The sequence below is a fragment of the Camellia sinensis genome, chromosome 12 (genome assembly GCF_055761805.1).
Source record: "Camellia sinensis isolate YWXY chromosome 12, ASM5576180v1, whole genome shotgun sequence".
Taxonomy (NCBI): domain Eukaryota; kingdom Viridiplantae; phylum Streptophyta; class Magnoliopsida; order Ericales; family Theaceae; genus Camellia; species Camellia sinensis.
In genome coordinates, this window is record NC_138972.1 from 155,600,503 (window position 1) to 155,672,591 (window position 72,089).

Consider the following 72,089-nt stretch of genomic DNA (forward strand, 5'->3'; position numbering starts at 1 on the left):
TCCGTATTCATTGGTTTATGGGATGGAGGCCGTCCTACCTATTGAGATTGAGGTTCCATCGTTACGAGTATTGGCTGAGTGTCAAATAGCCGAAGCAGATTGACAGCAGAGCAGATTTGAGGAACTCATGCTTTTTGATGAAAGAAGACTGAAAGCAATGTACCATGTTCAAAGCTATCAGCGCATAATTGCCCGGGCTTTCAACAAGAAAGTTAAGTCCAGGAATCTAAAGGTAGGAGATCTGGTGCTCAAGGATAACCGAGCTCCCATCTACGACCCAAGGGGCAAGTTCAGACCTAATTGGACGGGTCCCTACATTATCAAAGCTATCTGGTCAGGTGGAGCTATGGTTCTGATGGATTTAGATGGCTTGGAGTTCTCGCAACCGATCAATATGGACAAGTTGAAGAAATATTACCCTTGAGAGGCTCGTTAGGCCGAAAACTCGAAAGGGCGACCTAGGCAAAAGTCAGACCACAAAAAATTTGAAAATATAAAAACTGAGCTTGCAAGGTTGAAAACCCACAAAGGGCAGCCTTGACAAAAGTTAGAGCGTAAAAGGAGAGTGAAAATACCCGAGCGAACCTAAGCCTGAACTACGTAAGGCTTGATTCCCATCTTTGGGATACGTAGGCAGCTTCATCTTGAAGTTCAGCCATAAACTTTTTCCCGATCAACTTTGTCCATTTTGACCATCTCAGTCATCTTTATCCATCAGCATTTATAGTGATCTCCGGTACAGTGCTATTCAGACTAGGGGCAACTTTCCATTGCCACAACGGTGCAGCATCATTCAGACTAGGGGCAACTTTCAGTTGCCATGTAGTGCCGCTGTACTCTTCAATCTAGGGGCAACTTTTCAGTTGCAGGGATCTGGGGTTGTGCATCTCAGTGACAGATCTTAGGCGTGTCCGGTTTTGATCCATATCGAAAATGATTTTGAAAAGTTTTAGTAAAAGTTGATTTTTGTTCAAATTAATCTTTTTACAACTTAGACCATTTTTGGACCAAAGTGGAAAATTTTCAGTACCACAACTTCAATTTCATTGATTTCAAAACAGAGTTCTCCTACTCTTGCATACAATCGAAATTGTTTTTTCATTACATTCATGAAGAAAACTTGAAAGTACTAATAAAGCAATAAATTTGGGGCACAGTCGAGTCAAGCATCCCTGTGCCCCCTCCCAGAGCTGGTCGAAGCCTCTGACGCCAAGCTAGGTCCCACCTGTGCCTCCTCGTTGAGCCAATCCAAGCACTCGTCAGACAAAGTGCAATTGAAAGTGGGAGCAGGAGCCAAGAGTTGTCTAGTCCTCCATGCTGTGGCATATCGGGCAAGCTGTGCACCTCGGACCGGGAAAGCAGCCGGGTACTCAATCCCCTCTGATGGGAAAATCTGATCATGACCAAACTGGCGCAGGAACCGGAACGGGAAGTAGAATACACAGTGGGTGAGACCAACCAACTGGATCCCGATCAGCCGGGACATGCTATAGCTCATTGCCGGGAGATTGAGCCAGGAACAACGCCAAGCAATGCTATCTACTGACAAATTGCACATCCAGTCAAACCACCACCTTTCATCAAGGGCATTGACTAGGTGCTGCCGAAAGAAATAGCCTTTAGCTGAGTAGGCCGGGCAAGAGTCCACGACCTGTAATTTGTCCATTAACCATACCTGGGGAGGGATGAAAAATGAGAGAATAAAGAATAGAGAGGTGCACGATGAGAGAAAAGTAAGACAAGGGTTTTATGAGAAAAATCGAGCCTGAGGGCCGAGTGATGTGAGCAAATACACATGTAAGATTGGGTGGGAAACATTACCTGCAGCAGTAGTGGACTCCCAGCAAACCTAGTCGTCTCCCGGCGATGAAAAGCATCCAAGCCCATCAGAGTCTCGGCCAGGGTCATGGCAATGCAACTCTTCCCTTCCCTCAAGCCTTGGGCAACTTCAATCAGACGGATGCTAGATCCGCTAAAGCCCAAGGAAAGCAGGAAATGAGACAACAAGCACAAACAAAGGGCGTGTTGCCGGAAACCTTGCCAATAATGGTTGCTGCGGTCACCGGCATCGGAAAAGCGATGGATTAGACCGAGGATGTCCAGTTCCCCATTACAGATCAGAGATCGAGCATCATGAGCGGTGAGTCCGCACATCGACCCCAAAGCCTGAGCATGGCCGAAGCGGAACTGGGGCAAGATCTCTTCTTGGCTTTCGGATTCCATCAAGACTTGAAAATCTTCAAAAGTCGGACATACCTCTTGCCCGCCAAAGCTGAAGACATGCGTCACCGGGTTCCAGAACCTTGCCGCGGCATGGCGGAAGGGAAGGTGCAACGGGGTGCGACTCAGCGTGAATAGTGCATTCAAGCCGAAACCCCAGAAGTTTAGCTTTTCGGAGCCATCTAAAGAAGCGATCCAAGCTGTAAGGTTTTCAACAAGAAACACTTCCATTTCTGATGCAAAACTGATGTGATTGAATGAATCATGGAGCTGGGGCTTTTAAAGAGAGAGAAACACTATTCAGGAGGACACGTGTCAAAAATTGGGTGGCTGTAGGAATAAGTGGCCGGCCGGCCACCTTTTCTGGCTGGCCGGCCATTTGCTTTTTCAAAAATGGCCGGTGGCTCCCTCTCTCCAAGAAAACTGGCCGGCCGGCTCCCAAAGGTGGCCGGCCATGCTCCAGTGCATCTCCTTGGCCCTGTTTTGCCCTTCGAGGGAGAGTTTCGAGCATTTCCATGCAACGGGAGAGTTAAAGGCCTTCATTTTCCTCTGTTTCGGATGCGTTCCGGTGCCCAGATCGTCCGGAGTACACTTTGTTGGTGTTGAGTTTTGTTTATCAAGTTGTTGTTTTGATCATCGAGTTGTCGTTTTGCTTATCGAGTTGTTTGTCGAGCTGTCGTGTTTCGTGTTTTTGAGTCATTGCTCTCTGTTTAAGCAATCTTTGTTAAGTCTTGTTATTTGCGTTGTCAACGCTATTGTATTTTGCTTATCGAGTTGTAAACTTACTAAGGTTTTGTTATATCTTAGAAAGTTAGGTTGTTGCATCGGTTCACTACCTGACTTGGTGATTACGCAGTGCACATTCCATTCAATCTCATTCTTGTGCAAAATAAAATGATGCGATATGATGCTAAGTGGTTAAAATACAATACTTTCGTCAAAAGCTGTTTCATCCCATTATGCCTCGCTGGTTACAACATTATACAGACTAAGGCACAAGTTTTACAGAAAATAAACTGCCTAATAATGTACAAATGTCCTATAACTACTAGCAAAAAGATAAATAAAACAGGAAACAGGCTACATTTGTGCTCTCAGGAGCGGGAATAAGAGGCCCTCCTCGTCCTCTTGTGCGGGACAACCTCTCCATCACCATCATCATCCGGGCTGGAGCTGTCGTCCTCTAGATCCCCCTCAGCCTCGTCTCCACTCCCGGAACCAAGACCGGAGCCCCCCCTCCTCAGCAGATGTCTCTGACTGACGGTCTGTGGCCTCTTCCTCCTCCTCCTCATCAAGCTCTGCCTCTATGAGATGTGCCCTGCGTCTGCGGGAGGACCCTCCTCGAGCTCCTCGAAAAGGCCTGGATGGCCCCGCTCCCTGAAAAGGCCTGGATGGCCCGGCTCCGTGAAAGGGCCCAGATGGCCCAGCTCCCCAAGAAGGCCCAGGTGGCCTGGCCGGCGGCTGAGCGTACATCGGGGGCATCTAAAAATAAAGAGTTCAATTCAAATACATCAGTCCAAATGTGTACATCAGATGCAGATACAAGCAGAAACTACATGAAATGAGTGCATGTAAATACAGTGTACAAGTGGGGTGTATGTCAGATGTGCTCTACACAAGTAGCCTATCAATGCAGTAGAAATCAGCATGTCATCAGAAGTATGATAAATGCCAAAAAACTGAAGGGTACCTAGATGCCCGCGCTAGACAACTGTGCCTCCCTACGCAGGACCATGCCCTCAAGTGAGGACACCAATCAGATCACCTCCTCCATGTACTCTCGGGGTGGCTGCAAATACGAGCTCATAATCATCAGTGAATAAAGGAATGTCTAAATGTTTGAATGTTAGATGAAAAACAATGGGGCATACCAGTGGTGAGTCAGGATCAATGGCGTAGCGATCACCGGGCATCGGAGGCTCTAGCGGGATCGGAGTCGGAGAGATAGCCCCATACTGCCACCCCATCAGCTCAGTCGGCATATCCGGCCATCCAGGATGAGGATAAGTCGGAGGAATCGGGGGAACCGGTCTACCCCTACCTCTAGATGTACCAGCCCTGCTGGTGGAAGGGGCGTCTGTAGCCCGAGCCCGGGCCTGGCTCGAGGATGGTGTACCAGCAGGCCTCGTCATCGGGGTGCGAACTCCCGTCAATGGAGGCATCAAGTATGTATGACGGTAAGTGGCGTAGTCCCCCTCCTCGAGATGTAGCAAAGCATCACTACCCAGCATGGCACCAACTACCTCCTGGGAAGAGAACCTATCAGCGGTCCGCATACCGGCTAGGGGTGCTGCAGGAGGATCCTGAGAATCATATCCCCATACCTGACGCAGAAAGCGTTCCCCCAGAAACCATGCTCTGCCGACCGGTCCTTCGAGTAGGACCCTGTACTGGGAGGTGCCCGATCCTCCGGTATACTGAAATCGAAGACCATTACCCAAGGGCGCCCAGGGCTGCCATGTAATCTGCGGATAACAAATGCATAAGTCAATCAGAAATCGGGAATATGTGGAGCAAATTAAAGATGAAAATGGAAGGGACCGAGAGTTTTGAAATACCTCCGATGGTCGCACAGTGTCAAAATACTGTCGCAGATAAATGAGAGTCTCTCGGGGTCTCGGCCGGTGCGGGTCCTCGAATACCAGTGAATACGGAGTCATGAGGGGCCCTCCCACCTCCAACTCTGGTGCTAATACCGGGAAATATGCGTAGATCCATAGCTGAAAAAAGCAGTGCAGAATGTAAGTACAAAGTGCTGAGGGCAAAATACAGACTGTAAAGTGCGCTGTGTGTGCAATGTACAAGTAATGAGGAGCAGAAATGTAAATCAAGAGGACAGAAAGTACCTCCCAAGCTCTCTAATAACCGCCGAGTAAATCTCCCTGCCCGCGGGAGGTCGCGCTCATGTAGTAGTAGAGGGTAGCCAGTCCGGCGCCACCCCAGTCGTATCGACTGACCTGTGATAGGTCAACCAGAGCACTCAACAGATATAGCCCAACCGTGTTCCCTCTATCGGCAAACAGAGTAGTCCCGAAGAGGAACATAAGGAAACCACGGGCATACTGCTCTGTCTCCTCAGGAGTCTCGGGCTCCATCCCCGCCTGCCGGAAATGGGAAGAGAACCAAGTGTATCGAACTCTCCCAGAAGCCCTGTCAACAGGCGGGCGAGCCCCCAGTAGATATATCCAGGCGGCCTCTCACTCGCCCATGTCCTTGTCATAGGGAATGGCCCAACCTCCTATGTCCAGGCCGGTCAGCACAGTAAAATCCAGAGGGGTCATAGTCATGTCCCCAGTGGCAGAGAAATGAAAGGAGTTGGTGGTGTCCCACAATCTCTCCACCAATGCCGCCATCAGTGTCCTCCTGGCAGGACAACGTGATAACCCAATGCAGAAGGCTCCGAACCCTGCCAAATCTACTAAATCCCGGACACCCTCCGGGAGCTCAACGTACCAATCCCTCGCGGCTGTGGAGCCATATCCCTGTACACCGCGAGCACCAACCTGCATTCAGAATGAATACATGTGTCAGAATGAAATGAATGGGCTGTGTGCCAATGAAATGAATGGGCTGTGTGCCAATGAAATGAATGAGCTGTGTGCCAATGAAATGAATGAGCCGTGTGTTCAGGAGTGAAGTGTATAAACTGTGTGTTCAGTATAAGCAACGTTGCAAATCAAACTGTGGGCTGCGTGTTCACCTATCAATCTGGGGTGCGTGTTCAGAAAATTAAAGTTTGGGCTGCGTGTTCAACTTTTCAATCAAACTGTGGGCTGCGTGTTCACCTATCAATCTGGGCTGCGTGTTCAGAAAATTAAAGTTTGGGCTGCGTGTTCAACTTTCAATCAGTGTGGGCTGCGTGTTCACTATCAATCTGGGCTGCATGTTCAGAAAATTAAAGTTTGGGCTGCGTGTTCAACTTTCAATCAGTGTGGGCTGCGTGTTCACTATCAATCTGGGCTGCGTGTTCAGAAAATTAAAGTTTGGGCTGCGTGTTCAACTTTCAATCAAACTGTGGGCTGCGTGTTCGCTATCAATCTGGGCTGCGTGTTCAGAAAATTAAAGTTTGGGCTGCGTGTTCAACTTTCAATCAGTGTGGGCTGCGTGTTCACTATCAATCTGGGCTGCGTGTTCAGAAAATTAAAGTTTGGGCTGCGTGTTCAACTTTCAATCAAACTGTGGGCTGCGTGTTCGCTATCAATCTGGGCTGCGTGTTCAGAAAATTAAAGTTTGGACTGCATGTTCAACTTTCAATCAGTGTGGGCTGCGTGTTCACTATCAATCTGGGTTGCGTGTTCCGAAAATTAAAGTTTGGGTTGCGTGTTCAACTTTCAGTCAAACTGTGGGCTGCGTGTTCACCTATCAATCTGGGCTGCGTGTTCAGAAAATTAAAGTTTGGGCTGCGTGTTCAACTTTCAATTAGTGTGGGCTGCATGTTCACTATCAATCTGGGCTGCGTGTTCAGGAAATTAAAGTTTGGGCTGCGTGTTCAACTTTCAATTAGTGTGGGCTGCGTGTTCACTATCAATCTGGGCTGCGTGTTCAGAAAATTAAAGTTTGGGCTGCGTGTTCAACTTTCAAATAGTGTGGGCTGCGTGTTCACTATCAATCTGGGCTGCGTGTTCAGGAAATTAAAGTTTGGGCTGCGTGTTCAACTTTCAATTAGTGTGGGCTGCGTGTTCACTATCAATCTGGGCTGTGTGTTCAGAAAATTAAAGTTTGGGCTGCGTGTTCAACTCTCAATTAGTGTGGGTTGCGTGTTCACTATTAATCTGGGCTGCGTGTTCAGAAAATTCAGAGTTTGGGCTGCGTGTTCTACTCTCAATCAGTATGGGCTGTGTGTTCACCTTTAATTTGAGCTGCGTGCTCAGAAAATCGAAGTTTGGGCTGTGTGTTCTACTCTAAGTCAGTGTGTGTTGTATGTTCACCGTTCAATTCGGGCTGTGTGTTCGATAAATCAGTGTTTGAGCCGTGTGTTCACTTCTTAACTAATGTGTACCGTGCGTTCGCAATCAATTAATGAGCCGTGTGTTCAGAAATTCAAGTGCTTAAGCTACATGTTCAGGATGCAAGCAAAGCATTATGTCATAAACTAAACTGTGTGTTCAAGCATGGCAAAGGCACGAAATGTACGAAAAATGCAGAAAATGAAGTAAATACCTCTCGTGCCTCATAAGAGAGGTGATGCTCTAGCTCTCGGAGAAGTAGATCCCCAGGTGCTCGCTCATCAAAATCAGTGAAATGACGAAAAACGGCACGAGGAAGGACATGTGCTGGCGGAGCGTACCTCCCGGGAATAAAAGGTCGGACCCTCGGGGGCAAAGTCATGGGATCAAAATCGTCCCCGACACCCGGAAAACCTCCACCATGGGGAGAATTACCCGCCATTTTCAGAAAAACTGCAAAAGGAGCAAAAATGAGCGAAAATGAGCCAAAATTGGAAAAGTCAACAAAAGTCAACTCTCGGGAAATGGAAAAGTCAACAAAAGTCAACTCCTGAGAAAATCTTCCAAATATTGAGACAAACTCACCTCAAGTGGCGAAAATGAGAAAAGAAGCTCCGAAACCAAAATTTAATCAGTTCAAAGTGCTTGAAACTGAATATTTTCGCGAAAACAACTTGCGTGGGACGTTGGAAAACGCGTATAGAGCTCAGATCTGAGGGAGAAAATGGTGTGGGAAGCAAGAGGAGAAGATCTCGGCTGAATTTATAGGCTCAAAGTCTTTGGATGAGGGAGCATAAAGAAAGGAGGTGAAAGGACCAAAATGCCCTTGGATTTGGGCAGATGGCTGGCCCGCCACCTTTCCCAGCCGGCCAGCCATTTCCTTTTTGGAAAACCAGCCAGCCACATCCCACCCTCCATAAAACTAGCCGGCCATGTCCCCCACATGCTCACCTAGCTCTCTGCAAATTTTGAGGAAGATTGGAGTTCCCGGGACCTGAAAAAGTTCAAGAAAAGTGCACTTTCTGTTGCGAAATTGCTCCGCCGGAACTTCAGCTTCAAGTTCTGACGTGTGTCTCATCATTGTTCATCGAAATCAAAGTGTATCCTTTTTGAATGTGTTGTAGCCTTTCCAGGAAGTGGATCGGAGGCCGTGATCGAGTCGCCTTCGCCGAAACACGCGTTTCCGTGCTCGTTATTTCGTGACAAACGGGCACCCTAATTTATGCTCGTTTTGCACTGTCATGCACATAACTTGCATTCTCATGAGCATACTTGCATTTTTATGCACATTTCTTGATATCACCATACCTCTGTGCTTGAGCATGCGTTGTTACGCACGTTCCTTTCTCGCATCGCGATGCATTCACTCGCCGGCACTGCGTGTGTCAAACTTCCGGAATCACATTGAATATATGTTGTTAGCATATTGTGCTTGTTGAATTTCTCTCTTTTGCAGGCACGATATTGTATGTACGGTTCATTTGAGGCTGGTGCGACCAGACGAATCGCGCAGGTATCGTATCTTCTCCGTGTGAGACGTGGTGAGGATTGAATAAATTCTCCGCATTCTTAACTGCATGAAATGTAGTTGTTGCTTTGCATTCTTGCTTAAAACTGTTGCATCTATTTGCGAATACTTGCTTCATTACAGCTTGCTGCATTTGCATGATCATTGAGTTACTTCCGGCTCTGTGCATATCGCTTTGCATTTTGCCCCTTTGTCTGCGGGCACATTTCTGTTTATCTTGTATGTTTGTCTAAGTCTTCGGCCTTGTCAAAAATGGGTCGTCTCTGGGCTTTGACATTCACTCCCGTCACTTGTGACTTCCGAGTTCTGTCAAAGAGGGGCAACTGTAGACACCCCATTTTTGACCGACCTTAAGACTCAGACGTCACCGATTGAGCGCTTGGTGATGTTGCATATTGTGCTCGTTCAGAAGTTTCAGAGTCGCGGCCGTGAGCCCCGCCTCCGGACTTCCGAACCCTCTTCTGTGCCTTGCCTCGGTTTGCGAACCAGACTCGGTTTTCTCTGTTTCTTTTCCTGAGGGGAGGGAGAGGTCCCGTAGACCATCTCTCAGTGGCCGTGGGCTACATTTTGTAGCCGTAGGCCATTTTGCCCATTTCGGAGCCCGGTTTCTGGTTTTTCGAGACCGTTGGCCGTGTGCCTCGGTTCGGGACCGCCTAACCATCTCCGTTTGCTCTGATTTTTGGCATATTTCTTATTTACTCCCTTTTGAGGGACACTGAGGTCTGAGAGACCCACTTCGTGGCCGAGTGCCACTTTCGGTGTTTAACAGGCAGTTTTCGGGGCCCCGGACTGCGCGTTTTGGCACCCGAGCATTCGTTTTGCATCGGTTTTCGTTCATTTTTGGCAGGTACCTCTGTTTTATCACCAGGAAGGACATAGAAGGGTGGAAGGCCAGCAATTACTTCAACAACCAGTTTTTACTCCTCCGGCGCCCTCTGACGCCCGTTTTTCTCACTTCCGAGCTAATGTTAAACAACCTGGGGCCTTTTTCTTGAACTTTGAACCACATATCTGTGTTGTACACACTTGGGAGGACCCTAAAAGTTGGTGGCCGGCCAGTAATTCCGTCTGACCCTTTTGACCCCCCCTTAAAAGTGGCCCATTCTCTCTTCTGTTTTGTAGTTGCCAATTTTGAACCATAGGGTTGTGATGAGGGGACCTGGGAGGACAACAATTTGTGGTGGCCGGCCACTAATTCAACTTGACCTTTTTGACCCCTAGCCGGCCGGCTAGGGGGGGTGGCCGGCCGGCCACCTGGAGCTCCAAAAAGTGGCTGGCCATGATCCTCACACTGTTCACTTTACAACTGTATAACTGTTTCCCCCAGAAAATATCTGTATCCGGGAGATATTTTTTGGTGGAAAACTTGCCTCCTTTTCCCCCACCTTTTCCCCACCTTTACTCCCCATTTTTTGTCCATATAACCAGAAGGCAACATTGGTCTTAGAGGTTAGAAAAATTGCTTCAAGCTCATACATACATATCTTCCTCCATCTCTCTCTTTTTTCCTTGAAAACTCCAAAGTTCTACCTCATTTCTTCATCACCACCAAGAACCACCACCACTACTCCATTTCCAGCAGCTTGAGGGGCTTTCCAGCAGCTAAGAGGCACTACTTCTCAAGCCAAGAAGCAACCAAAGTTTGGTCTTCAAGGGTGAGTACCATTTTCCTCTTTTTGAGCTCATTTTTGCAACATTTCTTAGCCATATATGCTTACTGTTTTGAGCTCTGGCCCTAACTGAAAGTGGCCTTATTTTGAGCTCTTTTTCACTTTTTCTTAAGGGCTCAACCCTGTTTGAGCCCCCCATCTTGCACTTGCTTCAATAGCCTTCTTGAATGCCATTTTCTTGCATGATATTTTTAGTCTACATGTGATCTGTTTTGGAGCATGATGTAAACTGTAAATACGCTTGTTTTGAGCCCCTCTTCAACATTGAAGAAGGGCTCATCACTGTTAGGGACCTCCATGTACCACTTGTTGTTATATCTCTCTTTTGGACCCCATTTTTGCATGCTTTGGCAGCCTATTGTGCTTCTATTTTTGGACATTTTAGAGAACTTAAAATAGTCTTATTTTGGTCCATTCTTCATTTTTCATTAAGGGTCCTTCACTGTTTGAGGCACCCTTCCTATACTTTGTGTTGTATCTCTCTTTTAATCCCCATTTTTGCATGATTTGTTAGCCTATTGTGTTTCTATTTTTGGTCATTTTATAGAGCTAGAAAAAGTCTTATTTTGGCCCATTCTTCATGTTTCATTAAGGGCCTGTCATGGTTTGAGGCATCTTTTATACACTTCATGTTATGTCTCTCTTTTGGACCTCATTTTGCATAGCATTTTTGACATATTTGCATACTGTTTTGGGTCTGGCTATCAACTGTAAAGTGTATTATTTTAGGTCCCTCTTCAGTGTTGTAGAAGGGTACTTTTCTGTTTGGGCTTTGCATCCACCAATTGCTTCTTTGGCCATCTTTTGGCCCATTTCTTGCATAAGAGCTTAGCCATACCTGTGTTTGTTTTTGGGGTTTTTACAGTTCTAAAAAATGTCATATTTTGGGCCCCTCTTCAACTTTGTTGAAGGGCCTTAATCTGTTTGAGGACAGAAGCTGTGAGTTGCTTCTTAATCTCATGTTTAGGGCCATTTCTTGCATGCTAGTTTTGCCCTATTTTTGTTTGCTGTTTGGCCATGCTTTGAACTGTAAAAGTGCTTATTTTGGGGCTGCCTTACTTCTGTATTTTCATTCCATGCGCCAATTATGCATGCTTTGTATAGTTGTAGGCCACTTCGGGTGCCAAAATTCATGTTTCGGGACTATTCCATGCGTCGGGTGTACTTTCGCCTCATTTCGGGGCTCTTTTCCACCACATTTCAGTGCTGAAATTCCATTAGCATGTTTGCATATCATTTTCCATGCCATTGCATTGTGTATGCCATTGCCTCGATTTGCGTGCCCGTGTGCACGCATTTCGAGGCACTTCATTTTCATCCATCGGCCTCTTATGTGAGTGTGGCTGAGGCTCTCTCATGTTAGTATAAGTCCATGTTGCATTCTATATGCCATTTTAGCCATATTGCATTGTGTATGCCATTGCCTCGGTTTGCATGCCTGTGTGCACGCATTTCGAGGCACTTCATTTTTCATCCATCTGCCTCTTATGTGAGCGTGGCTGAGGCTCTCTCATCTTAGTATAAGTCCATGTTGCATTCTATATGCCATTTTAGCCATATTGCATTGCGTATGCCATTGCCTCAGTTTGCGTGCCCGTGTACACGCATTTCGAGGCACTTCATTTTCATCCATCGGCCTCTTATGTGAGTGTGGCTGAGGCTCTCTCATGTTAGTATAAGTCCATATTGCATTCTATATGCCATTTTAGCCATATTGCATTGCGTATGCCATTGCCTCGGTTTGCGTGCCCGTGTGCACGCATTTCGAGTCATCTCATTTTTATAACATTGTGCATACTAGGTTGTATCTTAGATCGCATTCATACATTTCCTCAGTTTGCGTGCCCGTGTGCACGCATTTCGAGACATCTCATTTTCATAACATTGTGCATACTAGGTTGTATCTTAGATCGTATTCATGCATTTCCTCGGTTTGCGTGCCCATGTGCACGCATTTCGAGACATCTCATTTTCATAACATTGTGCATGCTAGGCTGTATCTTAGTTGCATTCATACATGTCATGCATATTGCATTGCGTTCGGAATAGGAGTTAGCCCGGGCGCGGGAAACGAGGTGCGTTTCGTACTCCGAGTGACGGAACGCGTCTTAATTCCCCAGTCACCGACACTCTGGATTATCCATGATGGAGTTAAGTTTTAGTTGTGTTTTCATGTGCGTTCATCCTATATTGAATTGTGCATTTCGACTCCTCGGCGATCATGTTTCGATATGCGTAATTGGTGGCACGAGGATCGAGGCATGCATATATCTGTGAAAATACATTGCTATGCCCCTTTCCTGCTCTCTGTTGTAGCAAAATGAAGAATCAGCAACTTTTCGGAGCTCGGCACGCTTTCCAAGAATAACTGCTAAACAGAGGCTAATTGGGGCATCCCGGTGGATTTCCGCGCAAGGCAGCGTAAATAAACGTCATTCATCAGAAGCAAGGCAGTCCCTGGCTCGTACGCCAGTTTTATTTATTTCCTTAGTTAATTTGTTAATTAATTAGGATTTTGTATATTATTTGGACTGTAATACTTGGACTGTAATATTCTTTTATTCGGGACTGTATTATTTATTTGGACCCTCTGCGCGAGGGCACAACTGTAATAAGTGTGCGTAAGTGTGATGTATGTCTTCCAACCCCACGTATTTCTTCCCTTTTATTTACCTGCTTATGATGGTTAGATTAGGGCATATTTTAATTAGCATACAGTATGATAGCATGATTGCATTCATTCATCTGTTTTGCATGCACCGGGCTCGGCGCACCATACTAACTGCATTGTATTTCCAATTTCAAATTGAATACATGTTAGCTGTAGCATTTCATATGCCATGTCTAGAATAGTCGAGCCTGCTATAGTTGCATTTTTGCATGTGTTGCATTAAGCATTTCTGTATACTTAGGATCATGCATGATTTCTAATATAGTTTCTATTTTGGCTTGGAGTACTCGGTAAGCTTTATGCTTTAGCATCCTTGCATGCGTGTGAGTGAATGCCATGAATAGCATGCTTACCATGAGGCTAATTGCTAATGTGATATAACTGCCTGAATGCCTGTGGGTGAAGGTTGGGTTACTTGGATTGGAATAAATCATCAACTGTTCGTTTTAAAGCCCACTAGGTAGTGGCAAAACCATCTTTTCTAAGCCCACCCGAGGGTGGCAAAATCTGCATTTTAAGCCTACTTGCGAGTAGCAAACCATCTTTCAAAAACAAACATGAAATGTTTCGTTCCAATTCAGGCGATCCAGTCTATACTTGTATGCTGTGCGCATCACATAGTAACCTAGGCTAATAACCAGAATAAGAACATACAATGTTTTCAAAAATAGATATCATGGTTAGTAGAGGCCGATCTTTGATCGGGCGAGCGGGGGTGCTCACGAAGTGACCTTCCCCAATCGTACCCAAGTTCCCGAGCCGAGGCAACTTTGGTGATGACGGACACGTGGCCTTAGGCAACGAGTCAGGGTTTCCTAAATTTCCCAAAACAAAATATTTAGGTGGCGACTCTGTATCTGGCAAAGCAGTCCATGTTTGGCACTTCTTTTCTAAAAAAATCTGTTTTCTCAAAACGATTTGCCGGATTTGGACTCTTTGGTTCAGATTAAGAACCGTGACACAAATTGAGTCCGAACTGTAGCGAGGTCCCCCGCGGACTTGTTACAGGGGGGAGTCCCGTTCTTGCAGGGGTTACGGGGCAGTGACAACCAGAGATTGGTATCATGAGCTCGTGCCTGAGGTCCGCCACCTTGTTGATAAGGCTGGCTTTGGCTTATTCTACACCGGGCTCTCACGGCATATGGCTAGCCGGGCCCTCCTCGGAGCATTGGTGGAGAGGTGGTGAGACCCCACCAACTCTTTCCACTTCTCTTCCGCCGGGGAGATGACGATGACCCCTTACGACTTCGCGATGATCACAAATCTAGGAGTAAGGGGTGATCCGATCCCATTTGGCATGGATATGGGTGAGTGGGAGGCGGCTTGGATCTACCTACTCGGAGTGAGACCACCTCTATACAGGCCAGCAATGGTGAGATACAGCTAGTTCTCCGAGCACTTTCGCGGGAGTCATCTTGAGACACAGGAGGATGTAGAGCAGTACGTCTGAGGCTTCTTAATGTTCCTCCTCGATACCACCTTGTTTGTGAACAGGTGGAACACTATGGGTTTGTACTTACTGAGCGCCTTTGTGACTTTGCCCCGAGTCCGATTTTACGATTGGAGTGGAGCCGGCCTCGCCATGCTCTACGGCTATATGAGTTCCATTTCCCGCATGAAAGGAGAGTGGGTCGTAGGCTACTGGTGAGCCTAGGAGGTATGCACTGCACCTTCAATTCTATTACTATGCTTTCTGCTTTGCATTTTCTGTTCAACATCTATTTATGCATATGCATTGTGTTTCTGCTTTGCATTTTTTGTTTATCTGTTCATGCACTGTTGATGACACTGCTAACCTTTTTCTTGTAGTGGTGGGTTTATGCTTATTTCCCAACTCTTGCTCCCAAGCCTGTGGATGAGATTCCTCTAGTCATGCCTTACTCGCGATGATATGACGGTCGGTGCCGACGCCGGAGCCAAGACGATATGACATTCGCCTTTTACCGCCGATACTTCGATACAGTGGTTGCCTACGAGGTAATCCGAAACACGCAATCATTTCTGCTTGTATTCTAATTCATACTCTAATAACTGATAGCAACTAACAATTTGTACATTCTCTATTTGCAAATCATGTGGCAGCCCTGGGTGATGATGCTAGTCGAAATGAGGGACCAGTATGTTGGAGCTTGGGCCACATCTCGATATTGGATCTTACTAGAGGGCCCACTCTGCCGAGCTTGGTTTTTGGGTGAGCATTTTATATGCCAGACTCTGGGCTCACCCATACCAGTCGTTCCGATGCCACCCCCACCATCCATGAGGACAACTGATAGCCTCCCACTATTTCAGAGTAGAGGGCGATTATGCAACTTTCATCCAGACTCATCTCATGCCGCCTCTGACTGAAGTTTGTGCGGGCGAGGCAACAGGTGCTCCTTTGGCTGGTGAGACTACTCAGGAGCCCAAGGCCGAAATTAGAGAGGCCCCTCCCGTTGTGCAGGTTGTTGGTTGGCCGGCGATTCCTACTGCGTTTACATGTTGGCTGGCAATTCCTACTGCGTTTACATGTTGGCAGCCGACCGAGACAGCCTATCAGATTCCGATTGAGCCAGCAGAGGCAGGGCACAGATATGTCAGAGCTTGAGGCACACCTTAGGCATGGACCGCACTTTATAGCTTACAACCGGCGCTTTTCTTTTCAGATATTGATTATCCTAGATATTGATCATTCAAATGCACTTACAGGCACCCACAGAGTACATAAAGGGCCTTCTCGAGCTGGTTGCTTCTCTGATTGGCATGGTACAGAGGAGAGAGAGACACTGCTTGGTATCTGTGGGAGTCGAATAAACTTGGATCAATAGATGAGTGGACCAGTCTAGTCCAGAACATAACCTCTATTCGGCATTGGCCCTATTCAATTGAAGAGCTGAATAAAATAGTCGGCATTCCTACCAGTAAAACAAAGGCCAAGTAGAAGTACATGTAAAGGATCAGGGTTGGGCCAGGCCCTAAGGCCCAAAGAGAATACTATAAATACAGGATCTTCAGTTCGAGAAAGGTATGTGAGAATCATTACGCTTAACTTAGAATACAAGTAATCTTGAGTGTAGAGACTGACTTGTCCGTCGGAGTGCTAATTCCAGCACCCCCGACCGGAGTGTTTATTCCTTTTCAGGTGACTAGCAGCGGATCACGAGCGTCCCCCAGGATTAGAAGAGTATTTCCAAACCACTTCTCCACAATTGGCGCCGTTTGTGGGAATACTCAAGCACATCCATGGCGGGCGTGACGGAGGGTCCTCCGATAGTCACTGATGAAACCACGCAGAGAAACGACCTCACTCCAACAAACATGCATGGACCGGAGATTATCCCTACAAGACGCGCTTTGAACTTCGTCTCACCCTCGACTCCAGAGCATGAGGCAATCCAAGCGATCATGGAACAGGCAAATAAAAACGATCAGAGGTTGGAGAACATGATCGCTGAGAACGAACGTCTCCGTCAGGATTTAGCCTTGGAAGTGGCAAAGTCCAAACAAGCCGTGCGCCAAGAGCCGGAACAACCTCTGAGGACAGGTGGTCAACGACCTCGAGCCCGACAACAAGATACTGATAGTGACTTCGACTCATTATCCCCGGAGCCCAAAAAGAAGAAACGACCAAAAACTTCCAGTTCCTCTGAAGAGGACCCACGTATAAGACATAAGCGCATAAGAAACAGTTTAGATGACAAAGACCAACATGATCCCTTTGTGCGACGGATCGCCGGGGTAGTTCTGCGCAAAAAGTTCAAAGCTCCATCATTCACTCTCTATGATGGAAAATCAGACCCCACCGATCACATCCGTCACTACAAGCAAGCCATGACATTACATGCAGACGACGAGGCCCTTATGTGCCAAATGTTCCCCAGCAGTTTGGGACCATTGGCCGTAAGGTGGTATTATAAATTGGAGCCAGCTTCGATCAAAAGCTTCCATTAATTATAGAAATCCTTCAGGGCCAGATTCATCACCAACGAGGTCCAGCCGAAACAAGCTGACTCCCTCTGGGCAATGCAGATCCAACCGGGAGAAACACTAAGAGCGTATTCGGCGCGCTATTAGGAGTGCTTTAATCTTGTTGATGACGCTTGCAACGACTCCATGGCTATTACTGCCTTCAAAATGGGTTTGGATCCTGACAGTGCTCTCCGCAGTTCTTTGACTAGAAGACCCCCTAAAACGGTCTGGTCGTTGATGAAGAAAGTTGAAGAATATTGCAAAGTGGAAGATGACGCCTTGCGAGTTAAAACCGAAAACACAGCCAACAAGATAGCTACTGAACTTGCTCAGCCTATAAATTCTGTACCACCTCAGAGCCCTCAACCACGGCATCAGGCCAAACGAGACAAGAGACGGGATTCTCGCCGATCGAGCGATCAATGCTCCAACCGAGCAAATGAACAACTGCAAGTTGACAGCAGGCGCACGAGGCGTGCCGACAGGAAATATATGGAGTTGATAGAGCAGATCAGTACGGTAATGTCCAAAATCCAACACCTTCCGTTCTTTAAATGGCCGTCGAAAATGGTAGGACCTCCCGACACGCGAAGACGGGATAGGCGGTGCGAGTATCACAAGGATCATGGCCATGAAACTGGGAGTTGTTATGCATTGAAGGATCACCTGGAGGAACTGGTACAAGATGGCCGGCTACAACAGTACGTAAGAAAAGGCAGCCCAACCAAAGAAATAGCCCTAAGACAGGATTCACCTCCGCTTGGCGTGATCCATATGATCTACAGCCTGCCAACGCCCTCAACCGTGCATGCAATTCAGTCACACCCAATCTCCCAAAAGCAACTTACACCAGCAAAATGGCCCCATGAAGCTCTGAATATTACCTTCGATGATTCTGATCTGATCGGCATAAAATTCCCCCACATTGATCCATTGGTCATTGAACTACGTGTAAACCAATTTACCGTTGAACGCGTTCTCATAGACCAGGGGAGTACTTCGGAGGTTATGTATTACAAGACCTTCAGCAAACTTGGCTTCAATGAATCAGACCTGTCTCCGGCTTCTTATCCATTATTCGGCTTCAATGCAAATCCAGAGTACCCGTTGGAGAAAATCACACTACCCGTTCGAGCGGGCTCCCGAACAGTGGATGTGGAATTCTTGGTTGTCAAGCTTCCTTCGCCGTATAATCTCATCATGGGATGAACTTGGTTGTATACTATACAGGCCGAGCCAAGCACCTATCATCAGCTACTACGTTTCCCAACGGAACACGGCATTGAACAAATCCATGGCTCCCAGCAATCAGCACAGGCATGTTATCTCCTTTTTGAAAAAACGCCAAAGGAGTTGCAAGTGAAATTTATTGAAGTGACGGATCGGGAGAGCCTCGACGATGTTGGGCGGCTCCCCAATGAAAAGGCCACGGAAGCCCTGGATCGAGTTCAAATCAATGAAAACCCAAACAGGTTCTTCATGGTCGGCGCTTCCCTGAATCAAGCCGACAGATAGCAGCTAATATCCTTCCTGCTCGGCAATCTTGATGTATTTATGTGGACTCCATATGAGATGCCTGGTGTAGATCCATCTGTTTCACAGCACTGTTTAAATGTCGACCCCAAATGCAAGCTGATCATACAGAAAAGTCGGCGGTCAGCTGCAGAGCACACTGCCGCCATCGTCGAGGAGGTTGACCGGTTGCTTGATGCCGGGGCAATCAGAGAAGTGACCTGCCCTACATGGCTCTCTAATACTGTGGTTATAAAGAAGAAAAATGGGACTTAGCGAGTCTGCGTCGATTTCACGGACCTAAACAAAGCCTGTCCTAAAGACTGCTTTCCTCTCCCTAGGATAGACCAGCTTGTAGATGCTACGGCGCGTCATCAGCGTATGAGCTTCCTCGATGCCTACAGAGGTTACCACCAAATTGCCATGCATTCGGAGGACCAAGACAAAACTGCATTCCTCACTCCAAGAGGAACCTATTGCTATAAGGTTATGCCTTTTGGGCTGAAGAATGCAGGGGCAACTTACTAGAGACTAGTCACCACCATGTTCAAGGAGCAACTCGGCCACATCATGGAAGTATACATTGATAATATGGTGGTCAAGTCCAAGAAAGAGCAGAATCATATAGTCGATCTGGAAGAGACATTCGGCATCCTACGCAAATATGGAATGAAGCTGAACACTTCCAAATGTGTGTTTGGTATCGGCTCTGGCAAATTCTTGGGTTACATTGTCAACCACCGAGGAATCGAAACCAACCCCAGGCAAATCACAGCAATCCTGGAGCTCGGCTCCCCTCGTTCAGTAAAAGAGGTTCAAAAGTTGATGGGGATGGTCGCCGCACTCAACAGGATCATCAGTCGGTCCACAGATCACTGCCGACAATTCTTTCATACACTATAGCAGGGCAAGGCTTTTGAATGGTCTGCCGAATACGAAGCCGTTTTCAACAGCCTTAAGACCTACCTCCGCTCAGTACCACTCTTGATAACATCCTCTGCTGGTGACCTGCTCATTTTGTATCTGGCAGTTTCTGACCAGGCCGTTAGCACCGTACTAATAAAGGAAGAGCTGGGGGAGCAGGAACTAGTGTATTATGTGAGCAAGGCCATGGTTGACGTCGAAACACGCTACCTTCCGCTTGAAAAACTTATCCTAGCCCTAGTCATGGCGGCAAGGAAACTGATGCATTACTTCCAAGGGCATAGCATTGGGTTGCTAACAGATTATCCCCTCCGATCAGTACTACGCAGTGCAGAAGCATCAGGACGTGTTTCAAAGTGGGCTCTTGAACTCGGCCAGTATTATATTCAGTTTCTACCTAGAACCTCAATCAAGGGACAGGTGCTTGCCGACTTTGTTGCCGAATTCACTGGGGGCCTTGCCGACTTCAAGTTCGATGAAATTCGACCGAAGCCGAATTGGAGAATTTATGTTGGGGTCATTTGGCAGTTGTATTGTGATGGATCGTCCAATCAGCGGGGCAGTGGAGCCGGGGCCCTTTGGAGGAAGTCCAGATCAACGTTAAAGAATCTACACCGAGTTGGATGGATCCCATTGTTGCATTCTTGTCTTCTGAATAACTCCCAACGGACAAGAAAGAAGTGCACAAGCTGTGAAACAAAGCCATGCGATACTACTTGGATCCGCAAGGAAGGCTTTATAAAAAATCCCTCTCTGGTCCATATTTGGAATGCATGCACCCAGACAAAGTCGAGGAGCTTCTGACTGAGATACATGAAGGCAGTTGTGGTGCCCATTCTGGCGAGCGCTCTTTGGCCCATCGAGCTATAACGCAGGGGTATTATTGGCCGACAATGAGAGCTGACGCTGAGTGTTATGCGAAAAAATGTGAACAGTGCCAGAAGTTCTCCCCATTAACCCATCTGCCTGCTGAAGAGTTGAACTCTATCACCAGTCCCTGGCCGTTCGCCCAGTGGGGGCTTGATATCATAGAACCATTGCCGAGGGCCCCAGGGAACAAGCGATACTTGATCGTCGCAACAGATTACTTCACAAAATGGGTCGAAGCGGAGGCATTAACACACATTCGAGACGCTGATATTAAGCGCTTTGTATGGAGAAACATCATAGCACGATTTGGCATTCCAAGAGCTCTTATCTCAGACAACGGCACCCAGTTTGAATGTGGCGTCTACCGAGAGCTATGCAGCAAGTATGTTATCCAGCCTTATTTTTCTACGCCGGCTTACCCCCAAAGCAATGGTCAAGCCGAAGCCTCTAACAAATCCATCTTGGACGGCATCAAGAAGAGGCTGGAGAAAGCTAAAGGCAAATGGGTCGAAGAATTACCAAGTGTATTGTGGGCTCATCGAACTACGCCAAGGAGATCCACTAGAGAAATGCCGTTTGCCTTATGCTTTGGAACCCAGGCGATTTTACCCCTGGAGATCGGCCACCCGACCTTGAAATCACAAGTTTTTGATACGGGCCGAAACGACATGATGTTGGCTTTGGATTTTATTCTAATCGAAGAACGAAGAGATTGTGCCCTTGCGTCCATGGCACGGTACCAGCAACAACTGGCTAAGTCGTATAATCAACGCGTTCAGCTGCACCGCTACACACCAGGAGAGTTGGTCCTGAAGAAGGTACTTCCAGCTGATAGGAAACCGGCTGATGGAAAATTGGGTCCTAACTGGGACGGCCCCTATCAGATAGATTCCATCGCAGGAGCAGGGGCATATCGGCTCAAAGACATGTCAGGAAGGACTCTTCCACAGCCTTGGAATTCAACACATTTACGTAAATTCTATCATTGACCTGACTTGTGGGCCTTGATACTTGTACATATTTCATTTCTGCAATACAAAGCTTCTCATTTATTCATCACGCAATTCAATTCACAAGCCCTTTTTGGGCCGATTAAGCCTCCGGATTCGAAGCGCCCTTCGTGGATATCACGATTAGCCAATACAAGGCTTCGGATTTAGAGCCCCGCTGGTACATGACACCTTTGGGCCGATTAAGCCTCTGGATTCGGAGCGCCCTTCGTGGATATCACGATTGGCCAATACAAGTCTCCGGATTCGGAGCCCCGCTGGTGCATGGCACCTTTAGGCCGATTAAGCCTCCAGATTTAGAGCCTCGCTGGTGCATGACACCTTTGGGCCGATTAAGCCTCCAGATTCAGAGTGCCCTTCATAGATATCACGATTGGCCAATGCAAGTCTCCGGCTTTGGAGCCCCACTGGTGCATGACACCTTTGGGCCGATTAAGCCTCCAGATTCGGAACCCTGCTGGTGCATGACACCTTTGGGCCAATTAAGCCTCCGAATTCGGAGCGCCCTTCGTGGATATCACGATTGGCCAATGCAAGTCTTCGAATTCGGAGCCCTGCTGGCGCATGACACCTTTAGGCCGATTAAGCATCCGGATTCGGAGCCCCGCTGGTGCATGACACCTTTGGGCCGACTAAGCCTCCGAATTCGGAGCGCCCTTCGTGGATATCACGATCGGCCAAATAAGACTCCGAATTCGGAGCCTCATCGGCGCGTGACGACTTTATTTAAAGTCCAAATCTGGAGCCGAATAAATATTTAATGAAAAGTGCCCTTTTATGTCGAGCGGGCGAAACCCGTTTACACATTAAAGCATATAAACATTCGAAATGAAATGCTTAGTTAACTTGGGTCGGTCAACGTTTATTTAAACATCTAAGATACATTTACTCAAACGTTTATACAATGAAACACAAAACATGCCAATATTCGAAATAAGACGTTCAATTAAGCATGTAAAAATTCAAAATGAAATACAAACATTTAAAATAAAATATTTTTATTCAATTAGACAATAATTACATAATTTTGCACGCAATCTACGTTTGCGCATTACAAAGTCTATTTTTGTTTGGCATCTTCCTTGTCGCCACTCTTCTCGATTTCAAAGGCTGAATAGGAGAAGTGCTCACGATGGTACAACGGCAACGCCGAATCAATGCCTGCTGGTCGGAGAGCTTCCTTGGTTTGAATTGCCTTGATCCAACCGTGCTTAAATCCACGATTTTCACATCGGCAAACTTCCTCGACGAGCTTTTCCTTGGTGTTCTGTATCCCTACTTTCCGGCCTTCATGAAAGCCTTTTTCATAGGCCCTCCCCTTCGCGGACTCCATTGCGAACATGCTCGCCGTATCACGATCGGCAAGTGCGGTACTGATAAGCCGTTGGGTGACCCTTTCTTCCACGATCGGGTTAGCCTGTCCGGCTAGTTGAGTCTGAACGACCTTGGCCTTCCTCAACTCACGCTCGGCCACTTCCGCGCGAGCCTCCAAGCTTCGAATGCTTTCATCATTCTTCTCTATTTCTCGGTGGGTAGCACGTAGACACATGCCGATTTCGTAGGCAGTGTATAGCCCCTTCATCGCCCTGTGAACGCCTTCACGAAACACATCGAAATCCTGCCGATCCACCATCGACTGTTGGACTTCGAGGGGAAAAATATGTCGAGTGAATTCGACAGCCACATTTAGATCTTGAATGATCGAATCCGCCTCCATCATCGGTCTATTCCCCATGAAGACCGCAAAACTCAATGGGCGCAGAGTCGCGTCGAATTCCCTCCCAGAGCGGGGTTGAGGAGATTTGCCCTGCGGCTGCTTATCCCTCCTGAACGACCTACTTCGACGACGAGGAGATTGGTGTCTCTCCCGATCCCTCGAAGTCCTACTTCCTATACGCGACGGTTCACCACTTCGACTCATACCTCCTCCCAGCTCAGCTAGCGTCCTCAATTCCCCTCTGCTGTTAAAGAAAAGTCTACTTGACATTTGCACTTGTTTAACCTTCCTCAAAGAGCTGGACTGAGTTGCTGACTAATCATATAAATAGGACCTTCGTTCACGAAGCGCACGCCTATTTATTCCCTACTAGGGCAGCATATCCGAGGCAACATCTCATTAATATTGAAACATCAATAGGCCGGCGCCGATCGGGTCATGTTTCTCAATCGCCCTATCAACCCATGATATTTGGCGTTTTATGTTCATGAACCAGCTGGGATAAGAGCAGATTCATCAATCTAGTCGGCTTGAGTATCCCAGCCGCTTCATGAATCGATCTCAGTACAATACTTAAAGAACTAGTCCTACTTAGCTTTCAGATTTCATACATTGGCTAGGGCAAGGGCAAGGGCAGATTTGTTAATCTGATCAACCAAATTCCTAAGCGCAATGCCGATCGATTTGTGCCCCAACCACGCAATGAAACATAGGGACGTATCCCGATGTTTCAGAATGAAGGAGAAACATAGGGACGTATCCTGGTGTTTCGGAAGGAAGTAGAAACATAGCGACGTATCTCGGTGTTTTGGAAGGAAGTAGAAACATAGGGACGTATCCCGGTGTTTCAGAAGGAAGGAGAAACATAGGGACGTATCCCGGTGTTTCGAAAGGAGGGAGAAACATAGGGACGTATCCCGGTGTTTCAGAAGGAGGGAGAAACATAGGGACGTATCCTGGTGTTTCAGAAGGAAGGAGAAACATAGGGACGTATCCTGGTGTTTCAGAAGGAAGGAGAAACACAGGGACGTATCCCCGTGTTTCGGAAGGAAGGAGAAACATAGGGACGTATCCCGGTGTTTCGGAAGGAAGTAGAAACATAGGGACGTATCCCGTTGTTTCGGAAGGAAGTAGAAACATAGGGACGTATCCTGGTGTTTCAGAAGGAAGGAGAAATATAAGGACGTATCCCGGTGTTTCAGAAGGAAGGAGAAATATAGGGACGTATCTCGGTGTTTCAGAAAGAGAGAGAAACATAGGGACGTATCCCGGTGTTTCAGAAGGAAGGAGAAACATAGGGACGTATCTTGGTGTTTCGGAAAGAGAGAGAAACATAGGGACGTATCCCGGTGTTTCAGAAGGAAGAAGAAACATAGGGACGTATCCCGGTGTTTCGGAAAGAGAGAGAAACATAGGGACGTATCCCGGTGTTTCAGAAGGAAGGAGAAACATAGGGATGTATCCCGGCGTTTCGAAAGGAGAGAGAAACATAGGGACGTATCCCGGTGTTTCAGATGGAAGGAGAAACATAGGGACGTATCCTGGTGTTTCGGAAGGAGAGAGAAACATAGGGACGTATCCCGGTGTTTCGGAATGAAGGAGATCGTGCAAAATGATGCAATTGAAAGGGTGCATAACAATGTAAGTGAAACGTGCATAACAATGCAGGTGGAACGATGCATAACAATGCAAGCGAATCAGTGCATGACAATGTAGGAGGAATGGGTGTATAACAATGCAAGTGAAGTGTGCGTGACAACGCAAGTAAAGAGGTGCACAAGACAATGCAATACAGGTACACAAGACAGTGCGATGTAGATTAAATGCACAAAACAGTGCGATGCAATGCACTAACAAGTACAGGTAAGGTGCGCAAGATAGCGCGATGCAATGCACTAACAAGTGCAGGTAAGATGCACAAGAAAGCGCGAACAATGCAATGCACTAACAAGTGCAGGTAAGGTGTGCAAGACAGTGCGAGTGAGGTGCACAAAAGAAGTGCGATAAAATGCATTTTTTATGCAAGTATGGGAGCATTTTCTATGCAACATGGAAAGCATATTCTATGCAATATTGAAGACATATTCTGCGCATGAGACAAGCATATTCTATGCAACATTGAAAGCAAAGCATATTCTATGCGGAATCGAAAGCAAACATATTGTATGCATGAATCATAACGATGTGTGGCACACATGAAACAGAAGTGTATATGAAAGTGCACATTCTATGCAATAGAGGGGCATCAAACATGTACTCTGGTGCCTCCGATTTATCTCTCAGAGGGCTTTGCAACACACTCAGCTTGAAAAGGGCACACCTTGTTCATATTGGCAAGAGATGACATCTGCATGTGAAGACCACAGGTGCTGCTTGGACTGCCATTCGGACTTGAAGCAGGCTTACACTTGAGGTAGAGACGCACTCATACTTTGGTAGCATTAACAAGGCCTAAGGAGGTGCATCCGGAATATAATCATGGAATTTGAAACAAACTCAGATGCTCCGATTTTTCCCTCTTTTCTTTTGCTTTGCAGTCTGGAACCTATATAGCTTCAGATAGGTCCTGGTTTTACTGTTCTGACATGACCTGGGTTGAACCCTGCGGTTTTTATGAAAGAGCAAATCATGTTTTGCACAAATATGGAGAATGATTCATTTTTGAAATTGAGAATGAGTTCTCGACCGGGTATTGAGCGTACAACTGACCACAGCTAAAACGACTCAAAAATGGAAAACAAAGGTAAAATAACCTAAACACAACGAGACACGCTCGGAACGACTTAAAACAAGATTTGAGACAAACAAGGCAAAAGACACGACATACAGACGTGCACAGGGAGCCTGTTTCTTCGGGTATTGTTTCCCACCCTTTCTCATTTGTGATTCTCACATCACTCGGCCCTCAAGCTCTATTTTTCTGAAAAAAGCCCTTTTCCTCACTTTTTCTCTCAGCGCACATCTCTCTATTCTTCAATCTCTCATTTTTTTATCCCTCCCCTAGGTGGTTGATGGATAAACAAGAAATTGCGAGCTCTTGCCCCTAGCATGCTGCTAGATTCTCTTTCTTCCGCTCACAGCTAGTGAGTTCCTCCCACAGAGGGGTTGCACTAAGATGGGGTGTGTAGCAAATTTGTAGCTGACATCGGTTGATGCTTTGCTGGGGAGTTTGGACGTGATCAGATCTGTCCAGATGAGGAAGTGGAATATCTTGATCCATTCTAGTTCGTGCTTCATACTTGGCTTGATACCTCGTTGCTTGGAGGATGTGAGAGCTTTTTGCCCTTTTGCGGTCAGCTTTAGTGGTGCCCTTTTCTGGCGAATACGGTGCCCTTTCCGGCAAGTGCGTTGATAAAGGGGAAAAGACAGAACACCTAACTCAACTGTGGCCCTAGTTCATCATTTTGACCATTTCTTGTTTTTGGCTTTCTACTAAAATAATTTTGACCAAAATGAGAGTTAGATTAACATGCTTGTTCAATTTTCTGATTTGAAATCATGCAAGTTAGGCTATGAGCACTGGAAATTTTCCTTTTTTGGGTCCAAGAAATGGTCCAGTTTTGGAAAAATTGGATAATTTTCAAGAGAATCAGTCAACCTCAGTAAAAATTCTCAAAAATCATTTTGGCGAACAGCCACTGCTCAACGAGCACAGAACTTACTCTTGAGATGCACAACCTCAGATCGGAAGGAAAACTGCCCCTTGTCTGAAGGACACTACATGGCAACGGAAAGTTGCCCCTTGTTTGAATGGCACCGCAGCACATTGAATGGCAACAGAAAGTTGCCCCTTGTTTGAATGGCACCACATTGCATTGTAGTCAGTCCTCAGAGTGACGAACACAACCAAATTCTTGGATACAGATAAGGAAAAGATGATCAAAACCATTACATGGACATAATCAATTTTGAAGTGTTTGCGGCTGGACTTCAGGATGAAGTTGCCTACGTATCCCAAACATGGGAATCAAGCCTTACGTAGTTCCGGTGAGGTACACTCGGGTATTAACCTCTCCTTTTGCGCTCTAACTTTTGCCAAGGCCGCCCTTCCGGGTTTTCAACCTTGCGAGCTTCATTTTTCTTTTCTTTTCAATTATCTTTTTTTATTTTATTTTATTTTCTTTTCTTTTCTTTTTCAAATCTCTTCATTCTCTTGTTTTGCATTTTTTTTCTCCATTTTTTTCCCCCTCTAACTTTTGCCTGGGTTATCCTTCTGGGTTTTTGGCCCAGCGAGCCTCTCAAAGGGTAAAAGTGTAACAAGTCCATGCCAAATGGTTTTAAGATTTTGAAGCCATTCGTATCCAGGAGAGTGGCTATTGTATTGATTTGCAGAAGGATCCATCTTCGGCTCTTCGAGCACATCGGACATTTTTGCCCCTAGTTCGAGGGGTGCTTCTGTTCTAGCTTCGCAAGCTTCTTCTGATGAGGTCTGATCTTCTTGATCTGACTTTCTTGGCCTCTTGTTCGAGGGCTACTGCAAATCTGGCCACACATGCCTTACATTGTGATTGACCTTTGAATATTCTGAATTAAGGTTCAAGGTTTGAAAGCAGGGGATTTGGGTCTCGAGGCTGAGAGCGATCCTAAGCTGCACAATCTTAAGAGCGATTCCACACAGGTCTTCGCAGGACTGCGCAAAAATATTTTTTGAAATCTTTTAAGAAAGCGACAAATTTGCTCGTGCTAAAGATAGTGTAGAACCAATCTGGATCAGGCCAGGATCCTTCTCAGTACTCACATTAACAAACATGATTTCATTCATTAAGGGCTTAGCACCCCTCTCTTTCTCTCAAGTGATCAAATTTTGCAAAACCTGAGGAATTACTTCCTCTTCGTTTTCACCGCAGTGTTCAAAAAGTTTTGAACAACTTAGGTCAATGCAATGAGTTCGAGGTGCAGTAGAGCAGGTAAGGTGCTCTGCCATTTCATTCAAATCCCGGCACAACTAGCACACGACAAAAGCAAACACAAGAGTGTGAAAACTACTGTTGTTTCATTCAGATCTGTTGGCGCAACTGGCTCAAAGTAGCAATAAGTACAAAACATGACAGCCACAACTGTTTCATTCAGATCTTCTGGTGTAATTGGCTCCATGGCAGAAACAGACTCAAAAAGAAAGCAAAGAGACAAACACAAAACAAAATAGTGACATCCGAGGTAACATCCCCGGAATCACCCGACTCTTACAAAACAGGACAAACTCGATACAACAAGACAGACCCAACTGACTCAGTATGAAAAGACTAACTCTATACAACGGGACAGACTCAACAGGACTGACTTGATACAACAAGACAGACTCAATACCCAAGTCAGAAAGTAGAATAAACAGCATTTGCAAATGCTCAAAATAGTGCGTGTCATCCATCACATCTGTAGTAAACTGAGCACCGATAGCAAGTGGTTCATCCCCTGATCACATAACAACAGAGGTCCAGAGTACCCGAGGGATATCAGACCCTTCTGAAGCTATGGTTCCAAGACTACTTAGCAAAAGAGAAAACAGACAGCATCTCAGCTTGATTTCACCAGGACCATCATGAGCGAAGCTGAATGACTGCACTCCCTACAGAATTCTGCCCAAAATTCTGCCCTGTAAACTGATACCCTCAGGTAAAACTGATTCTTCCAAATACTGATGCCAGCAGGCCTGATACTCAGACTTGTAAACTGATACATGCATTCCCTGTAGAGACACACTCTAAAAGCACATAACAAGCAAGTGAGAGCCAAAACACCCCTATATTGGGGTAGGGTTTCCCTGTCTTATTTTGTCAGGAGCTAGGGTTTCACTACGCACGCAGCGGTTTCAAACAACCTATGATCGGGTAAGCAACCTGTCCTAGCTTGGAATGGTCACTATGGATTTCGAATATGCACTAGGTCAAATGGTCAAAAAGGGTGCCCCGGTAAAACTGGGGTTTGTGTTTCCATTGTGGCAGAGCCCGTAACCGGTCAGCCTTATGGCACGCTTCTCGAAGCGAGCCTCTGGCAAATCGTTCAGGAATAGCAGACGGCAAACACTGTGACTTAGGCGCACCAATGCAAATGCAATGCAAAGAAACACTTAAGTGTAGTCAAAACAAGATATCATGAGTTCGAGTCAAGTTCTCTAACTCCCCAGCGGAGTCGCCAGAAACTGTAGACGTCCCCGAACGTCTCGGGGGAAATCTCGTTTTGTTCATGGGGGCTCACTACAGTTCGGACTCAAATTGTCACGGTTCTTAATTTGATCTCACAATGTGCAATGTGAGATTGATAAATCACTAAAGAGTCCAAATCCGGCAAATCATTTTTTGGAAAACAGATTTTTAGAAAGAAGTGCCAAACATGGACTGCTTTGCCAGATACAGAGTCGCCACCTAAATATTTTATTTTTAGGAGAATTTAGGAAACCCTGACTCATTTTCTTAAGGTCATGTGTCCGTCATCACCAAAGTTGCCTCGGCTCGGGAACTTGGGTACGATTGGGGAAGGTCAGCTATGAGCACCCCCGCTCGCCCGATCAAAGATCGGCCTCTACTAAACATGATATCTTGTTTTCAAAACATATGCGTTCTTATTCCGGTTAATTAGCTAGAATTTACTATGTGATGCACACAACACACAAGTATAGACTAGATCGCCTAATTTGGAACAAAGCATTGCATATCCGTTTGCTTGGAAAATAGTTTGAGGTTCGCTACTCGCAAGTAGGCTAAAAGACGGATTTCAATGAATTATCCCAATTCAAGCAATCCAACCTTCACCCACAGGCATTCAGGCAGTTATATCACATAAGCACATAGCCTCATGGCAATCATGCTATCATGCTATCATGGCAGTCACTCACACACATGCAAGATGGCAAAGCATAAACACTTACTGAGTACTCCGAGCCAAAACAAAAACTAGTTAGTAATCAAATGCATGATCCTAGTTCATGTTAAGATGGCTAATGCAACACATGCAAAATGCAACTAGAAATAGGCTCGGCTATTCTAAAATGTCATGTGAAATGCAACTCGATACATGTATTCAAATTGGAATTGAAATATGATGTAGTTAGTATGATGCGCCAAGCCCGGTGCATGCAAGACAAATGAATGGATGCAAACATGCGAGCATAAGTATGCTAATTGAAACATGCCCTAATCTAACCATCGTAAGCTAGTAAATAAAAGGGAGAAAGACGTGGGGTTGGAAGACATGCACACACGCACGCACACTTATTACACAATCGCCCTCGCTCGAAGGGTCCGAATAATAATACAAACTGAATAAATAATTAACTACCCTAGCTAATTAAATATTACAAAACTCTTAACTAATTAACAAATTAATTAAGCTACTAAAGCAGTAAAACAGCCTCGGGAAGAGGGATGAATGCATGCTCGGATTGGCTTCGCTCAGAAACCCAATGCCATGCCACTGTTGCCTCTGTTTACACTGTTATGCACCTTTGAGACTTGCACAAATCCCAAGGTTGCTTCTAAACCACCCATTGATCAGAATGGGATGCCACTGGCCAAGATAAAAAGCCACCGGCCATGGAAACATGGTCATCGACCAAAAGTGGAGCCATCAGCTAGATTTTGGTAGCCGGCTGGCACTAAAGATGGCCGACCGGCCATTTGTTCCAGCAGGACCCTGTTTGACAGCAGCAGAGGACAGACAGAGCATGGCAATGCATTTTCAAAGCAAATGTGTGCACAACCACCCTCCCTATCATGTCATGAATTCAAGGGAGTGTGGTTCTCGACCCACGGGCCACCAATCATGCATTTCAATGCATGATGGCCCGAGAAGCCAAAGTGTGCAATTTCAATGTCAAATGAAATGTACACAAAACAAACAAGACGTCTCCAACCTTTATCATGGTTTGATCAAGAGGCAAGAGATGCATGATATGCTATGCAACCTAAGCATGCGAGCTAAGTATGCAACATGAACATGTGGACAAATATGCAAACATGCAAGCATGTGACAATATTCAAACAATGAGCATGCAAGACATGATGCAACCAAAGCATGCAAACATGAAGCAATGTAACAACATTTTAGCAATATGCAGAAGATGGACTTAAACTAATATGGACAAGCCTCAGCCATGTCTAAATCAGTGGCCATATGAGATGAGAACAAGGCCCAAGATTCATGCAAACATGCACAATGCAAGGGCTCCAAGCCTAAGGCTCAAAATGCAACTTTCCAAGAGCAATGCAAGGATAAAACATGGCATACAATGACATACATTCCAGCTCTGAAATGGCATACTAAATGATTCCAAAATGACTCTGAAGCATGCAAACACTCATGCTATGCATGCTAGAAGGCTCAAACACCAAAGACTAGTGAAGTGCATTACACTATAGCCATGCAAAGCTATGTTCAAATGATGAAACCAACCCCAAATAGACATTATGCAGCCCTAAAACAGTGGCAAAATGATATGAGATGGTGGCTCGAAATGCATTTAAATGAAGCTCATGCAAAAGCTCATAAATGGGGCATACAAGCACAACTCTCAAACACATTTAAAGCATGGAAAATAGGGGAGTATGGCACAAGTATAAGCTCTGAAATATCATACACAATGATACTAAAACATGCAAACACCTCGATATAAGCATGCAATAGGCTTCAAAACTCAAAGCTAAGCATGGCTATTACACTACAAGCATGCATGGCAAGCACCAGTCGACCAAGAGGCCTAAAAAAAGAGCTAAGGCAGCCCAAAATATGAACAAAACATGTTTGGAGTATGGCCAAAACATGCTAGAATGGAGGGCCAAAACAACATGCAACATAGGCTAGTAAGCATGGATTACACTACATGTATATGAAGCATTCAAGGGGCCACTAAACTAGCCAAAAATAGATTCATGACATGCCAAAATATGACCAAATACCCACTGAAATGTGTCCAATACATGCTAGAATGAGGTGATCCTTTGGAAGGCCATGCAAGGGGTTGTTCTACACATGTAAGAAGGACATCTAACACGGAAAAACCAACTCTGGAAAGGGGTTATGCAAGCCCTAAAACTCACTGAAAAATGCCTGAAACATGCTCAAGAAGTGTGCAAATATAGGCCCCGTTGGAAGGCCAAATATGCTAGTAAACAAGACAACAAAGGAGAGGATCACCCCTCTCCTTCTTAGGACCTCAAAACACTAACCCCACCACTGAAATCCCTCGGATTTCAGTGGTGAGAGGGCCAATACAAGGTGGTCCCGACGCTCACAAAAAAGGCACAAAAATGAGGCTAAACAAGGCCTAAGAGGGGGTAAACAACCCCAAACACAAAAGTGATCTTAAACAAACTTCAAAAGCATACAAAAAAAGAACTTTTATTAGTTATAAGTTAAGCTCAAAACAACATGAAAGATAGGCTAAAAGTCTATGCAAAAATGGGGAATAAAGAGGGTGTTTCTCACCCTTGATGCACAGCTACGAAACCAACAGGTTCTTGGACCAAAAACCAGTCCCTTAGCCTCTGAAAATGGCCTCCAAGATGCTTAGGTTGATGATGGAGGTGTTAGGCTAAGAGTTGGTGTGCAAAGGGGCCAAAAACCAAGCAATTTGGAGCTCAAAATAGAGAGATATAGAGAGATGTATATTGTTTGCCTTAGCAAAAAATTTTTGGAACCCTTGCAATGGAAGAGGAGCTCTTCTTTTATAGAGAAACAAAGGTCCAAGCTTCTCTTAGAAGCTTGTAGCAAAAGGGCCAAGCTTCTTGAGGAAGCTAGAGCAAAGGGGTCAAGCTTCCTCAAGAAGCTAAGCAAAGGGTTCAAGCTTCTCTAAGAAGCCAAAACAAAAGGGTCAAGCTTCTTAGAGAAGCTAAAATAAAGGTTCAAAAGGTTCAAGCTTCCTCAAGAAGCTAAAACCAAGGGTTCAAAAGGTTCAAGCTTTCTCAAGAAGTTAAAACCAAGGGTTCAAAGGGTTCAGGCTTCCTCAAGAAGCTAAAACCAAGGGTTCAAAAGGTTCAAACCTCCTCAAGAAAAGGTCTTGGCTAGAAAAAGTGGCCGATTGATCAAAACAATGGCCGGCCGACCAAAAACATTGCCGACCGGACAACACCTTTGGCCGGTAGCAAGAAAATAGGGCCGGTGGCCTCAAGCCATGGCCGGTGAGGTGTGGGGATGGCCAACAAGCCATTCCCTGCCCTTAGAAGCAAAAAAACACAAGTGTTTGGTCCACAACCAAGCACAAAATAAACAGGTCGAGAGGTCTTGAGGCAAGGCACGCGGCCGAAACCTTCGAGAACTCAAGACGAACACGAACATGGATAATCATCGAGTGCTCAAACGATGACGTTCAAGTCTTGAGGACGGTCAAAAATAGGGTGTCTACACTTTGAGCCTTTAAAACCCTACACACCTCTTACCTTGTTTTGGACCAAAACCCAAGTTTTTCAAGCCTAAAAACCTTGGGACCTACAGGCCCCTTTCTTTAGGCTGCCAGCCACTACTATTGGCTGCTGGCCATGTGTGTGGCCTGCCGGCCACAATTGTGTTTTTGCAGATATTTTGCCTAGCTATGTCAGTTGTTTCCACAGATGCATGCACTGGCCTACACATGTACGTATTGATATTTCTGAGAGAGTTTCATTGTTTTCTATATATAGGAGACCTCCCATTCCATTTTTGAGGGTTGAACATTTTGGAGCAAAATATTCTCTCTCTTTTTACAATTCTCTCTCGCTCTTGCAAATTCTTGAGCCTTTGCCTATACGCCCTAAACCAAACCTTGTGGTCTTTGAGCTGAGGTACTTTTGAGCCTACTTTGAGCTCTTGAGGGTGTGCAAGTGTTGATTTGTTGCTTGGAAAGTGTTCTCCTCTTCAAGAGGTATAAGTCTTGGCTTGTTACTTTGCTTTGTTTGCCATTTTTATTACTCTTTTTCTACTATTTTTGGGTTGTCTAAACTCTAAAATTTTGGGCTGAAACTTGTGGTTTAAGGCCAATAAGGGTGGAAGGGTGGCTCACCATTAATTTGCTTTCATGTTTCCACTTTCTTTTCTCAAATTGTTGGTACTGAGACCTAACATTGTTTTGTATTTCTTCTTTTGCAGCAACTAAAGATGCCTTCAGTTTCAACTGAAGTTGAACAACCTCAAAAGGTAGAGCCCATTCAGATAATACTCCTACTTCCTGGCCCTATATTTTCCATACCTTTCTTAAGGCCAAACATTCTTACACCCCAATCCTTTGGCTTGACTTCAAACTTTCCTTACTTTTCTTTCAATTCTACTCAATTTGCTCTTCCTTTAAGCCTTGCCGCTCCTTCCCTCCCTGAGGAAATTTCGACTATTGCATCATCTCCAGTAATGGCTGATTCCCATAGAGCAAATGCTCGTAGCCCTTCAATTCTTCGTCCGTTATCTCTACGTAGCACCAGTCTCTCTTCTCTTGATCTACTGGTAGCCAAAACTATAGAGATTGTTAGGAGTACTTCACCTTCCTTTCCTATTCCTATACAGTCGTTTCTTCCTTCTGCCAGAGCTCTTTCTGCACCCTCCATGTCAACGGATGAGGTGGACATCTTCGAAGCTTGGCTAGCTAGTCTCTTTGACATTCCTTCCACCTCTCCAGTAGCTAGCAATGAGACTGAGCCATTAGTCCTGGCTGATTCTTTACTAGAGATTTTTGAGAGCTCCTCCTCCAGTAGTAAGACTTCCTTACCTTCAATAGACTTGGACAGCTGTTTGGAGTTGCTGACATCCTTCTGAAGGATTCCTTTCGAAGCTTTACAAAGGCCTATAATTAGAAATGGCTTCCTCCAGTGCTGTAAGATTGTTGAGCAATCCAACATGACTGTTTCAAGTCATTTATCTTAGGCGCCAGCCACTATTGATTTCTATATCAACATCTGCCATGTTGCCAAGGCCGCAGAGGAAAAATTACTGAGAGACTAGAGTTTTGTTTCTCAAATTCATGCTAAAGTGTCTGAACTGAAGGACCAGCATTTCTCTATCTTCCAATTCCGAGCTCACCTACTGGAAAAGAAAGTTCAACTTGAAGCAGAATTATCAGCAGTTAATCAGGCTTTGGATCGAACTGCCACCAAGCTGCAGATCACCAACCAAGGACTGGCTGATCGAAAACAGGATATGGCTACAGTCATTCAATTGTTTCTATCTCTTAAAAGTAGGAAATCTACTGTAAAGGAACAACTAAAACATTGTATTGACTTCTAGGCCAATCTATGGCTACATGTATTTAACTAATTATGAAATAAAATTTTTATTCATCATTTGAGTGTTTTCATGTTCTTTTATTTGGCATTCATTCTATTCCTTGTGTCTCCCATATGGTTGGATAATAAGGTTTCAAATATCTGCCATTAATTTTCTTAGGATGCACATATCCATTCAAATTTTTCAGATGATATGCTCGTGAAGGCAAGACTCTATGGACTTGATATGGTCCTTCCCAGTTAGGTGACCGCTTGCCAAACTTATGGCTTTTGATCCCTATTGGGAGTATTGTCTTCCATACCAAATCACCTTCATCAAAGCTAATATGCTTGACCTTTTTATTGTAGTTTTTGGCTGCTTTCTTTTTTTGGAAAAGAATGCTATTTAAGGCCAGAATTCTAGCTTCATCTATACTTTCTAATTCTAAGCACATACTCTGATGGTATTGCTCAAGATCTAACTGATCCTGGCATCTCACCCTCAAGGACTTAACATTAATTTCCATAGGTAGCACTGCATCATGCCCATATACTAAGGCATAAGGAGTGATTCCCGTACTTGATCTTGGAGAAGTCCTATAAGCCCACAATACATCCAACAGCAAGTTATGCCAATCCGTAGGATTGTCTTCCACAACTTTCTGTATTCTTTTCTTCAAAGACTTATTGAATGATTTAGCTTGACCATTGACTTGTGCATAATAGGGGGTAGAATTAACAAGGCTAATTCCAAACTCTGCCACAAAAGACTTTACCATTTTCTCATCAAATACAGTCCCATTATCAACAGTTATAGTCTGTGGGATACCAAATCTGTGGATCAAATCTTTAATGAATCCAATGACTTCAGTCTGGTCTATAGCCTTATGTGGCTTAGCCTCGACCCACTTAGTGAAGTAATCTGTGGCCACTAAGATGAAACAATGATGCTTCGAAGAAGGTGGGTGTATTTTTCCTATCATATCCATAGCCCATCCTCTAAATGGCCAAGACTTCATAACTGCATGCAGATTAGTTATGGGTACATGCCTTATTGTATCATGCCTTTGGCATGCCTAGCAACCTCTAGCATATTCTATGCAGTCCTTAAAGATGGTTGGCCAATAGTAAGAATGTTTTCGAAGTAGACATCTCATCTTCACGCCAGGCTGATGAGCACCACAGATGCCTTCATCAACTTTAGCCATGGCTATCAACACTTCCCTTGGACCTAAACATTCCAATAATAAACCATCTATCCCCTTTTTGTAGAGAGCATTACCATACATTATGTACTACATAGATTACAATTTGATTTTTCTGCTGGCTTTCGAAGAAGGGCCAGCTAGATATTGCATTATTGGATGCCTCCAATCTTGTTCTTGTAAGTTATTGTGATTGACTTCCAGGACCATATTCCTTTTATTTAAGGGTGGTATTACTTTCTGATATGTTGTTTAACTTATGTCCTTTTGAGTATTATCCCTTCTCTTGAAATTCAAAGCTTTTTTAGCCACATCATTAGCTTTATTATTCAAGAATCTTGGGACATAAGTTACAATTGCTACCTGAAACTGAGACAACAAATGTAATGCCACAACATAGTATGACAACATGCTTACACTTTAACATTTAAAGATTCCTTTCACCTGGTTAATTACCAATCGCGAATCTCCAAATATATCAACTGCATGAGCTTGTAATCCAATAAGTATTTCGAGTCCCACTATTAAAGCTTCATATTCATCTTGATTATTGGAACAAGTAATTTAATTCACTCTGAAACCATGTGTGGTTTCTACCCCTAGTAGTGATTTAATCACCATACCAATTTCAGTTAGACCATTTGCCTTTGACCCATCGAACCACATTTTCCATGGTTCAACATTAACTATGCCAAGTTCCATTATCTCTTGGCTTTCTATTTGACATGGATGGTCTGCCAAGAAGTTAGCTAACACTTGTCCTTTTACTGCCTTTTGGGGGACATATTCTAGATGAAATTCTGATAAGGCTAGTATCCATTTGCCAATTCTTCCCCTCAACATAGGTCTAGATAACTTATATTTAATCAAATCAGTGGTTGCAATTACCAAGACATTTGTAGGCAAAAGATAGTATCTTAATTTCATTGCAGCAAAGTACAATGCAAGGCACAACTTTTCTACAGCTGAATATTTACATTCACAAGAATTTAGAAACCTACTAAGGTAATAAACAGCTTGCTCCTTGCCTTCTCCATTGTCTTGGGCTAAGAAAACTCCCAATGAATCTTCAGTTGCAGCTATGTACAACTTCAAAGGCATATCACCTTTTGGTGGCATCAGCACTGGAGGGTTGACCAAGTAGGCTTTGATTCCTTCGAAAGCAGTTTGATGCTCTGCTGTCCACACAAAATCCTCTTCTTCTTTTAGCCTTAATAAGGAAGAAAATACTTTGGTTTTTCTTGTAGTATTAGAAATGAATCTTTGAAGAAAATTAACCTGTCCAAGGAATTTTTGTAATTCTTTCTTACTTGAAGGAGGTCTGGCTTCAATGATAGCTTTGGCTTTATTCTGATCAATCTGTATTCCCTTCTTGTGTACTACATAGCCCAAGAAGTTTCCAGCTGATATGCCAAAAACACATTTGAGAGGATTAAGTTTCAACTTGAACCTTCTCATTCTTTCGAAGGCTGCTTCTAAGTGAAACAAATGTTCCTCTATGGATTGGGACTTTACTACAATATCATAATGTAACACTCTAAATATCCTCCAATGAGGTCATGAAAAATAGTGTTCATAGCCCTTTGATATGTAGCCCCCAGCATTCTTCAAACCAAATGGCATTTTAACCCATTCGAAGGTGCCAATATTCCCAGGATATCTGAATTCTATCTTGTGGATATCTTCTTCTGCAATGCAGATTTGGTTATAACCAGAGTGCCCATCCATCATTGATAAAAATTTGTGCCCCGTTGAATTGTCCACCAATAAATCTACTATAGGCATAGGATACTCATCTTCTGGAGTTGCTAAATTCAATTTTCTAAAATCGATACATATCCTCATTTTACCATTTTTCTTAACTACAGACACAATATTGGATAGCCATTCAACATACCTGGCTGTCCTAATAAAGCCTGCCTTGAGGAGTCTAAGAATTTCCTCCTTGACCTTCTGAATCACTTCCGGACTCATTCTTCTTGGTTTTTGCTTGTTTGGCTTGAAATTAGGCCTCATAGGGAGCCTATGTTCTACTAATGACCTATCCAATCCTAGTAGTTCATTATAAGACCATGCAAAACAATTTTTATATCTCTTCAAGACTACCAACAACTGGTCCCTGTCAAGAGCATTAACCAAGCACTGACATAGGTGGGCTGCTGTATACAACCTTTCCCTAAATTTACTTATTCTAAGGGGTCTTGTATCTGAGAACTTATTGATGCTCTTTCCCCTAAATTTAATTATTCTAAGAGGTCTTGTATCTGAGAACTTACTGATGCTCCTTCTTTGATTCCTTCTGACTTCGAAGCAATCTCCATGCTTTGTTCTGCTCCCAGTTTCTTTGATTCAACATCCTTACCCTCCTCCTCATAGACAAAATCTGTCCACAAGGCTTCTTCCTCCTATATCTCCTGGACTTTTGTTTCAATGTCCAAAGCACAGTATTTATCCAAGGCCAAACATTTGACCTGTTGTTGTTCTTGCTTACAGCCAATCATCATGGCTTCTTTCTCCTGCTCTTGCACTTTCTAGACTATTGACTTTATGTCCAATGCTGAGAACTTAATTAAGGTCAAAGATTTGGCCTCCTGGGTTCCATCTCTCTGCCTACAATCAGGCATCATTGTCATCCTTAACGACAAACGCTTCATCAGCACTTTCCTGGACTAAGTGCTTCAGGTGTGCTAATTCCTCACTAGCCGTCACTTCGGCTGAACCATCAGGTTTTCTTAGTATACTGAGTTGTGCCACTCATTCAGTACACAATTTGGCCTCTGCAAAATCTGCACAAGTTATAAAGGGTTGAGGAATGCAGATCTCCTCTGTCTCTCTACTGCCCAAGGCCATTATTATTTTCTGATATAGAAAGGAAGGCACACACTTGTTGGTGTGAATCCAATCTCTACCAAGTAGAGCATTGTACTTAGCATTGTTGTCGATAACGAAGAATGTAGTCATACAGTCCCTGGTTCCCACACTCAGGTTGATAGACAAAATGCCTTGAGCCATCTGTTTGTCTCCAGCAAAAATAGCAATGGTTGTACTGGTTGGGATTAGCTTGGGGTTCCTCTTTCCTAGTTTCTTCAAAGAAGATTTCGAAAGCAGGTTTACTGCTGCCCCATTATCCACCAATACTCGGTTCATCTGTATCCCATCGAAGAAGGCCTTGATATACAAAGGTTTGACATGTTGTGTCATGGATGTTGTGGGATACTCAAAAGGGTAAGAGAGGTTTCTACTCACCTTTTCCTCACTCTCATCTTCAGTTTCCATTGGTGTACACTTCAGATTCGTCTTACACCATACTCACTTGTGAGTTTTCACTGGAAACTGGAATTGGGTCAATCTCCTGACCTTGGTTGTCATCTTCAGCTTGAAACTCCTGTGGTAATATAAGCACCATATTCACTGACACCGGAGGAAACGAGCCAAATTGGACGACTGGCTGTACTTTTTTTTTTCTTGGCCAACTTGTTCAACTACTTCAGAAGCATCTTCCATGCTACATTCTGGCACTTCAGTAATAGTAACTTTTTTCGAATGGTCTGTTTCTGCTGTTTTTTCAACCAAAAATGTCTGTTCAACCATGATGGCTTCAAACATCTCTTCCTCAGCCATCTTTTTCCTTTGGCCTAAACCGACTTCTTCTTCTATCTCACTATCATTTTCTATCAAAGCCCTTTCCAATCCTGCCAAACTGGATCTCTCTCTGGCTTTTAGTTCGGAATGAACTTTGGCCAATTGTTCTCTGCTGCAACTCCTTTTGTCTTGAAGAGTCGACTTTGGATCATGATCTAACTTCGAATTTTCTTCTCTTTCTGCCTGGTTCTTTGGCTAGACCAATGAAGAGCTTTCTCCATTTTCTTTCAGATCCTTCTGGTACTGAGTGTACCTTCATTGGATCTTCTTTCTTTGGGACCTAGGAATCATTAGGACCATATTTGGTTCCTTTGTTTTTGGATGCTTATGTAACACCCAATTATTTGGAGCCACCAAAGGAGGTTACCTTGGTTTCCAACCACATTTCTTTGGATAGACATTTCCTTAGATTTGTTTTGCATGACAAACCAATCTGGAACTCCAGACACCCACGAACGTACTAGCCCAATTATTGAACTGTCTTTTTCTCCCTTCAAATCCATCTTTGAAGCTGGCTGTGAAGGCCATTGCTTGGCCCTGACTCCCTATTTCGGGCCCAATTCAGGCTTTCCATGAGGGTGACCACTTTCCATCCTGCGTAAGGCTGGTCTAGGGGGCCAATCCCTGGCTTTGATCCCATGACTTGAGCTCCTTTCAGATCTCCTTTCAGAGTGATTTCCCTCTATTCTGTAATAGTTAGGTGGTCTGGATTCATGTAGAGGTCTCTTGCCTTTGGAGTGTACTCTAGCGGCTGTTGGCTCAGCCATTAATGGCTGTTGCCTAATACCAGTTGGATATAGCCTTTTGTTATAAGCACTGGTCGGTTTAGGACGCCTCTGCACATCCTTATAATATTGTTTCCCATCAATCGGAAGCCCTTTCAACCACTTGTAGCTCAGCCTGCATCTAGGACACATTCTTTGCATGACTGCTGCCTCTAAAGAATCATCATCCAGTGCTTCTTCATCAGAGTCTTCCCTCTGGTCTGAGAAACCTTGTCCAATAGCTGGCAAACTTCTGGTGTCTTTCTTGACAGTAGTCTGCCTAGCAACATGCATTTGCACATTGACTTCTTCCAACTCCTTCAAGGACAAGTTCTGGAAGTTTGGCACAATAATATTGGCTGTCACCTCTTCAATTTCTAGGAATGGATTGGTATCAATCCCAATGGCCTTTTCTGCTTTAGCTGAGAATTTTAGACTCTCCTTTCGAATCTACTCCCGGATCCTGTCTCGAAAAATAATGCAGTTTTTAGTTGAGTGAGACCAAGAATTATGCCATTTATAATACACTTTTCCCTTAAGTTCCTCTGGAGACGAAATTTTGACTCCTTTTGGTAACTTCAAGAAGTTTGCAGCAAGCAAATGATCAAAAATGTCATCTGCCTTTGTCAAATCGAAAAAATATTTCCTATGAAGGTCTTTCTTTTTAAACTGCTGGTCTATCATTGTGTCTTTGTGAATTAATGCTTCACAGATCACAGGTTCTTTCCCTACAATTTCTGCTGCATCAATCTCATAGTTAGGATCCCTATAATACGTCTTGTACGATGCATTACTTCGATCTTGTTCTTCTTCGAGTAATGCTTCATACCTAGACACCTTATAGGTAAGTTCCACTAAGTCTCTAAACTCAGTTGAATCAAACTTATTTTGAAGCCTAAAGTCTAGACCATTTTGAGCCAATCTCACAAATTTAGGCTCTGGTAAGATGATCCTACATTTATTTCGTGTTCTTTTAAATCTGGCAATAAACTGAGTAGCCTTCTTATCAGGCCTTTGACTCAATGTTGCCAAATCTGCCATGGAAACTTCTGGCTCTGTTTGGAAGAATTGAGCATGAAATGCCTCCTCCATTTTTTGCCAAGTTTGGATAGAGCCAGGTGTAAGGTTAATATACCATACAAAGGCTGCCCCAGTTAGAGAATTTGGAAACAATCTTAACTTCATGTAGTCATTATTGGTAAATTCTCCACACTGAGCAGCGAACTTAGCAATATGCTTAACCATTGACTAGTTTCCATTCCCATAAAAAAGGGCAATGTCTGGTATCCTGAAGCCTCTTGGGTATTCATGTACCCTATCTACCCATTCTGGGTATGGTTTCCTGTACACAAGAGTTTGAACCCCCCGAGCCATTGGTCCACACATTTCTCTAACAATATCAGCAATTTGGTCCCTAGGGACCATATTTTGCGCCTGTTGAACCACTACTGGAGGAATAAACACAAGATTTGGTGGGCAACCTTGTGTCTGTGGTCCTCTTGGTCCATAGGGTGGTATGTTTGGGACTGGTTGTCCCTATGGTACTAGCTGCTGTTGAGGGTATGGGTGACCCCTTTGAGCCTATCTTGCAAAAGGACCTGCGAAGGGTGCTGGAACAGGTGTTGTGTCTCTTCCAGTTGTAGAAAAACCTTCCAACCCCCCTGGGTATAAATTCGAATAAAGGATTAGTGAATCCCCTCATACCAAGTATGGCTTCGAACATGGGAATTGGAAACATCCTTATGCCATTATCTTGTGTTGGGCTAGATCCGCCAACTTGCATGGCTTCACTGTTAAGTAATGAGGCATTTTGATTTGCCATAGGCCTCGAAAAAGGCTCATACCAAGACTGAGGTGGTGGTCTTTCATGGTTTTGGTTACTAGTTTGACCATTAGTATGTCCATTACTCTGCATAGGTTGTTTATCTCTAACCAATCTTTGCTGAGGGACATTTGAATTTTCCTCTATATGCCTTGCATTAGTTGGTTGATGAGTACTCATTTGATCCAAAAAGGATGTTACCCATTTTTCCATTGTGTTCATTAACTGTTGTCCCATGGCATCGACTAGGCCTCCCCATGTATTCATTGGCTGAGTAGATGGAACAGTGGATGGTCCAATTCCTTGGCCTCGTCTAATACTTTGCACATGTGGTACTTGTTCTGAAGTGCTAGTCTGTTCGACCATAGGTTCTGATAAAACAGGTACTTCCACAAGATATGTCATCACATTATCCTCTGGATTAGGCATTTCTATCTCTCCTTCCACGCCTTCTTCCAAGCGTTCATTTTCTCATTGTCTCCTATGTCTAGCCATTTTAATAAGTCTCACTAGGCGTGCCAAAAATATATGTTGGCTTTTTGGCTTTCGAAGGTTATTTTTGTAATTGTGAGCGTGCCAGCAAGGATCAATCAGTCCTTACAGAATGTTAATTGCCAACCAATTATCAGACGATTGTGTTTTAGTTCTTTCAACCTCAATGAAGAGGACTTTTCTGGTGGCTTTGTTTAGGAAAATTAAGTAAACAATAATCAAACGAAGAACAATTATAGCATTTCATTAAGTAAAATGAAAAACTTACAAAGATCTAAATCAGCCTCGTAGAGGTTTATAGCAACAAACTACTTGAAACTACTCCTATGAACGAAGTGCAGTGCAGGAATTTGAAGTACAGAAATGTAAAGAACAAGAAATGTAAAAACTAGAAAGGAAATAAAGTTGATAAAACTGGTTTTTTGGATCTGAGTCTGGGGGGATTTTCTCGGGCCTTCTCTACTATTTATACTTCTCAATGACAACCGTCGAACTGCATTTCTAACCGTCGAACCACCCTTCCATGATCACTGATCATGTTGTCTTAAAGTTAGTTCCACTATGTCATATCTGCAAGTAAGTTTCCCTCTTGATTTTGAATTTAAATATGAGTAACCGTTGAAGCCACGTCATCTTGGATCTCTTTGTTGATCCAGTGCTATGCAGATCTACAAAAAACCAATACTAACTGCCACGTGTGAGCTTATGATTGAGGACTTGAATTGTTTTCCCGTATTGCCTTCGTTCAACCATATGTCGAACTGTAATTGGCTTATACAAAATATGTAGCCAACACCCGTCTTTTCTTCTTCTTTTTCTTTTTAAATTATATTTTTTAATATAAATATTGATATTTGATTCAGATTTAATCTATTCATGATATTAGCTCATAATCAACGCCATTACTGATCATATCTCATAAAATGAAGACTTCTATATTATTTCATTTCCGTCTATGACTTCCTTTTTGTTTTCAATTTTCTCTTCTTATGACATTTTTTTTTTATAAAAAATACAAAATTTTACATATTACACATTCGATAATAAGTCAAGACAACTAGAGTTAATATATCGGTTGTCACCATAAATAAATAAATAATTATTATCATTATTTATTATTTATAATTGTAGAACACGTAGCATTGTCTTGCTTACTTGGAGGTTATAAGAAGTTATGAAAGGAGTAGAAAAAAGCAGCATTAAACACGTGGAAAACATGATGGAGAATGTGGAGAAAATGAAACATAAATTGGAGGAGTTAGAAGTAGGAGTGATAAACAAACGAAACAGCTTGAGCTTGACTCGTGTTTGACTTGTTAAAAGTTCGTTTGAACTCAGTTCATTAAATAAACAAGCAAAGTTTGAATATATTTTAGAGCTCTTTAAGGTTTTCAAACCAAGGTTGAACAGTCAATTGCTCATTCGACTTGGTTCAATATATAAGCCTAAAATTATATAAAATATCAAACTACTCGAGCTCGGCTCGAAAGTTTAACAAACCAAGTTTGAACAAATTTGAAACTCTTTAAAGTTATTAAACTAAACTTGAACAGTTAACTGTTTGGCTTATTCGGTTTGTTTATCACCCCTAGTTGGAAGGAATGAAGATGAGGTAATAAGATAGTTAATAGGTAACTGTTTCTTACACTTTTTTTCCCTTACAAATAACCATTTTTTGTCATTTCTTTTATTAGAAATATAGATAACTCTATTTGGTTTAATTTTAGAATCATGATTTGAGTGCAGATTTGTGTTTTGAAAGACAAGTTTTTGAAATAAGTTTTTAAAAGAGAAAAACTTGTTTGGTTATAAGTTTTGAAAATAGTTTTGAATTTTGCGTTGTATTTTGAAATTATTTTGGATTTATTCTTTTAAATATCTAAAAAAATTATTTTATTTTTTTAAGGGTAAATATTTTTTATTGTATACATTTATTTATTTATTTATTTTAATGTGTGTTGTATTTACTACATTTGTGCTCTATATTTTTTAAATATTTTAATTATTTTTTGTTTTAAATATATAATTTTTATTTTTCATATTTTCATATTTTTATTTTAAATATTTTATTTTATTTTTTTAATATTTTTAATATATTTTTATTTTTCGAAGTATTTAATTTTTTTAATTTTTAAAAATTTTAAAAAATTTTGGATTGTCCACATATATATATATATATATATATATCATAACAAATTATTTGGCCAATACTTCAAAAAATAACAATATTTTTTTCCCAAAAAGAGAAAAAAAATTGAAAAATATAATATTAAAGAACAAAATAAAAAAAATATTTTTTCAATTTTTTTAAAAAGAAAATAGAGTTTTGAAAAAAATTTAGTTATGAATTTTGAAAAGAGTTTTGAATTGGGTGTTTAGTTATAAGTTTTGAAATTTTTTTGATTGGAATCACGATTCTAAAACTTAACCAAACTCTCTAGTTTTATTTTTTGCACTTTTTTTTAAAGCATATGAGTAAAAGTAAATTAATAATTATTTTGATTGTTCACTCAATCTTCTTCTTCATCTCTTTATCTTCTTCCTTTATTTTTCTTTTCTCTATATTTGGCAATTTTAGAAGTCCATTTCATTGAAATAAAAGAATCTTTCACATTTACTTGATAATTTATTTAAATTTACTCCGTTAGGATTTTTCAATCCTTACTAATATGCTTACATTTATAAAATTTCCTTGTAGGAAAAAATAAGCCAAACAATACCATCATAAGGCACACCAATGAACCATTACAGTGACTACTTTGCAAGATTGATTCGTCTTCATAGCATGCTATAGGATCTCTAGTAGTTTAGCAACTTAGGCATTTTGAATTATGAATTTAAGTAAGGATTTTAAAAAGAAAAAGAAAAAATAGATGAAATATGAATAAAATATACTTATATTTCACCAAGATTTTATCTTTTCTTTTTCTTTTCTAAATTCCTACCCATATCTGTAATAGAAACACAACTTTAAAGTTCATCCATAAATACTTGAAATCTTTAAAGTTCATCCATAGATACTTGAAATCTCTCTTCACCTCCCTGCAAAACAAAATCATATTAAAGTGTCTATTTTTCTATTTTGTTTGGTTTGAGATTTTCAAAAATAAATTTTTGAGTTTTCAATTTGTATTTTTTTTTAGAGAATGTGATTAAACTTTTTTTAAATTTTTTTTACTTCTTAAATCTACTTAATATAGATATACTTTGAAAAAACAAAATCGGTGAAAAAAAAATCTTTAAAAAAAATACTATAAATAAATAAATAAAATAGTAAGATCAGTAGTTTTTTTAATTTTATTTTTGCATTTATTGACTTTATTTTTAGAGTTTTCAAAATTTATATAGTAAAAAAAATAAATAAATATTGATTAAAATATTAAAAGAATTCACATAGACAAATTGAAAACTCAAAATAGTTTTTGAAAATTTCAAACCAAACAATGTTGTTTCTATTTTGCCCCTCAAAAATGGTCACGTGAGGCACTGAATTTTTTTTGGGTCTCAAAAAGACTAACTGTCACGACCCGAACCCGCCCCCGTGGGTTAAGGACGTAACCGGCCAGTAATCATGAGATTACCTACGGCCTCAAACTGTTCTAAACGTATTTTAACAGAGTTAATGGGGGCCAAACGGAAGCAAAATTAAAAACTTTGTCCATAGAGCCGTGCTTATATGCACATCAAACAAACCATACTCAGATACGCTAATAACTCACATCAAAAATACAGCTTCACAAAATTCATTACAGACAGGATCGTCCAAAACGAGTCAACCTATAACAGACTATGTACAGACATGCACTGGGTCCTTGCCAACAAGACAAAACATAGGTACATAGTAAAAGGGCAAGGATGGTCTCATGCGCGAGGCACAAGGCTGACTCTCCCAAAACTCCTGTTGTTCCTAGCAGACTTCACTGGGGCTGGGTTTGGACTTCCCTTGGCTCACCTACAAATACATGAATGAGCGTGAGCGATAGCCCAGTGAATAATATCAAGTATAACAGTTACATAACAATATGTAGATCAACATGCTCCAAACGGCCTTGGGCCCAATTCATACTTCTGTTTAACAGCAAAATATATATATAACTATACGAAATGCAAGTCAAGTAACTGTAGTTCCAAACATTCTGGCCTTTGGCCCATCCGGGTTTCCATTCATGGCAAAACGGCCTTCGGCCCATTCATTCATGTCAAACGGCCTTTGGCCCATTCATTCATGTCAAACGGCCTTTGGCCCATTCATTCATGTCAAACGGCCTTTGGCCCATTCATTCATGTCAAACGGCCTTTGGCCCATTCATTCATGTCAAACGGCCTTTGGCCCATTCATTCATTTATTCTTGTCAGACTTTTGTCCACAATCCCAATTAACAACTCATAATATTTATAGGGGAATAACAATTGGGCATTGACAAGTTTTCAAATATTGATATTACTCACAGTGATCGGCTTGTGGATGCGCCCTGGAGCTTGACCCTACACATTTCATGAATACAAAAGGGTCACTAACAGTTCAATCCGTTCTTTAATTCACATATTCCTCTTTAGGCTTTGTTCTTATCTCATTAACTCATTTACAATGCTTAACACATGCCTAGGAGTGCTTACAAGTGAAAGAGAACGGAAAACGAATCACAGAATGCATGAACAAAATTCCAGGAAACAGGGTCCCCGCTCGAGCGTAATATTCTCCGCTCGAGCGGACCCTTAAGGCCTGCAAGGTACTGGTTGCACAAAAGATGCGCTCGAGCTGAAGGTCCGTCTACAAAAATCCACGCTCGAGCGTGAAATGTCCCGCTCGAGCGGGCATCCAACTCTGCAAAAAAATGCTGGGAGCACGATTTTCCCGCTCGAGCGGCCATTACTCCGCTCGAGCGGACCTCAAAAATCTAGGTTTCCCAGATCGTGTTCTTGAGCTCCAAATCAGTTTTCCATCTACATTTCTTGCATGCAATGGTTCAAATTACACATTTACACATGCTAACATGCTACTAATGCAGATTACAACATTAGGAAGCTCAATTACATGATTTATCTACATGCATGTCCCAAATTGTCTCAAACCCATCATCAACATGCTCAAATTCAACATTCAAGACTTATACTCCCATGATTTGTACATGCATGTGGGAGATGCTCATCATTCTCAACTTAGACGGTACAAATGGTGACTACAATATGAGCTTTACCCAAAACTCCACATGAATCATGTGTTTCAAGCTCAAACATGCAAATTCAAAGTAATTTCTTACATGCATGAGTTCTAAGACTTCAATCTCAACAAAAATCAACTCATTACATGTTCTTGATCACAAACAACCCTTGAACTTACAGATTACAAGTAAGATTTCATGAAATCACTTACCTAAGAGCTTCAACACTCAAGCCCTAGCCAAATCCTGAGCTAGATCTTCAAATTCCCAAGTCTTGAGCCCAAATTACACAAATCTCTCCCTTTTTCTCTCCATGGCCGGCCTCTCTCTCCCTCTCAATTGTCTAACTCAGATTTTGAGTTTTAAGAGAGCTAAAGGGGAGTGCAATGCAATTATAAAACAAACCCCACTAACAAATATTTTAATATAAAATAATGGGGTACTTAATTTCTCAATTTAATCAGTTTAAATTGACCAGAATCAAATTTCAATTAAATTTCACCGTAGGCCCTAAAAATTATGCCAACCACAATGGCGTAATCAATTTCGGGTTCCGTGGCCGATAAGGCCCTCAATTAAATTTCCAAAACAGACTACTCAAACAGATATTCCTACGATGAACAGATAAAATTTCAACCCACATATTTTCACATAGTGGAACACAAAATCATATCAAAATACATAATCACATCATGTTAAGGACTAATTAACATACTACGGAACAGGGGTGTCACAGTCTTCCCCCCTTTAGGAAGTTTGGTCCTCCAAACTTAACTTACCTTCGTCGGGAAACAAATGTGGATAGCGTAGACGCATTTCCTCCTCTTTTTCCCATGTAGCATCTGTCCCATAGTGTTCCTTCCATTCCACTTTCACCATTGGAATGGATTTGTTTCTCAATTCTTTCACTTGTCGGTCAACAATTCTTTCCGGCCATTCAGCATATTCCATATTTTCATCAATAGCAATCCGGTGATAATCAATCACATGCAACGGGTCTCGGAGGTAACCCCTCAACATTGACACATGAAACACATTGTGGATTTGCTCAAATCCTGGTGGCAAAGCAACTCTATAAGCAACTGGACCAAGTTTCTCCAAAATTTGAAACGGCCCAATATAACGGGGCGTCAACTTGCCCTTTTTCCCAAACCTGACTTGGCCTTTCATTGGAGAAACACGGATGAACACATGGTCGCCGACCTCATACTCAAGAGGTCTTCTCCGGACATCTGCATAACTCTTCTGTCGGTCTTGAGCTGTTTTGAGCCTTTGCCGAATAGTTTTGATCTTTTCAGAGGTGTCTTGTACAATTTCAGGCCCGAGCAAAGCTCTGTCCCCGACCTCTGTCCAACAAATAGGTGATCTACACCTCCTACCATACAAAGCCTCGTATGGTGCCATACCGATGCTGGAGTGGAAGCTATTATTATAGGCAAATTCTGCAAGAGGCAGGTAATCTTCCCAACTCCCCTGAAAATCCAAAGCACACATGCGAAGCATATCTTCCAAAGTCTGTATTGTTCGTTCTGACTGCCCATCTGTCTGTGGGTGGAATGCAGTGCTGAACCTTAGTTCTGTTCCCATAGCTTCCTGCAAACTCTTCCACAATCTAGATACAAACTTCGGATCTCTATCCGACACAATGGATACTGGAACTCCATGTAAGCGGACAATTTCATCAACATAAATAGTAGCCAACCTGTAAGCAGTAAATGTAGTTTTGACAGGCAGAAAATGTGCAGATTTAGTCAGTCTATCAACTACAACCCAAACAGAATCCATACCGCGGGAAGTCCGAGGTAGGCCAACAACGAAATCCATGGTCACATGTTCCCACTTCCACTCAGGAATGGGGAGAGGTTGAAGTAGACCGCCTGGTTTCTGATGTTCAGCCTTAACTTGCTGACACTGAAGGCACTTGGACACATGTTCTGCAATCTCTTTCTTCATTTTAGGCCACCAATAGGTTTGTTTCAAATCCCGATACATTTTATTGTTACCCGGATGCATGGCAAATACGGATCTGTGGGCTTCATCTAAGACCCTCTTCTTTAGCTCCGGAATAACTGGAACACATATTCGGTTTCGAAATTTCAACATTCCATTCTCGATACTGAACTCTGCTTTTGGGCTGACTTCAAATTCATCAATTACCTTTCTGAGGAACTCATCCTCTTTCTGTTTTTGCTTGATTTCATCAACAATTGCCGGCTCGGCTGTAATAGCGGCTATCAATCCGCCCTGTTCGCACACTACCACTTCAATTTCAGACTTTTCAAAGTCTTGCAAAATCTCCCTTTGTTCAGTAAGCAAGCAAGCCATACTCCCTGTTGATTTCCTGCTCAAGGCATCAGCCACTGTATTAGCTTTTCCGGGGTGATACTGAATTTCTAGGTCGTAATCTTTTATCAATTCCAGCCATCTTCTCTGACGCATATTCAACTCTTTCTGCGTGAAGAAGTATTTTAGGCTTTTATGATCTGTGTAGACTTCACACTTTGCCCCATACAAATAATGCCGCCAGATTTTCAAAGCAAAAACAACTGCGGCCAATTCTAGGTCATGTGTTGGATAATTCTTCTCATGTGGCCTCAACTGTCGGGAGGCGTAAGCAATAACCTTTCCGTTCTGCATTAACACACAACCCAAACCCTTATAAGATGCGTCACTGAAAATCACAAAATTTTCCGTACCTGAAGGTAGTGTCAAAATTGGTGCAGTGGTCAATCTTGTCTTCAATTCATGAAAGGCTGATTCTCTTTCACTATTCCACTCAAATGGTTGTCCTTTACGTGTCAATTGGGTAAGAGGCACAGCTAATTTCGAAAAGTCCTTTACAAACCTTCTGTAGTACCCAGCTAAGCCCATGAAACTGCGAACTTCTGTCACATTAGTTGGTGTAGGCCAATTCACAATTGCTTCTATTTTCTGCGGGTCCACTGAAATTCCTTCCTTGTTGACTACGTGCCCTAAGAAAATAACCTCATCCAACCAAAATTCACATTTCTTTAACTTAGCAAATAGTTTTCTTTCCCGAAGTATTTGTAAAACAGTCCTCAAATGATGTTCGTGTTCAAGTCTATCTTTAGAGTATATTAAAATATCATCGATGAAGACAACAACAAACTCATCAAGGTAGGTTTTAAAAATTCTATTCATTAAGTCCATAAATGCTGCCGGAGCATTAGTCACTCCAAATGGCATAACAAGAAACTCAAAATGACCATACCTCGTTCTGAATGCGGTTTTCTCAACATCTTCTGCCTTAACCTTCAGCTGATGATACCCGGATCTCAAATCAATCTTAGAAAACACCTGTGATCCCTGCAACTGGTCAAATAAGTCATCAATACGGGGTAAGGGATATTTATTCTTTATCGTTACCTTGTTCAATTCCCGGTAATCAATACATAGGCGTAAGGTACCATCCTTTTTCTTTACAAATAACACTGGTGCGCCCCAAGGCGAAGTACTGGGCCGGATAAACCCTTTATCAAGAAGGTCTTGCAACTGTTCTTTTAATTCTTTCATTTCAGCTGTAGCCATCCTGTAGGGAGTTTTAGAAATAGGTTGGGTGCCTGGCACAGTTTCAATAGTAAACTCTATCTCCCTGTCTACCAATTCCCCTGGTAATTCATTTGGAAACACATCTGGGAATTCTCTAACGATGGGAATATCATTCAATTCAACATTCACGGATTGTTCAGTCAATACATAACACAAATAACCCTGGCATCCCTTCCTGATCAATTTACACGCTTTCATTGCAGATATCAAATATGGTGGAGGTACTACCCCATTTCCCACAAACACAATTTCTTTCTGTTCTGGTGGTTTAAATACAACCCTCTTTGTCACACAATCTATAGTGGCACAGTATTTGGTCAACCAATCCATGCCCAAAATTACATCAAAGTGTCTAAAGTTTAAGGGCAACAAATCTACATACAGGGTAGCATCCTCAATATGCATGTCACAAAACCGATATATATAGTCACATAACACAGATTCCCCCGATGGAGCAGACACACATAACAAATATGGCAACAATTCTAGGGGTCTTTTCAGTCTAGATGCAAATGCATATGTCACAAATGAATGCGTTGATCCAGAATCAATTAACACAAAAGCATCCTGATTACATATCGAGATAGTACCTGAGACAACGGCATTGGCATTCCGTGTATCACCCGGAACGAGTGCAAAGACTCTCCCTTGTCTCACTGTATCCCCAGTAGTAGCAGATCTCAAAGTGTTTCCCGGCTTCGGGATCGATGCAGTGGAGCTAGCAGCTATCTTCCCACTATTCTGATTACAATCTCGGGCTATATGCCCTTGTTTCCCACACTTAAAACAGGCTCCCGATGCACGGTAACAAACTCCACGGTGCCTTTTGCTACAAGTGTTGCACATGGGAGTCGTGTCTCGGGAAGAACTTGAGGTAGTTGAGGAGCCCGTGTTTTGCTTTTTCAGAAATTTCTTCTTCAAAAAGAAGCCTTGTCTTTTGTTGTCTCTCCATTCGGTTGTTGGCTTAGCTTGTCTAGCTATATTAGCCTCTGATATGATGGCCCGGTCAAGCACTCCAATGTAGGTCTCCAATTTCAGGACATTCACCCGCTCTAGGATGTCACTCCGGAGCCCACCTTCAAAATGCCTTGCCTTCTTATAATCAGTGTCAATTACGTGTGGTGCAAACCTGGCCAACTCAGTAAATTTGGCCTCATACTCAGCTACAGTCATACTGTCTTGTTTGAGTTCCATGAACTCTGCCACTTTCCTGTCCCGGACGCACTGCGGGAAGTACTTGTCATAGAAGATTTCCAAAAATTTCGCCCAATCAATATCTCTGTGGTTTTCCCTCATCAACATCCACCATCTTCTCGCTTCATCTTCTAGCATAAAGGTGGCTAGAAGCACTTTCTGTGTATCCGAGCACGGAAACACCTCAAACAGTTTTTCAATCCCAAGTACCCAAGCTTCGGCTTTTAAGGGATCTAGTCCACCATGGAACTGTGGTGGTTTCATTTTCTTGAATTCCTTGGTGAGAGCGATTATCCGATCATCATTTTGATTATCTGGCACAGGTGGTGCCGGAGGTGGAGGTGGCGGATGTGGTTGCTGCCACTGTTGTTGCCACTCCTGTTGCTGTCTCAAAGCTTCTGCCATTTCCTGAATCAGTCTTTCCATTCTGTCCAGTCTGGCAGCAGAGGATTCCTCTAACTCATCACCTCTGGTTCTCACCATCTAATTAAACTTGCATTATATTCCATACCAAAGGTACACAAGTACACATACACTAAGGAGCACATATTTCCAGATAATTCGTAATGCAAGTAGTTCACAACTTACACATATAATTATTCATAACAAAACATTTAAGCATATAATCAATGCTTCCAAACTCGTATTTATCACATGAATGCATCCTAGATCTTATCTAGACGCTTATTGCTCTTTTTGGACAAGTGTGTGAGTTATTAACTCGTGCTCTGATACCACTCTGTCACGACCCGAACCCGCCCCCGTGGGTTAAGGACGTAACCGGCCAGTAATCATGAGATTACCTACGGCCTCAAACTGTTCTAAACGTATTTTAACAGAGTTAATGGGGGCCAAACGGAAGCAAAATTAAAAACTTTGTCCATAGAGCCGTGCTTATATGCACATCAAACAAACCTTACTCAGATACGCTAATAACTCACATCAAAAATACAGCTTCACAAAATTCATTACAGACAGGATCGTCCAAAACGAGTCAACCTATAACAGACTATGTACAGACATGCACTGGGTCCTTGCCAACAAGACAAAACATAGGTACATAGTAAAAGGGCAAGGATGGTCTCATGCGCGAGGCACAAGGCTGACTCTCCCAAAACTCCTGTTGTTCCTAGCAGACTTCACTGGGGCTGGGTTTGGACTTCCCTTGGCTCACCTACAAATACATGAATGAGCGTGAGCGATAGCCCAGTGAATAATATCAAGTATAACAGTTACATAACAATATGTAGATCAACATGCTCCAAACGGCCTTGGGCCCAATTCATACTTCTGTTTAACAGCAAAATATATATATAACTATACGAAATGCAAGTCAAGTAACTGTAGTTCCAAACATTCTGGCCTTTGGCCCATTCGGGTTTCCATTCATGGCAAAACGGCCTTCGGCCCATTCATTCATGTCAAACGGCCTTTGGCCCATTCATTCATGTCAAACGGCCTTTGGCCCATTCATTCATGTCAAACGGCCTTTGGCCCATTCATTCATGTCAAACGGCCTTTGGCCCATTCATTCATGTCAAACGGCCTTTGGCCCATTCATTCATGTCAAACGGCCTTTGGCCCATTCATTCATGTCAAACGGCCTTTGGCCCATTCATTCATGTCAAACGGCCTTTGGCCCATTCATTCATGTCAAACGGCCTTTGGCCCATTCATTCATTTATTCTTGTCAGACTTTTGTCCACAATCCCAATTAACAACTCATAATATTTATAGGGGAATAACAATTGGGCATTGACAAGTTTTCAAATATTGATATTACTCACAGTGATCGGCTTGTGGATGCGCCCTGGAGCTTGACCCTACACATTTCATGAATACAAAAGGGTCACTAACAGTTCAATCCGTTCTTTAATTCACATATTCCTCTTTAGGCTTTGTTCTTATCTCATTAACTCATTTACAATGCTTAACACATGCCTAGGAGTGCTTACAAGTGAAAGAGAACGGAAAACGAATCACAGAATGCATGAACAAAATTCCAGGAAACAGGGTCCCCGCTCGAGCGTAATATTCTCCGCTCGAGCGGACCCTTAAGGCCTGCAAGGTACTGGTTGCACAAAAGATGCGCTCGAGCTGAAGGTCCGTCTACAAAAATCCACGCTCGAGCGTGAAATGTCCCGCTCGAGCGGGCATCCAACTCTGCAAAAAAATGCTGGGAGCACGATTTTCCCGCTCGAGCGGCCATTACTCCGCTCGAGCGGACCTCAAAAATCTGGGTTTCCCAGATCGTGTTCTTGAGCTCCAAATCAGTTTTCCATCTACATTTCTTGCATGCAATGGTTCAAATTACACATTTACACATGCTAACATGCTACTAATGCAGATTACAACATTAGGAAGCTCAATTACATGATTTATCTACATGCATGTCCCAAATTGTCTCAAACCCATCATCAACATGCTCAAATTCAACATTCAAGACTTATACTCCCATGATTTGTACATGCATGTGGGAGATGCTCATCATTCTCAACTTAGACGGTACAAATGGTGACTACAATATGAGCTTTACCCAAAACTCCACATGAATCATGTGTTTCAAGCTCAAACATGCAAATTCAAAGTAATTTCTTACATGCATGAGTTCTAAGACTTCAATCTCAACAAAAATCAACTCATTACATGTTCTTGATCACAAACAACCCTTGAACTTACAGATTACAAGTAAGATTTCATGAAATCACTTACCTAAGAGCTTCAACACTCAAGCCCTAGCCAAATCCTGAGCTAGATCTTCAAATTCCCAAGTCTTGAGCCCAAATTACACAAATCTCTCCCTTTTTCTCTCCATGGCCGGCCTCTCTCTCCCTCTCAATTGTCTAACTCAGATTTTGAGTTTTAAGAGAGCTAAAGGGGAGTGCAATGCAATTATAAAACAAGCCCCACTAACAAATATTTTAATATAAAATAATGGGGTACTTAATTTCTCAATTTAATCAGTTTAAATTGACCAGAATCAAATTTCAATTAAATTTCACCGTAGGCCCTAAAAATTATGCCAACCACAATGGCGTAATCAATTTCGGGTTCCGTGGCCGATAAGGCCCTCAATTAAATTTCCAAAACAGACTACTCAAACAGATATTTCTACGATGAACAGATAAAATTTCAACCCACATATTTTCACATAGTGGAACACAAAATCATATCAAAATACATAATCACATCATGTTAAGGACTAATTAACATACTACGGAACAGGGGTGTCACACTAACAACAATTGTCAATTGGGCTAAGTTAATAAAAAGCAAAAAAATATAGGAAAATTTTAACGACATTAGATCTGTAAAGATCAAATTGACACAATAGACTACAATGACCACGAGTTTGATTTGGCCAGTTTTCTATTATTTCCATTTAACCGTTTTACTCCTATAATTCTCAAGTAGGGATCATTTTTTCAGTTCTCTTTTATATTTTGTTATTAATTAATGCATTTTGCTCCTGTGATATTGTAGTTAAAAAGTCATTGTTTCATTGAAAAGTTTTCGAAGAAACATCTAAGATATATAATAAATAGTAAAAAACAAGTAAACAAATTCTAAATTTTGTCTCAACAAATGTTTGCGCATTTGAAGATTTCTTAACTTTTACTTACTTTGCATGAATTGACATCATCACACATGCACAATAGCATCCCATTTACGAAGTCTACAGCTTGAAATGCTCCTCCTCCGTCACTCCTCTACGATAACAACAATAATGATTATGAATACAATATCAGTAGTAAATCAATAAATAATTTGTTTCTAATAACTATAAAGTTCTAGTTGCTAAAATTAATATATACCTTTTTATAATCAATAGCAATAAAATTTGCCCATTGGTTGCCAGCTGCAGTATAACTTGTGCGAAGTGTGTTCATAAGATGTTCAATGTTCATTTCGTCGCATGAAGTGAAACTTAGTGGTGAATAGTTGACGAGCACCAATGATTTACTTGTGTTGTCTAGTTTTAATGACCCCTCATGTTTAGTAGAGCTCCCTATTTGCAGTCCCTCACTTCCATCTGCCAATTTTACTCAAACAAATAGTTGAAATGATACAACAACACGAACTGAAACAATTGACTATCAACACTAAGATCCCCTCAATTATTAAACCCACAAATTTTAATCCCTTAATTATGAAAATGCATTATTTTCAACCCTTTTAGATGGGAAACATTGATATAGTTTTTAATTGTCGAAAAGGTCAAAGTATACATATTCATAATTGAGAGAGTAAATTGAGATTTGCAAGTAGTTGAGTGGACTAGGTGTAATTCACCCTACTTCAAACTGTTATTTACATATTATTCTTCCACACACACACACACACATATATATATATGAATTAATGATTCAAAACTAAAGAAAAGCAATGTATTTGCTTACATTTATATTCAATCATGAAGTTCCATTGATATGCAATTCCTTCACTTTCTTGCTTTGATTTGACTGAAGTGAAGACGACAAGCCTTTGATTATTAACAACCATGTGTTCAACTGATGGCCAGCCTCTACCATGTTGAGGCATTTTTGACAACGGGAACAAGTATTGTGTCAACCCCACAGCATCAAAAAGTTTAGCTAGTCCTTTAGGGGCCTCAACACTGTCTTCTAAGATTAATGTAATAATTTCAGATGGATTTGAAGTTAAGAATTCTTTAACTTCCTTGAAAAGGTCAAGAGCCGGACCCTATGAAAATAAAAGACATAGAATTTAATTTATTGTATTAGAGAAAATATTCTACTGATTTGCATCGTACATATTTCTAATATACAATATTTATCTATACAAAAAAAATAAAAAATAAAATAAAATATGCATCGTATTTTTTTTATTAAAAAATGGTTAAGAAAGATTTTAAAATTCAAATTGAGGTAACTATATACTTGTTTTTTTTTTTTTTTTTTTTTGACCAGTAAAAAAAGGAAACTTTATTGATGACTACAACATACATATCATATGAGATTACATCAATAATGAAGGGAAGTGCATAAAGCAACACAACAAACTACTCCAATTCCAACTAGGTTGGCACCGAGGAGAAAGTCAACCATATGCTAGCACAACCATAAGGTTGGTGAGGAACCAACACAAAACAAAAGAGAAGAAAAACATAACAAAAGGACAAGAGGTACAAAACCACATTGCTAGCCTAATCAAGATGACCCCAGGCTATCATATCAGTAGACACCAAAAGCACACTGCAGCAAATCAAGAACCAAGGCCAGACCAAAACAAGGTCAATACCCAAACACACCAGACACTACCATAATGCTGCTACTGCTCTCCACAATGCTGCTCCTACTAACCCAGGCACCTTCTAACCTATTGCAAATTATCAACCACATCATGAACAAAGTACTACAACTCATTAGTGTTAGTTTTGATCCATAGGGCAACTCTAGTCTTAATCAGTTCACAGACCTCCTCTAAGTGGTGCTGCTTACCATTGAATATGCAATAATTTCTTAGATTCCAAATGGACCATAGAACAACAAATGGAATTACATTGCAAATTTTGGTTTCAAGCTTACCCCATTTGTACCCTCTCCACCAATCCAACACACCTCTAGCATTCTCAAAAGTCACCCATTGCATATCCCATCAGGACAGAATGCTTGTCCAGATCTTCCAAGCAAACGAGCACTGCAACAACACATGATAGTCTGTTTCTTAAGCACAGCCACAGAACACACACTCTGTTCTAGCATTCTGGCTAAGGCACCCTACTCTTTGAAGGAAAGCTCTTGACTTAATTCTACCCTTCTAAGCGAGCCATCCAAAAAATTACACTTTTGGTGGGGACAAATTCTTCCAAATCCACCTAGCAGCCTCGAACCCATGAGCCACATCATACCTACTATACGTTGAGTTCACAGTAAACAAACCTGAAGATGAGGCCTTCCAAACCAAGGAGTCAACTCTATCTGAAAGAATTGGCTCATGTGTAGACAGGTAGGACCTAAGTCTTTCCACCTCATCTTCCTCACAAGCCTTCAGACCTCTTCTGAAACTGAAGTTCCACCCAGCTGAACTACTCTTCCTGTCAATCATTTGTTTAAGATTGACCTCTTTGTCTTCTGATAGCTCATATAACCTTGGAAACTCAACCTTCAAGCTGCTATTCAATGCCCAATGATCCTCCCAAAAACTAATCCTTCTCTCATTCCCAACTTTAATGACAGTGTTAAGATTTTTATCCTAAAGGAGTTAATGTTTTGGCAATACATTTCTTGACAAAACTTAATATCATTGATTCAAGTTATTTTGATTTTCTTCAATTGATTTTATATCTTTCACCTTGACTATCTTCTTGATTATTGTGCCTCTCAAATGTTAAAGATTTGTAGAGCATGCCATAAGGGTTCAAAGTTGAACATGCCAACTTTGAGATGCTAAATAAGGCTATTTGTCTCAATCTTTCGGTGAGAAAATTCAGCTAAAGATCATCCTTCACATGTGTGATCTTTTTGTGGATTTTGTTGGATCCTCATTGATGGCATGCATGAGCAAAAGTCCAAGAACATTTTGAGGCTCAAGAATGTCAAGATATGAAGATTATGTTTTGTCTTGATTTTGTTTGTCGAAAGTATGATTTGTATAGATGATCTTGTTGACAAATTTTGGTGGACAAGCATGGGAGGTTGTTGACATTTTCCAACCAAAAAGAATGGCTTAGGGTGGCTATTTGTCGAAGCTTTTTGATGACAAAACATTGATGAAGAAATAAAGAATCATATGTGCAAAGATTGGGATTCTTCTTTGTCAATCTGTGATGGACAAACATGTGTGCATGGTGGACTTTTCTAGCCCAAAAGAAAGCTATTTTCTGAGGGTCTAAACTGTTAAAAGCATGCGAGAGAGCATGCCTCAAAACCTAGAGCAGAAGTTTACAAAAGCTGTTGGAGCACACCAAGGTCGCGCTCGCGACCCTACACGTAGTGCCCGCGATGGGCACAATCGCGCCTACTATAGAAGGCTTCGCGCCTGCAATTGTGGTATGTTCGAAAGTCTAGCTCTCAGTATTTTCTCTGCAACCCCTGAAGGCACCTTGCTCCAGCGACCAGTGGACTGTGCCGACGACCAGCCCGCGAACTAGCCCTGCCTCAGGTCTATTTAAAGGACCCTTTACTCATTTGTTGAGGCACCTCTCCAAGAACATTTTGGCATCTCTCCCAGCTTATTTTTTAACTCTCTAGAGTTCAAATATTTCCTATCTTGAGAGAGTATATTTTGAGAGAGATCATTTTTGTAAGAGAGAAAATATTTTGAGAGAGTTTGTTTCGAGAGTGAACTTGTAGTGACTTTATCTGTAATACTCTTAGTCACTTGATGATTCATTAGGATCCAAGAGCCTCAAAGCTACTCATCAAGTTTTTGTAACAAGTTTTTCACACCTTTCCAAAAGTGAATCTTCTTGGTGGATTCCAAGATTGTAGATTTTGGTGAATTCCGAAATCATTGGCGTCGTGGCGATTCGACAACTGTAGCTGCATATCCTGTGGAGACTGTGGAGGTACCTATAGAGTGAGCAAAGAGATGTATCGGTGAGTGGACTCGTGTTGCTTGGATTGGCCTTTGTAAGAGATCTCTTGTACTACCTTTCTTACATAGTGGATTATTTGTCTAGCTGAGGGCCCGTGGTTTTTTATCACAAGTTGGTGGATTCCAATTGTGATTTTTTCACCTAAAAAATATTTTGAGTCGTGGATTGTTTTCTCTTAGTCTCTCTTATTTACATTGATCATGGTTGCATTAATTTTTAATGGGATTGCTTAAATCAATAATCACATTAAACGGGACGCATCTATATTTTCAAAAGAGTTTTCCACAATAAATCTAGATGTTTTCAGACCAAATTTTCCATGAAGAAGCTAAACAAATTGGGATGCTGTGTTCCAAATTGAGAATATCACCCCAAATTTTTGAGCACTAAGTACCATCCGCCAAGAAAGGTCTCTATCTCCCACCAGAGCTACTATACTTACTAGTCACAGTATCTTTCCACAATGCTTGATCTTCACCACCATATCTCCACCACGATTTGGCTAGAAGACACTCATTAACATCCTTCAACCTTTTAATACCCAAACCTCCACATCATTTCTTGTTAGTGACCTCCTCCCACTTCACCATATGAAGCTTCCTTTTGGTTTCTGAGCCTTCTTACAAGAACTTCGCTTGGATTTTATCAAGCAACTTAGTTACGCATTCAGGTACTTTAAATAAAGAGAAGTAATACATTGGTAATGAGGATAACACTGGTTTGATCAGTGTTAACCTCCCCCCAAAAGAAAGCACTTTCCTTTTCCAAGAAGCTAGTTTAGACTTGAATTTGTTGATCACAGGCAACCATGTGTTCCTCCTCTTTGGACTGGCATACTTATATAAAAAGTCAAATGGTTGTTAGTTATAATTATGAGTAAACTAGTGAGCAGAAACATGCCGTAAACAACATGACGTTGTTTGATCAAAAAAAGGAAAATAAAAATAAAAATGACGTTATGGATCAAGCAAATGGTACATACCACACTTGCAAAATTAAAAATAGTCCTATTACCACAATTGTTGCATAACCATACAGTGTCTTCATAGTCAAACGTATTCAACATTAAAGCTCTAACACCACTCTGCACATAGAAGATTATCAATTAGTATTAGCAATAATCATAAGGGTAAAAAACACTTTACCCTCCTAGAGCACTCTCCACTATGATTTTGGATTAATGTACAATCATGACGTCGCTAATGATTGATGTTAAAAAGATTAATTTACCCTTACATGAGAAGACTACTCTCTCTCTCTCTCTCTCTCTCCCCCTCTCTCTCTCATACATATATTTTTTTATATTAATCGCAAATTTAACAAATTAAATCATAAAATAACTTAAACACCTTAATCTATTATCATAAAATTACCTTAATCTAATTTTTAATTTTTAACTTAATTTCTTATTTAATAAAATTTTAAATTATATACACACACACATATATACATATAATTAAACCATTAATTAATCTAAACACTTTTATTACCATACAATCAAATCATAAAATTACTTTAATCTAATGTTAATTTTTAACCCACTTTTTTATTTCATAAAAATTTAAAATAAACATATGTATATATAAAAAATTAAATCATAAATTAAACTACACACCCTAATTTATTTCCATAAAGTTACCTTATTTAATAACTTTTCAAATTAAACATGTATTTATATATAAAAAATTAAATTAGAAATTAATCTAACTACCTTAATTTATCATCATAAAATTACCTTAATTAATTTTTAATTTTTAACCTAATTTCTTATTGGATAACATTTTAAATTAAACATAACACCCATATTTATTAAAAATTTAAAATTTAAAAAGAAAATTCAACAAATCACAGCAATAAAAATAAAATTTAAAGTTTAAAAAGAGAGGCAACCAGTAGTAGATATTGCAATGTTCCTAACAAATTGTAAGAAAGAGAAGAAATGAATTTTAAAAAATAAAAAATAAAAAATAAAAAAAGATAGGTATTTGTATATATAATTTTAAATGTTATTAAATAGAAAATTAAGTTAAAAACTAAAAATTAATTAAGGTGATTTTATGTTTTAATTTTATGATAATAAATTAAGGTAGTTAAATCAATTTATACTTTAATTATATATATATGCATATGTTTAATTTAAAATTTTATTAAATAAGGTAATTTTATGATAATAAATTAGGGTGTTTAGTTTAATTTATGATTTAATTTGTTGTATATATATATGTTCATTTTAAAATGTTATTAAATACAAAAATGGGTTAAAATTAAAAATTAGATTAAGATACTTTTATTATTTGATTTCATCGTAATAAAGGTGTTTTGGATGGTTTGGTTAAATAATAACCTATTTAATGTCATTTGACTACATAGTAGATGCAAGGTCATTTTGGTATTTTGGACAAGCTTTTTTTTTTTTTTTTGAAGGAAAAAATATAAAACAAAGGCATACATGCGCATTAGATGCATGTAACTCACATCCCATTTGTTTGGATGGAAAAATTAACAATTGCACATTAATTCAAAATCACAGAAGAGGTACTTGTATATATTCAAATTAAATGGAGTAAAGTGCTCCATCGTCAAAGTGCTTTTTACCCTACTCTTTATTAATAAGACAAAAGTAAGCAATCATAGTCTTACATTTAGTTGTTTTGTGACACTTAGGTCTTCATGACCACCAGAAAAGCCTCCTTTCCAGGAATATGACTTTGCATATGTCGCATAGGAATTATGACTCGTCAAAAATGCGTATTTGTTGAAAGGTAATGAATTGTTCTATGAGAGAGAGAGAGAGAGAGAGAGAGAGAGAGAGAGAGAGAGAGAGTTATGTTAGTTACCAATGAGACATAAGCATGAATTTGTAAGAATTTTTGAGGATTCATATGATGATAAATTTATTGACAAATGGAGTCGGAGTTTAGTTGTTTTCTAAGATGCACTTTAATTGATCATGATAGTTTCTCAATTCATAGGTTTTGAAGTGTGCTCACTCGAGAAATAAAAATTTGTTAATGTAGATCTTTGTTGTCATTGATCATGAAATTGAGACCTAAATTATGTTCATGAAATGTATAGGATCTATATCCAAACATGGAATAATATTAAAACTTACATAAGAAAGCTTGATATAGATCCCTTAATTATAATATCAACAGGTTGGCCTGGTAGTTAAGACTTGGAATTTGGGGTTGGCCTAGTAGTCAAGACCTAGAGTTTGGGGGTGTACTCCCTCCAAGATTTCAGGTTCAGAATTTCTTAGCATTGTTTGATTACCAGGAATAAAATTCCTTTTATTATGTATTTGTTTACACTCATTTCTGTCAAAATTCTCTGTCGGCAGGTATACAAATCAGTTTGTGACACATGGCAATAAAGTCATAGTTGGAGTTCTTTATTAGTCAAAGAATTATGTGGCATGAAGATAGTAGATACATGTGCAAGAGGGTAGAAGCATGTTATGGGCAAGGATAGTGGAGTAGTTTCATGCATTAGTTGAGATCATGGGCTAGTTTCTAGGAGATGTTGATGCTAGTGGTAATTGGGCCTGTTGATCATGCTTATTAATTTAAGGGAAAATGTGTGATGATATGGATGGAGGTTTAAAAGTGGAGTTGGATCAAAGATAGAAGGCTTAGAGAAGTTGTGGAGGTTGCAAGTAGTTTTGGGCTTTGGCAAAGTGGTTCATTCTGTTGAAGTAGTGTTAGAGATAATGGAGGACACTTAGTTGGTTTGTTTGAAGGCTTGGAAAAAAGAGAACAGTTGCAGCACCAATTGGGGGATAACGGATTGTAGAATTTCAGGAAGTGGAGTAGTGGGTTAGAGAAAGAAAAGGAAGATATAAAAGTCAAAGATTTGCAGAAAGAAAGGATATCAACAACATAACAACTTAGCTTTTTATCTTAGGTGTAATTTCTTTTAACTTAGGAGTAGTTTGTTCAATAGTTTGTAAGTTGTGACTCTTGTAAACTTAGATAGTTTCATCTGAAATTGTCTTTGTTTATTTCTGTTACTTCTCTTGTTGATTGTACTTTTGTTTCAAAGAAATCCTCATCCTTTTGAGGTATTGAATTAAAAAATACAGTTGCTTGATTTCTTTGTTTGATTGTTTTTTTAAATTGTTGCTTGATTCTGTCGATTTGGGGATTACATAATTTTTACTAATAGTATTCATTTTGTTTTTTTTTTATACTTGAAATTATGATCTCCAACTCCTTGCAATATTAAAAATTCATCAATTTCGTCGGACTGAATGTTCCATGTAATCTGGTTAATAAAATTTACAATTAAACATGTGATTATGAGTCAATGGGCTAACAATCTCAATCTTATGCTATAATCCTACTAATCAAACATGCCCCTTAGGTGCAAATAATTTCTTCGGGTCAATCCATACAAGGTTTTGCCTTGGCTTTAATTGGGCCCCAGCAAGTAGGTAGTGGAATTGGTCATCTGAATTAGTCATTCCAATACGCTGAATATTGAGTTATCTAGGAAATAAATCCCTTGATTATCTATATGGCCTCCCCTAGCATGGTGGTGGTCTCCCGGATTTGAGGCTTGACTTGGCTGACGTCCAATGTCATTTTCAAGTTATTTTGATGAAAAAAAAATATATATAAAATTGTCATGCTCGACCCGATTACCCTGGGCCTGGTCTTGGGCCTACATTTTTGCGAATTGAGCCAACTTGGCTAGACCTGACTCAATTTTTGGTGGGAACCCGATAAGCCCGAGGTCGGGCCGAATTTTCACCCCTAGATAAGCAAACTATCCCCTCTGGGCCTAACCCAGCCCAATCAAGTTTTCTTAGCCACTAGGTTGAGCTGACCATCCTATCTAGGTCTAGCCCAACTCGGTCAACTCTACTTCTTTAGTTTGGTATCGACTAACATAATTTATTTCTATTTCTTTTTTTTTTTTATTATGAGCTAAACCTTTTTCTATGATTGTCATAAACTATTTTCATAATTGTTAGCTATCAACATTCAAGTACAAGTAAAATTCTCTATTGCTATTCATCAAAGGCACATGTTGCGTTGTTCTCAAGTTCTTTTGTTCTCTAATTTTAAAATATTCACAATTATTTATAATATTCAAGAAAATATTTATGAATATTTTGAGACAACATTATCTATTAATCTAGAGAAAAATAATTATTGCTCCTCAGTTAATAAAACTATATCTATTAAAATATTATACACAAAGTGGAGAGAGGAGAGAGAGAGAGAGAGAGATCACAATCTTGAATGGATTTGAAAAGGTTGATTTTGCACAGAACTGATCAAATGTATTGCAGGATTTGAAACAATAGAGTCCAACAGCACAATCTTTATCAAACTGACATTTATCTTTGAGCTACAAATTGCAATTTCAAGTGACAATCAATCTCAAAATATCATAAAAAATAGAACTCAAAAACAAACTAAGCCATAATCAAATCAATAACTACTCAATGCAAAACAAATAAATGAAGGGAGAGAGAGGGAGATCACTCCTACAATATTAATTGGGAAAATTACAAAAAGAAAAAAAAATCTCGAGATTTAAGCCTAATAACAAAATAAACCTGAATTTTTAATTTTGTTAATTTAATTTCCAAACTTTTGATTTGTTTTCAATTTAAGCCATCTGCCTATTTTAGTTACGCAAAATTGACCCCTCCCTCTCCCCAAAACATGATATTTTAGTCAGTATAATCAATGTACATAAATGAAAAATGTCTAAAATATTATTTTTTATTGATTTTAATAATTAAAATATATTTTTATGTCGGTTTTATTTAATAAAAATAATAAAATGATTTAGATTTAAAACAAAGAAAATGATTAAGGTTTAAATTGATAAAATGAAAATTTTGAGGTTTATTTTGTTACAAAACTCAAACCCTTGTGTTCTTTTGTAATTTTTCCATATTAATTTCATTTTTTGAGAGAGAGAGAGAGAGGACCTGGCATCCTCCATCAGAGCAAGCAGTCGCTGGTACAATGTGAAAATAAAAAACTGATGCTACAATCAAAAGGAGGTTCCTCCGATGACCCATTAATAGAAGGATTTACTAATTGTTGTGTTATATATAACAAAATAAAGACACTTCATACATGTAACATTCATGGAACCCATATAATAATGTAGACGGTTATTGTTTGTGAAAAGAAACGTAAAACATTAATCCTATGAATCACTTTGCATATATACTCAACGAATTAAGATTTTAAATATGAATTTTTGGGTACAAATATTTTAGTGACAAAAAGTATCATTATTGCATTTGTAAGGACCATATTAGACATTTATTAATGAATTACTAACATTTTGAGTCAAAATTTTCTCCTTAAAATGTAAACATTTTAACATGAAATTATTTGTTCCTAAAAAATGCATTTCAAAATTTTGTCGTTAAAGATCTTTATTTATTTATTTATTTATTTTTATTTTTCAGGATAGCCTTTTTGTGATGACGCACATGATGACTCATAATATTTTGTTGCAAAAATTATTTACTTTTGAAGATGAAAAAATTTAATTTCTAAAATCCTTATGTACCTTTTTGTGACGACTCACATGTCGACTCTTAATATTTTTGCAACAATTTTTACTTTTGAAGATGAAAAAAATTAATTTAAAAAATCTTTATATATGTTCAACTAATATTGAAATAACTATGGGAGAGAGAGATGTTAAGTTGATCCAACACATTGCCAAGTATTTCACTATAAAAACTAATGAGAATTCGACACAAACAAACGGCACATGTATGAAGTGGGATAGTTTGGGATGAGTTGTGGGATAGTTTGGAATGCGAGCCCAAACCCTAGACATAGAGATGAGTTGTGGGATAGTTTGGAAACCATAGCCCAAGACACCAAAGACACTCAAATGCCGTGGATGTTAGCAGAAGACTTCAACGATTTTGTTAGCCTAATAGAAAAATGTAGATTCTTCGTGAACCAGAACCAGAGTCTCAATCAAAATCAGGGCCGCTATAGAAAATTCTTCGACCGCCTCAATGATAGAGAGTGTCACGTGTGAATAAACTCTCTTTACCAGAATTAGTTAGAAGATAAGTTTGTTAGTAGAATTGGTTAGTTTGTTAGACAGATAGATATAGTTGTATAACTGTTTGTAAGGATGGTACAATTTTGTATATATACACAAATGATGTACTGATTCAATATCAATGAAAATAACTCACAAGTTCTTCATGGTATCTGAGCTTTGTTAAGCTCAAACGAGCAATCCATGGGTTCATCAATGGAGTTTTCTTCTTCCTCCTCCATTTCATCCAATCTAAGCATGTTGATTTCAAATATTAGTCTCTTGTGACTGTAAAGCTCGATTGCTCAAATTTTATAATCTGGAAAAACCACATGCAGAATATTCTACGTGCTACAAACCTATTGAAGATTGTTGATGGATCATTTTCTTGTCCTGCTGATTACATACGCAATTTTTCTAGAACAGAAGTGTGCAATCCAAAAGCAATTCAATGGCAAATGATCGATGCTCATCTCTTAAAGCTGTGTCACATCTACAATCTTTACAACAATTCTCCATCTTCGATCTAGTTCTAAAGTATGGTTTGCACTTGAAAAACGTTTTACATCTCACTCTAAGTCTCATATTCATCAACTTAAGAACAAGCTGAACTCGATTTCAAAAGGTTCCGAATCAATGAAGATATATTTGAATAACATCAAATCTGTTGTTGATCAACTCAGCATTGCATCTTTTTTTCTTGATGATGAAGATCTTGTTCTCACCACTCTAAATGGTCGACCAGCTAAGTATAACTATCTCAAAATTGCAATTCGTACACGATCCGAAACCATATCTACGGAGGATCTCTCTTCTCTCCTCTGTTCATAGGCTCTACACATTGAAGAAAGATCAAAAAGCATTATGATCTCACTATGGCTTATCAACACAAAGGGATTCAACTTCTTCAAAAGGATTTACTTCTTATCATCATGATCGTGGTTCTTCTCGCAATAATTCCAAAGGCATTTTTCGTGGAATTCAAAATAGATTTTCTTCATTTTGTGGTCGATCTCAAAATCGCTCTAGGCCAAATTGTGGAACTATTTGTCAAATCTGTGGCAAGGCTAATCACTCAGCCTTTGAGTGTTGGCATCAACTTGATCCTCACTTTCAGCTACAATCACAATAACTACAACATGTTTTTCAACCACGATCACAGTAATCACAACATACTTCTTCACTTAGTTCCTATGTTCCTCATGAGCAATGATATAGAGCTCTTGTGATGTGACAAAGCAAAAAAAAAAAAAAAAACACCAGCCAAAACATCACATCACATGATAGAACCCACCATTAGAGATCTTCCTCTAGAGCTCCCAAACATTTTTCGTTCCTCATAACTCAAAAGCTTATCTCACCACCATGACAGATGGTACTAATCCTCAGCCTTCAAGTCCATGGTTCTTAGATTTTGCTGTTTCTCAGCATATCACTAATGATCTTCATCAGCTGAATTCTTATCAACCTTATGATGGTTCTGATCATGTTATAGTTGGCAATGGCTCATCACTTCCCGTTCGTCACACAGGGAAAGGTATTCTTCCTACTCTCCATCATTCCTTTAAGCTTAACAAAATTCTTCATGTTCCTTCCATAAAGACCAATTTACTATCAGTCACCAGTTAGCACAAGATAATGATTGCTCCATTATTTTTGAAAAATCTACATTTTCTATCCAGGACAATCATTCTAAAGCAATTCTTCATCAAGGCTTTCATGTTAATGGACTCTCTCATTTCCCTATGGCTTCTTGCTCCTCTCATGCAATTTTCCACTACTTAAACTTCTGTTGCATCCTCTTTGTCATCACTAGTTACTTGGCATGCATAAAAGATTAGGTCATCCTTCATTTGCAAAATTTCGATTACTACAATCTTAGTTACATTTGTCTTCTCCTATCAATAAAACTGATTTGTCTTGTATTGCTTGCTCTATTTTTAAAAGCCAACAATTTGGATTTCCTCTTAAAATCCTTCGATTAGATGGGGGTGGTGAATTTATCAACAATCAGATGAAAGCATTTATGAATTCCCATGGCATTCTTCATCAATGTTCTTGTCCACACATTCCCTCTCAAGGTGGAGTTGCAGAGAGGAAGCATTTACATATTATTGAGACTACTATAGCACTATTACATCAGTCTTATTTGCCTTTAACCTATTGGTTTGAAGCCATTGCTACAGCAACCTATCTCATTAATAGGCTCCTAGTGTTTCTCTCTCCAATTGCTCTCCTTTTGAATTGTTACATCACACTAAACCATATTATGCCCATCTCAAGGTCTTTGGACGCTTATGTTTCCCTTGGCTTATTCCTTATTCTTCTCATAAGTTAGCTCCTAAATTTGAGCCTTGTGTGTTTTTCTAGGATATCACCATTCTGTCAAAGGCTACAGATGCCTCAATCTATACACTCGAAAAATTGTTTTATCTAGGCATGTTCGATTTTAAGAGTCTACTTTTCTATTTTCCAATCTTTCTTCTACCTCCACCACTCCTTTGTCAGCTTTACACACCTTCTTTTGGTCTTTCTCACCTACCACTCAGTCTTTGTCACCTTCCCCTAAGCCTATTTCTTCGACCCCAATATATCAGTCCACATCATGTCAGCATAACCCTGTTTCTCAGCCATCTTGTGTGCCATCTTCCAACTGTCTTATCCCCTTATTTGCTGTTATGCCACAGTCTGCTCCTATTGTTGTTGTGCCACAATCTAATGTGTCTTCTTCTTCACATGATTCTATCCTACCTCCTACCACCAGTGCTATTCCCATTGACTCTCTTGCCTTCATTTTACCTCTTCCTCCTCCTCCCACTAATACACATCCTAGGACTACCCGATCAAAAACTAAAGCTCTCTACTACTTTGCTTCTTCCTCTTTTGATGCCTCCACTGAGCCCACTTCTTACAAAACAGCTCTTACTTTGCCAGTCTGGTTTCAAGCCATGTTAGATAAGTATTCTGCCCTTCAACATCAAGGCACATGGTCTCTTGTTTCTTTACCCCCTTCTAAGCAATCTATTGGTTGTAAATGGGTTTTTAAAATTAAACACAACTCTGATGGAACTGTGGCTAGGCACAAAGCCAGATTGGTTGCCAAATGATTTCTTCAACAATAAGGAGTGGATTTTCAAGACACTTTCAGTCCATTGGCCAAACAACCAACTATCCAAATTTTTCTTTGGTTGGTTCTTCATCACCACTGGCCCCTTAAATAGTTGGATATTAGTACTGCTTTTCTTCATGGTCACCTTGAAGAAGGGGTTTACATGGACCAACCTCTAGGCTTTGTTGACCTTCAAAATCCTACTTTGGTTTGCAAACTTCATAAGGCTCTTTATGGATTAAAACAGGCTCCTAGAGCTTGGTGCTCTACTTTTTCTTCATTTCTTCTTTCTCAAGGATTTATTCAAAGCAAATGTAACTCTCCTTTGTTTGTTCGCAAGACTTCTTCTTCTCTTACCTACCTTCTGATCTATGTGGATGACATTATTCTAACTTGAGCTGATCAAGGTTATATTCAATCTTTGTTATCTCATATGCATCATGCTTTTTCCATGAAAGAATTAGGGGACATTTCGTATTTTCTTGGTATCTCAGCCCAACCCACCTCTTAAGGATATTTTATTTCACAACACAAATATGTTTTTGAACTTTTGGTTAAGGCTGGTATGGTGGATTTTAAACCTTGTGCTACACTTGTCTCTGTCAAACAAACTCCTACTATGGCAGATTGTCGTCCTTATTCTCAACCATTTCTCTACTGAAGCATTATTGGGGCACTACAGTATCTCACCATTACAAGACCAGAAATTTCTTATGTTGTCAATCAAGCCTACCAGTTCATGCATTCCCCAACTGTGGGACATTTCTCTACTATCAAACGTATTTTGTGATATCTCAAGGATACTTTAGCTCATGGTCATCAGTTTGTTTCGAGTGACTTTTACTTGTAAGCTTATAGTGACTCTAATTGGGCTGGAGATCAAACCGATCGCAATTCTACTTCTGGTTATTGTGTTTATTTGGGCAACAATCTTATTTCCTGGTCTTCTATAAAGTAATTCACTGTTTCACGATCGTATAATGTTGCTCGCTAACTTTTCTATTCCTCAATCTTCTCCTCTTATTTTATGGTGTGATAATGTTTCCTCTATATCCTTGGCTGCTAATCCAGTTTTTCACAACCGATCCAAACACATTGTAGACACCCCATTTTTGACCGACCTTAAGACTCAGACGTCACCGATTGAGCACTTGGTGATGTTGCATATCGTGCTCGTTCAGAGGTTTCAGAGTCTCGGCCGTGAGCCCTGCCTCTGGATTTCCAAACCCTCTTCTGTGCCTTGCCTCGGTTTGCGAACCAGACTCGATTTTCTCTGTTTCTTTTCCTGAGGGGAGGGAGAGGTCCCGTAGACCATACCTCAGTGGCCGTGGGCTACATTTTGTGGTTGTAGGCCATTTT

The 72,089-nt window shown here is 41.1% G+C and overlaps 1 protein-coding gene across 1 annotated transcript; it reads right to left on the bottom strand.

The window, feature by feature from the left end:
* Nucleotides 1-45,749: 45,749 nt before the first annotated feature.
* On the bottom strand, nt 45,750-57,594 carry LOC114289723 (PI-PLC X domain-containing protein At5g67130-like). The gene is made up of 4 exons (XM_082897999.1): nt 57,426-57,594; nt 56,841-57,058; nt 56,649-56,735; nt 45,750-46,141 (listed from the first exon to the last, which is right to left on the bottom strand). Exons 1-4 carry the CDS (start codon nt 57,565-57,567, stop codon nt 46,100-46,102), a joined length of 489 nt encoding a protein of 162 aa, XP_082754125.1. The 5' UTR covers nt 57,568-57,594; the 3' UTR covers nt 45,750-46,099.
* Nucleotides 57,595-72,089: the final 14,495 nt, after the last annotated feature.

What these genes read in the sequence shown, in the direction of transcription:
- LOC114289723 (XM_082897999.1), bottom strand. Translation starts at nt 57,567, where the DNA reads ATGCCTCAACATGGTAGAGGCTGGCCATCAGTTGAACACATGGTTGTT. An exon ending in TTGCTATTGATTATAAAAAG is followed by an intron (nt 56,736 to 56,840) that starts GTATATATTAAT and finishes TTGTTATCGTAG; the next exon opens with AGGAGTGACGGAGGAGGAGC. An exon ending in ATGATGTCAATTCATGCAAA is followed by an intron (nt 46,142 to 56,648) that starts GTAAGTAAAAGT and finishes TTTGTTTTGCAG; the next exon opens with GGAGGTGAAGAGAGATTTCA.